This window comes from Hyla sarda, chromosome 2, assembly GCF_029499605.1.
Source record: "Hyla sarda isolate aHylSar1 chromosome 2, aHylSar1.hap1, whole genome shotgun sequence".
Taxonomy (NCBI): Eukaryota; Metazoa; Chordata; class Amphibia; order Anura; family Hylidae; genus Hyla; species Hyla sarda.
Genome location: NC_079190.1, coordinates 182,298,861 through 182,370,949, shown reverse-complemented (window position 1 = coordinate 182,370,949; position 72,089 = coordinate 182,298,861). Strand labels below are relative to the sequence as shown.

Genomic DNA, 72,089 nt, shown 5'->3' with positions numbered 1-72,089 from the left:
GTCTTTTTTCAGACCAATCTTTCAGAGGGGGTAAAGGTAAACAGGATGTTGGTCTTACAGGAAGGGAGGTAGGGGTAGAAATATCTTTACTAACCCGGTCAGTCCTCTTCCAACCCTAAGCAATGACGCCAGGCCAGTGGAGGCAAGGCTTTCCCATCTTGCTCCAGTTTGGGAGTCACTACTATCCAGGAGGAAGGGCCTAGGTCATTATTCTTCCCTGTTTTTGGTTTCCAAACCAAACGGGAAGTTCCGTACAATTATAAACCTAAGACCCCTGAACAATTTTGTGGTTTACAAAAAATTCAAGATGGAAACTGTGAAGTCTGCAGTTCAGTTAATAAAGGAGGGGACAGTGATGGCGACTATCGATGTTCACAATGCATATTATCACATTCCCATCCATTAAAATTCCCCAAAATATTTGAGATTGCCATCCGGTGGGGGTCCAGGGTCCGCCACTTTCAGCTTGTCTGTCTCCCATTCTGCCTGTCATCTGCGCCTCAAATTTTTTCAAGGTCTTAGCAGAGATGGTTGCCCTTCTCAGGAAGGAGTCTATTCTAATTATCCCTTATCTAGACGACATGCTGATAGTGACGGACTCTGTTCCTCAATTGGAACTTCATTTACAGAGAACAATACTTGCTCTCCAGAAGTTGGGTTGGATCCTAAATCTAGATAAATCAGATCTTATTCCCAGTCAGAGGAAAATTTTCCTAGGTACCCTTTTGGATTCAAGGATCCATACCTCTTTTCTCTGGATTCCAAAAGGATATTACTGCAGGCATTAGTCTCCAGATTTCTAAGCCTCCATTCTTGTACAATCAGGACACCAATGTCCACTCTGGGTCATATGACATCATGCATCCAATCAGTAGCTTGGGCTCAGTTTCACTCCAGGCCTCTACAAAAGTGGATCCTAACCATTTGGGACCAGTCTCAGAAATCTTTAAACGGAAGAGTGATAATTCCCACTCAAGTAAAAACCCATCTAAGATAGTGGAGGTTCAAGGAAAATTTGGAGAAGGGAGTAAGTTGGTTTCAGACAAACCAGTTACTCATAACAACGGATGCCAGTGCAGGGGGATGTGGTGCTCACTCAGAGACTCGAGTAGTCCAAGGAAAGTGGGATCCACAGACAGCAAGAAAATCTTCCAACTTCAGAGAGCTACTAGCAATATGGATGACACTCCAAGAGTTTGAGGAGATCTGCAAAAATCGCCATAGTCTCATTTACTCGGACACCATGACTGCAGTGGCCTTTATAAGGTGTCAGGGAGGTCCAAGGTACACAGCTCTCCAGTCAATCTTGCATCAAATATTTTCTTTGGCAGAAAACAAGGTGCTTCTATCTCTGTAGTCCATCTCAAAGGGGCTTGGAACTTGGAGGCAGACTTCCTGAGCAGACACATATTAGACCCAGGGGAATGGTCTCTAGCTCCGTGGGCATTCAGGATGATTACGGAGAGATGGGGGGTTCCGCAAATAGATCTGTTGGCAACCAGGAGAAATCACAAGGTGGATCTATTCTATTCCCTAAATCCAAGGGACTCTTTGCTAGCAGTAGATGCATTAGCTCAGGATTGGACATTCAGTATGGGATAAGCATTTCCTCCCCTGCCGCTAATATATCTCTGGTCCTTCAGAAGCTAATGAACTATCATTGCATTCTAATCCTAGTGGCTCCATACTGGCCAAAGAGGAGCTGGTTCTCTCTATTAAAGACTCTGGCTGTAGAGGATCCCATCTGCCTTCCTCCTCAAAAGGATCTTCTGTCCCAGGGACAATCCTTTCATCGTCAGATCGAAAACCTCAGCTTGACAGCATGGAAATTGAAAAGTCCATTCTGCTGAAGGAAGGTTTCTCTGAAAAGGTAGTAAATACCCTTCTATCTAGCCGTAAAGATACTACCTCTAGAATCTATACTAAAACCTGGAAGAAATGTATCTCTTGGTGTGGGGATTCTTTTTCTATCAACACTCCGGTGATTCCTAAAATTCTAGACTTCCTTCAGCAGGGGTTTGATTTAGGTCTTTCCCCTAGTACCCTCAAAGTACAGGTTTCTGCTCTCAGTGCTCTCTATCATGTAAAATTGGCTGATAACATGTGGATTTCAAGATTTATTAAAGCGTCCAGGAGACTCAGACCTAAGACTTTAAATATCTGTCCTCAGTGGAAATTAAATACAGTTCTAGCGGTTATTCCTTTGGATCCCTTTGAGCCTCTGGATTCTATTTCTGAAAATTTTTTGACTTTCAAAACTATATTTTTTCACTATCACAACAGCTAGGAGAGTAGGTGAAATTCAGGCTCTTTCTATCCGAGAGCCTTATCAGAATTTTGGATGACAAAATCATTTTTAAGCTTGATCCTAACTTCCTCCCTAAAGTTGTTTCTACCTTTCATAGATCACAGGATATTGTGGTTCCATCCTTCTGTTCAGATCCAAAAATCATATAGGGGGAGATTCATCAAAACCTGTGCAGAGGAAAACTTTCCCAGTTGCCCATAGCAACCAATCAGCTTGCTACTTTCATTTTTATGAAGGCCTGTGAAGGCAATCTGATTGGTTGCTATGGGCAACTGGGCAAGTTTTCCTCTGCACAGGTTTTGATAAATCTCCCCCATAGTCTTTTGGATGTTAGAAGAGCTGTTCTCATCTACATTGAAAGAACTAGTCAGTGGAGGAAGGATGACAATCTGTTTATTCAGTTTGCTGGCCCTAATAGAGGCAAGAAAGCCTCTAGGAGTTCTATAGCCAGGTGGATTAAGACCGCAATTTCAGAGGCTTATGTGGCCAGAGGTAAACCCCTTCCTATACAATTGAAGGCCCATTCTACTAGAGCAATTTCCTCATCATGTGCAGAGAGAGCCGGAGCTTCTGTAGAACAGATTTGCAAAGCTGCCACTTGGAAAAACCTTCATACTTTTTCCAGACATTATAGAGTTCACATTTTGTCATTCTGAGGATATGGCCTTTGGACGTAAAGTTCTCAGTGCTGTAGTCCCTCCCTAATAAATTCTTTGGTATTTCTCATGGGTGCTGTCGTGGAGACGTGGGGGGAAATGGTGAATTATACTCACCGATAATTCCTTTTCTGGAAGTCTCCACGACAGCACCCACACATCCCACCCTTTGGTTTTTTTATTATAGTGTTTTTTGGTGCACTTTTTTTCCTTTCCTTCGGTGTTCTTTATAAATACACTGGTGTGGACAGGAAGGGGTGGGGAATTTAACCTCTCAGTGTTTTTTCCTGCTCCAATCAGGAGGAGGAGATAATCTCATGGTTGCTGTCGAGGAGACTTCCAGAAAAGGAATGATCGGTGAGTATAATTCACCATTTTTCTTCACTTAACTCCTGCAAAACAACAGAAACCCGATGGAAACCCGATGGACCCCATTCCATTCAAAGTCAATGGGACCCTTTGGTGTGCAACAGACTATCCAGGACGACCGGGCACCTCTCGAGGCTGATGTGTACCCAGCCTTAGGATACGTTCACACGAGTGGATCAACAGCATATTTTACGCTGCGGATCTGCCTCTGAAGGACCGCTGTATGGTACTTTTAGACGTGCCTGCTCAGAGCGGCAATACGCCGCTACTAGCAGACACACTGAAGCCATGTGCGAGTCATCGTGCATGTGTGCCGCGACTTGCACATTGCAGTGTGTCTGGTAGTAGTGGCGTATTGCCAGAACAGGAAGTCTATATTCAGAACAGGAAGTCTAAGCTTAGGATTTAAGCCTTGTGACAAAAATGCAAGACTGCAGGACTATTTTAGTAAAGAGAAAAATGTGAAAAAAAATCACCCAAAAAAAAAAAAAAAAAAAAAAAAAATATATATATATATATATATATACTGTATATATACTGTATATACTCGAGTATAAGCCGACCCGAATATAAGCAGAGGCCCCTAATTTCACCCCAAAAACCCAGGAAAAGTTTTTGACTCGACTATAAGCCTAGGGTGGGAAACACATCATCCCCCCCCGTCATCATCTAGACCCCCGTCATTAACACCCCCGTCATCATCCCACCCCCTTCATCATCTCCGCCTTTCAATTCCTTTCAGTGGTCTTCAGCCTGAGGACCTCCAGATGTTGCAAAACTACAACTCCCAGCATGGCCCGGACCAGCTCACCCTTCCTTCCCACCGAGGGGAGGTGAGTAGAAAACTAAAGGGGGGGGATCTGGATGATGATGATGAAGGCCACAGTGGTCTTCAACCTGCGGACCTCCAGACGTTTCAAAACTACAACTCCCAGCATGCCCGGACAGCCATCGGCTGTCCGGGCATGCTGGGAGTGGTAGTTTTGCAAAATCTGGAGGTCCGCATGTTGAAGACCACTGAGAAGGGATTGACAGGCGGAGAGTTCACTCGAGTATAAGCCGAGGGGGGCGTTTTCAGCACGAAAAATTGTGCTAAAAAACTCGACTTATTCTCGAGTATATATGGTAATCATAAAAACAGTAGGGCATTTTCTGATTTAACCCCTTAAGGACCAATACAAATAAACCTGTACGCCCCTGAATGACCAGGCCTGTTTTTTCAAATCGGGGATGTCTGTCTTTATTAGAGAATAACTCTGGTAACGTTTTGCCAATCACGATAATTCTGACATTGTTTTTTTGTCACAAGTTGTCCTTCATGTACATAGTAAAGTAAGCCGATATCATTTGTATTTTTTTTTTACAATGCAAAAAATCATGAAATTTTTACAAAAAATTACGATTTTTTGCTATTTTAACACTAATAGGTTGCATATATTTATACTTACTGACCAAATAGTTTATGAAACTTATACTTTCAGATGTCTACTTTATTTTGACATCATTTTTTAGTTTTTAATTAACATTTTAAATTCGTTAGAAGCCTAACAATTTAACTTGAAATTTTGAAAATTTTGAAAATTTGAAAAGTACATCTTTTTTTGTGTGCTATGCAAGGTTTGCAGAAATTAAAAGGTAGTAGAACATAGGAACACCCCCCAAATGACCCCATTTTAAAAACTAGACCCCTCAAGGTATTCGCTAGGGGGTACAGTGAGTATTTTAACACCATAGTTTTTTGGCAGGAATTATTACAAAGTCAGTGTTAAAAATTCGAAATTTGCAATTTTTCACAAATGCATCATTTGGGGGACATATTTTTTGTACATCACTTCTGATATTGAAAGAAATGCACCCTATATTTTATTTAGCTGCTTGTCCCATGTTCTGAAATACCCCCGCTTTGGCCATATATGGTTCCTTGGCCGCGTGGTAGGACTCAGAAGGAGAGGAGCGCCATTTTGCTTTCAGGGCAGAACAGTACCCCCACCCCCACAAGTGACCCCATTTATATACCGCACCCCTACAAGTTATTGGCTGGACCAGGGACCTCTCTGATTGGTCCTTGGTCGGCTGGCAGTATAACGCGTCTGTCTGTGACAGTTAAGGCTCCTGATGGATATATCCGCCATGTTGTGGGAATAAGCACCCGCTCATGGCGAATATATCCATCACTGCTGCATCTGGGTAGCTCAGTGTGTCCGCTCATGACTGCTGGCGGGAAATCCGCCGCTATGAGTGGACACACAAAGCTACCCAGCCGCAGCAGCGAGCTCATTACCGTGACTGCTGCATAATGTGTAGGATCACATGGTGGACATCCGCAACATATTACATGCTGCGGATGTCCGCCAATGCGATCCTACACATTATGCATTTTTTTTAATTTGATTCATTTAATAAATGTATTTTTAATATATATATATATATATATATATATATATTATTTTTATTTATTTATTTATTTATTTAATTTTTTTTTACACTTTTATTACATTTTTACACTTTTATTTTATTTATTTATTTATTTTTACACTTTTTAATGCTTTGGAATACTTAGTATTCCAAAGCATTGCAGTTATATGCTGCCTGCCAGTTTTCACTAGCAGGCAGCATATTAGGCACGTCCTACAGGCAATACCCAGGGCAGACCTGGGGGTCTTTGTAGGACCCCCGGCTGCCCAGGTATGCAGCAGCACCCCGCGATCGCGCTGCGGGGTGCTGCAGAGGAGACAGAGGGAGCCCCCTCCCTCTGTCAGAACTCCTTACAGCGCACGGTCACTTCTGACCGCGGCTGTAAGGGTTAAACTGCCGGGAGTGAAGTGAACTTCACTCCCGGCAGTGCGGCAGGCCCCGGCCAGCCACGTATTACACACAGCACCCCGCGATCGCGATGCGGGGTGCTGCAGAGGAGACAGAGGGAGCTCCCTCCCTCTGTCATAACACTTACAGCCCGCGGTCACTTCCGACCGCGGCTGTAAGGGTTAAAACTGCCGGGACCGAAGTATAGACGAGAAGAATGGACGAGTATAGACGTCCAGGTGCGGGAACGCCCGCCAACCTGGACGTCTATACTCGTCCGTGGTCGTTATCGTGTTAAACATTAATTTCAAGCACTCTTATAGCCATAGGTAGGCTGTAATAAGACTCCTATCATAGCAGCAACTGAGACCCTCAGAAGGCCTCTGTCTGCCATGACACCTGACAGCAGCATCTACGTCATCAAATGATCGGGATCGGGCTAACTCGAATGCTGTCTTCTGGCCAAGGCAGTCAGCTTTTAAAAGCAGCTGGCAGCCACTTAGCGCAAGCAACTACTTCATACATTTATGCCCAATGATCCTGTAAAGTATTATGGCCATAATTTGTTTTATTTAGAAAAAAGAATTTATTGACAGGATATGGCATTTTACAGAAGCATCATAACAGCATTGATCAGAGCCAAGAAGCATATAAACTACAGGGTAATTGCTCTGAAGGTACTAAGAGCCTCCATCAACTCACATTTTACAAATGAAGTCAATACAAACAATAAAACATAGAAATATATAACCTTCAAAGAAGAGGACAGTCATAGCCCTCACTAACTTACAAGCCACCAGCCCACCACACCTAGATAGATAATGCTGTGACCTCCAACTTTTCATGAGCAGCCTGAACAACCATCATTCTGGTAGTATATGTAGCATATGTATGTAGTCCCCCGTCCTTGACCTAAAAGAACCATGGTAGGTGGTAGAGGAGTCAGAGGACACAGGGTCACATGCTGTCCCATACTCACCTCACCATTAAGATAAGAGTAACTGCCGTCCCCCCAGTGTCAATACGTCTCATAAAGTGTGTCCTCGTGTCAAGGGCCAAATAGCTCTATTAAATGGCTATTAACCCTTTTGATCGCCGCTGTCAAAGGGACATGTGAATGCTCCCTGGTGGGCTAATGGGGTGGATCGCAATTACCCCCCCCCCCCCCCCCCCCCCCGCAGCGCGATCGCAACGGGGCGATCCACTATAGAAGTCGCTGTTTCCTGCGGTCCCATGGCTCTGTCCTTGATAGAGCCTGGCTAGACTAGGCTCTATCAATGGATCACAGAGCACACAGATCAATGGAGTTCAATAGAACTCTACTGACCTGTATGAGGAATCTAATGATTCCTCCTAAAAGTCTAATAAAGTGTATAAAAAAAAAAAAAAAAAAAAAAAGTTTTAATAAAAGTTTAAAAGACACACATTAACCCATTCCATGTTAAAAGTTCAAATCACCCCCTTTTCCTATATAAAAATATTTAAACATAATAATGATAAACCTATTTAGTATCGCTGCATGCGTATTTGTACAAACTATTAAAATATAACATTATGTATCCCGTTCAGTAAATGACGTCAATGTAAAAAAAAAAACAAAAACACAGAATTGCAATTTTTCTAATATCCGAGAAAAAAAAGTTAAAAAGTGACTAAAAAGTCAGATGAATACCAAAATGGTACCGATACAAAAAACAGATTATGGCGCAAAACATTAGCCCTCATGCAGCCTGGTATGCAAAACATTTTTTTTTTAGAAAAGCTACAGGGGTCAAAAAATGTCTATTAAAAAAATCTAAAAAGTTCAGAATTTTTGTAAAATTGGTAAAACATGATGGAAACTATACTAATCTGGTATTGCTCTAATCAGGCCGGTCTGTTATCAAAACAACATGTTAGCTCAACCACAAGGTAAATGGCGTAGAAAAGAAAAACCACCAAATCTGCTAAATTATCTTTTACTATTTCAATTTCACTTCACCGATTTTTATATATATATATATACATGTATATGATAGATAGATATATATATATATATATATATATATATATATATATATATATATATATATCTAATTTTTTTTTCTTGTTTCGGAGAATGTTATTGAAAAATCAAAAGGTATCATTATAGTAGGTAGTTATGATTATTATAGGGGGCGAGGAGGCCTCAGATACTTTGGCCCTAGAGCCAAGGGGCACTGAGCCGTCACCATTGACGGCTATGCAGTGCTCGCGGAATCCGCTCAAAGAATGAACATTTTCTTTCTTTGCGCGGAACACTTTCAGTGGCGGAAATGTCCGCCGCTGAAATTCCAGTGTGAACAGGTCTTGCGGAGACCTGTTCACACTAATGTTAAAGTTCACACCGCGGAATTGCACCCGCGGAATTCCGCCCGGAAATTCCGCCGCAATTCCGTAGTGTGAACGGGGCCTAAAAGCAAAAATTGGCCCGGACAAGTGGATCGTCATGAGGGACAAGTAGATTTTGCTCCATTTTATTCCCGTGGACAAGTAGTTTTTTAATTAAATTTCCATACCCCTGAATGAAGATTAAAGACATATCACCACACACCCACAAAAGATAGTGGGAGGAAACTGGAGTACCCGGAGGAAAGCCACGCAAACACAGGGAGAACATACATACTCGTTCTAGATGTTGTCCTTAGTGGGATTTAAACCTAGGATCCCAGTGCAGCAAGACAACCGTGCTAACCACTGAGCCACTATGTTTTTGGAGTATACTTTCATAAAACTCACTGGGGTTAAAAGATGACCAGTTGCCCATAGCAACCAATCAGATTGCTTCTTTTATTTTTCAAAAGCTTTTTTAAATCTGGTTGTTATGGGCAATTGTTCCTCTACACAGGTTTTAACAAATCTCCCCCACTTTTCCCCTTTTTTTTTCTTCCCAAAATGTACGAATGAATTGACAAAGGGCACTGTCTAATCAGAGCTGACCATATGGGACTTAGGGATAAACACTTTTGTCAAGAGGGATGGCATTTCTTCATACAATGACGGATGACGGTAGGGGTAACAGAAAAATGGCATAATGTAGAGTTTAATAATAAAAAAAAAAGGGGGGGGGTTCCAGAATAATGTTGTATGGAATAAAAGTATTTACTTAACCTCCCTGGCGGTATGATTCTGTCTGGAAATGTGTACCAAAAGCGGTACAATTTTTTTTTACTGAATTTCACATCTCCCTCCGCCCATTTCACATCTCCCCCGTCACATTCCCCTCTCCCTTGTCACATCCCCCGTCACATTCTCCCCCCTCCTTGTCACATTCTCCCCCCTCCTTGTCACATTCTCCCCCCTCCTTGTCACATTCTTCCCCCCTTGTCACATTCCCCCCCTTGTCACATTCTCCCCCTTCATGTTACATTCCCCTCCCCCTGTCACATCCCCCCTTCATGTCACATTCCCCTCCCCCCCCGTCACATCCCCCCCTGTCACATTCCCCCCCCCCCCAGTCACATTCTCCCCCTTGTCACATTCTCCCCCTTGTCACATTCCCCCCTTGTCACATTCCCCCCTTGTCACATTCCCCCCCAGTCACATTCCCCCCCAGTCACATTCCCCCCCAGTCACATTCCCCCCCAGTCACATTCCCCCCCCAGTCACATTCCCCCCTTGTCACATTCCCCCCCTGTCACATTCCCCCCCCTTGTCACCTTGTCCTGCAGCAAATACACTAGGTTTGCCGGCAGATTTCAAACCTAGTGTATTTGCTGCAGAACAAGCCCTTTCCCCTTCAGCCAATCACAGGCTTTACACCACTGTGGCCTGTGATTGGCTGAAAAGTGAAAGGTCCTAGAAGATGAATAGTGAAGAGAGGACACCCCGGACCGCACGGAGGGGAACGGCATCTGCAGGGACCGGGATTAGGTGAGCAAAAGGTTTTTTTTATTTTGCTACTTCTTCCTTTTACACTTAGCTCAGTGTTTTTCTACCAGGGGGCCTCCAGCTGTTGTGAAACTACTACTCCCAGCATGCCCGGACAGCCTTTGGCTGTTCGGGCATGCTGAGAGTTGTAGTTTTGCAACAGCTGGAGGCCCCCTGGTAGGGAAACACTGACTTTTAGTATTTTTCTTTACCTGCTCTGGCCGGCCCCCGCAACGGGAGCCGACCAGAGCAGGTAATCGCATGTTTTCCCGGGGGCTGCATCCCTATATCGCATTGCTTTTGCGATATAACTTGCAGCCCGGCCGGGAACTCTGCAATTCTACCCCGAGCGTGACTCGGGGTTACCGATCCTGGCAGGGAAAATTAACGCCGAGTCACGCTCGGGATTACCGCTCAGGAGGTTAAAGGTATTAGTCAGAAAAATGTTCTCTTTAACCCCTAGAGGACACCTGACATAAATGTACTAAGTGCAGGAGCTCACCACTAATAGTGGACATCAGCAATCATGCTGATGCTCACCATTAACTCTTTAGATGCGGTGATGTTGATATTGGCATCTAAAGCAGTTGCAGGGCTCAGTGACACTCAAAGCGTGATCGCACTGCACCTGCAGCATGATCATGGGGGTCCGATGAGTGAAGATTGTGGTTGGAGGTCTCTTCTCTTGGTCTGTGCCGCTCACAGGGGATTGTATAGTCCGCCAGCACTGAACAGTAATAGGAATCAAAATATTGCAAACAGTAAAAATACGTTTTTTTAATAATGTAAATGAGCCCCTCGCACAATCAAAATTACCTAATTTCCCATTGTACAAATGAAATAATGTAAGATAAATAAACAAACCAAAAAAAAGATTTGGGTTTATGCAAATGCCCGAACCAAAGAGACCAAAAAGGGCTGGCTCCTTACATGACAGTGCACCCAGCCTATTACCGGCCGAGGCGAGACATCGCTGAGGCCGGCAATACGCTGACCACAGTATGATGTTTGGAGCCTAAGAAGCACGGAGCTGAGCAGTGCCGGAGCAACGAGGAAACGTAGGAAGGTGAGTTAAAGTTTGTTTTTATAGTTTTTGCAACCCGGGCACAGGGGAACTGATAAGATTTCTGCCGCATTTCTCCTTTAACCTTGGGAAATGTTAGTAGGTATTCTTGAAACATTTTGTCATAAATATTTAGTAGAATTTGAGCATTATCACTATTGTTTTATTTGTGGTTTTTTTTTTTTGTTGTAGGTGTGTCCTATCTTACAGACCTGATATGGTGGATAGGCACAATAACAAGTAAGTGACTAGTATATTTCCACATGAATTAACTGCTCATTTGTTTTATGTTGTAATGCAGTTACTTGACATGTCCTCTTTGTAGCTTATGCAGCTTGCCAGTGTCTGTGTTTTTCAAAAATAAACATTGGCCCAGATTTATCAATGTAGTTTGGCCATATCGACCAATCACAGCTCTGCTTTCATATTTTAACAAGCTCAAGTAAAATTAAACTGATTGCTGTTGGCTAAAACCAGACAGTTTTGGTGTTATGCAGATTGATAAATCTGGGCCATAATGTATCGAGCAAAAGTGACAACCCTTTCAAATGTATTTTACAAGAAAATGACAAAACAACTAAAAATATACTTTTATATCATTTTTGTTATATAATCATAGGGCAACTATACAAGTGTTCCCTAAATATATATATTGACTTTCTTCCAGTGGCATTGGGCCAAATTGGAAATTTCCTAGCGTACACTGCTGCTCCAGCTGTGCTGGTGACACCATTAGGTGCTCTGGGCATTCCTTTTGGGTAAGTTCTTTTAGAACATCTTTCTGGAAAATGTAGATAGAGAAATAGTGTATTGCAATATGTCTACATATTGGCTTCACTAGAGCCAATTTAAGTTTCTAAGTAAAAAAAAAAAAACAGATTGATGCTGTTTATAAGCTTCATTCACTTAAAGGGGTACTCCGTTACTCCACTGGGAACCCCATGATATCTCCTGCAGCACCTCCCGTCATCTGCTGCACGGAGCGAAGTTGCCTGATGATGGACGATACAAGGGCCGGAGTGTCGTGACTTCACGGCTCCGCCCCCTCACGTCATCACTGCCCACCCTCCATACAAGTCTGTAGGAGTGGGCGTGACAGCCGCCATGTCCCCTCCCATAGACTTGCATTGAAGGGGCGGCCGTGACGTTATGAGGGATTGAGGCCGTGACTTCACGATACTCCGGCCCCTGTATCATCCATCATCAGGCATGGAGCGACGTTCGCTCCATGCAGCAGATGACAGGGGGTGCTGCAGGAGAGATTGCAGGGGTCCCCAGCGGTGGGACCCCCATGATCAGACATCTTATTCCCTATTCTTTGGATAGGGGATAAGATGTCTAGGGGCGGAGTACCCCTTTAAAGGCTGCACACTCAATTAATTGTAATGTGAGGAAAAGTAGAAGGAAACATTTGTTATAGGGGATACATTTTACCATGTTGCAATATGAATACCATACAAATTAGACATTCCCCGAAACAGTGTCATTAAAAAATTTGGCTGCATAAACACAAATGCAAAAAAATAAATAAATCTTGTAATAAAGGCCACATCTTCAAGAGGTTAAAGAAAAATGAATATCTAAATTATTTTCCTGAATGATTTATGTTGTTTTATCTTGCTTTATGTCTGAAAGGTCCGTTTTGGCCTCTTATGTGCTAAAAGAAAAGCTTAATTTCTTGGGCAAATTGGGCTGTCTCCTCAGCTGTGTGGGCTCCATTATTCTTATAATCCACTCACCGAAGTCTGAAAGCATTACATCTCGAGCCGAGTTTGAGGAAAAACTTTCTAACCCAGGTACTATTGTATTTCTTGAGATGTCACGTGAAGCCAGATAAAAATTAGAATTGATAGATCTTACTACATTTCTTCCATATTGTCTTTGTTACATAGCAGCAAATTCTATTCTTTACATCCCCTCCAAGACAACAATATGCCCTCGTTTGATTTATTAACAGCCATTACCTAGAAAGTTATGCTATATTAGATAACATAAAACCTATGGTAAATTGACTATTGTAAATGCTTTAAAGTCAGAGAACTCTAACAGGACTTCTGATATTGTTAATAATTTATAGTAGTGGTACTGCATTAAGTATGATGCACACCTCAACTGCTGCAGAACCTCTATCATATACCGTATCATATTCTGCCAGAGTACAGATCCTAAGAACTGTATACAATGATGAAGGCATAGACTGTAACACACCACAGCACAATTGTTGGTGTAGCCATTTTGTTGTTATTGATCAGAAATATTAAAGTAATATATTTATTGTCTTTCAGTATTCCTGAGTTACCTCTGTTTTGTTCTTCTGATGTTGACGTTGCTGATATTTTGGATTTCTCCAGTATATGGGAAGAAAAATATCATGGTTTACATAGGTGTGTGCTCACTGTTAGGCACATTTACTGTCCCCTGTACCAAAGGCATTGGACTTTTCGCTCAAGATGCTTTTACCAACAATCCAAGCAGCTCAAGCTCAACTTACCTATTCATGTGCCTATTAGCAGTCCTGGGGTGTAGCATTCTCATCCAGTTTCGATATATTAACAAAGCTCTAGAGGACTATGACTCGTGTATATTTAGTGCTATTTATTATGTTACGTTCACAACAATAGTGCTGGTTGCAACTGCAATTCTCTTTCAGGAATGGACCAAAGTAGGAGCAGTAGACTTCTTGGCCATGTTGTGTGGGTTCACGACTGTGTCTACTGGTGTCATTTTAATTCAGATGTTTAAAGAGTTTAATATCAGCTTCCGAGAGCTAAACAAGACACCAGAGAAGAAAGAGTGAAAAGACCAGCCTTAAAGATAAATAAATACATACAAAAAATGCTATTCCATGTCAAATTGAGCAAGGCTTGCTCTAATATGTTTTCTAATATGTATAACAATTTTTTTTTACAAAGGCAATTGAGCAAATATTCTATTACAAAAAAAGCAATGATAACTTATTACATTTGCACTGCTGGAGAATTGTAACCTACAACTAGAACATATTTAAGGGATGATCATGCACTTTGAGAAAACAATCATATAATTTGTATGGAGTCACCATGGATCTACTGATTAGTTTCAAGTAATTAAACAAAAGGGGGGAGGGGCTGGTCTAAAGTCCAGCTCAGTTATATATATGGTCACATATGCATTAATTTATACTTTTTAAGCATATGTCCTCTAAGTCTGCTGCATACTGGCATGCCTAGAGTACTGGATCTGTATTATGGGCTTCTTTAACCCACATTCCCAGTTAATTACTTTTGGCCCCATTGTCTGAGCAGATGAAAAACGTTATCAAAAGCGTCCCATCAGTGCCTGATGTTGTGTCACTCATTGATTCTCATTGACTCTTTTAATATTGATCATTGCTTCTTGCTGCAGAGATATCAGTTGTTCCTTATACCTAGGATGAGGACGCAGCTTCCCCTAACACTGTTAATGGTTAATGTCACCTATCACAGTTGAAGTTACTTCTATTGGCGAGGCAATAAATTCTGAATTAATTAATGGCCTCAGGGGTTGATAGTCACAGTCAATGATGCATAATACTCAAACAGGCACTAAGGAAATATCTTTTGCACAAAGGCAATGCATTTGTTGATTTTTATATGAATACTATAATGCCAGAAGGGCTGGGTTTGCCACATTTCTATCGAAGAAATTGCTCCAAAAAGAGGATGGATATTCTTGGAGGTTATCAGCCTCTGTACAGAAACAGCAAGGTGACAGTGATTATATTGATACTTAGGCTCTGTTCATCTGTTATCATCTTTAATCCAGCATCAGGCTTGGTGCATGGCAGGAGCATGTTGACTTCATTACTGCTGCTTCTCCAAGCCCACTCGCAGCAGACCCAGCAGAGAGGCAGCAGGGGTGGCATCAACATGCTCCTGCCATGCACCAAGCATGCTGCCGGAATAAGGAAGATAACAGACAACCAGGACCACGGATCGGGGGTAGGTAAGTATCGTTATCATTAGTGTCACCTGCACTACACGCCTTTAGCCAACAGGTTAGTGCAGGTGACTGATGGCAGTTTCCCTATAATGCTGATTTATTGCCCATTGAATTAATTAGGGAAGTCACCTGTGCAATTTGGTGCAGATCTGAGCACAGAAAATGTGCAGCATTTCTGCTACTTGTGTCCATACCCAAACAGGAAGATTTGAGAAATGGCCCAGATTTATCAATCAGTCTGCTCAGGCCTGTAGGAACCAATGACAGCTCAGCTTGAATTTTACCAGAGCTTGTTAAGATATCAAATTTGAGCTGTGATTGGTTGTAATTAGAGATGAGCGAACTTACAGTAAATTCGATTCGTCACAAACTTCTCGGCTCGGCAGTTGATTACTTTTCCTGCGTAAATTAGTTCAGCCTTCAGGTGCTCCGGTGGGCTGGAAAAGGTGGATACATTCCTAGGAAAGAGTCTCCTAGGACTGTATACACCTTTTCCAGTCCACCGGAGCACCGGAAGGCTGAACTAATTTATGCAGGAAAAGTCATCAACTGCCGAGCCGAGAAGTTCGTGGCGAATCGAATTTACTGTAAGTTCGCTCATCTCTAGTTGTAATACCCAAATCAGAATTTTTTTTGTCTCATGCAGATTAATAAATCTGGGCCATTATTCCACAGCAATAATGTTCAATTTCTATTGTATTTGTAATTGTGTTATATATTCTGCAATGATTCCAAAGGTATAAGGAACTGCTGTAGTGAAGTGTTTGAGATGTACTCAGGTATCACATCTAAGGCCACACCAGTATTCATTTATTTATGACACTTGACAACTGTTTACTGGTCTGTTATTTATTATTGGCGAATTAAAAGTGAACAAAGTAGAACAGAACTGTACTGTGGACAGTGCTACTTGTGTTAATACAGTTAGTATTTGTATAATTAAAGGTAAGTCTGTCTTTAATTTACTGTAGTATAGCAATACATTTATTGTATGCCCTGTATTATATATACACTGCTATATTAGACCTTCTATAAAAAAAGGACTGACACTGGACAACTGTGTAGCCACTGCCACTAAACTGCGAGAACATCCCCACATCAAGCAGTCATTGTCCAGTTTCCCAGGGGGATAAGTCTATAAAGTAGTATTGTAACTTATATTGACCTCATTCTGAAATGTGAGTATTGCGTTTCACAAAAAAATTATGTTTTAAAGAGAATCTGTCAACTGTTTCATGTTGCCCAAACCATGGGCAACATGAAGCAGGCATGGTCATCCTCACTGTAATGCCACATAATATACTCTGAAATGCTGCAGTGTTTTTAAAGAAATGATAATAAAGATAAGCTTACAATTGGGTATACAGTCAAGAAGCCTTTCCTCCGCTGCTCCCTACCTCTCTGGGCTTGAATGACAGATCTTTCCCAATGTGTGTATAAGGACCTGTCAGTCTAGCCCAGCGCTGCAGCGAGATGCCACCTTGACTGTAAGGCTATGTTCTTGGTGGATTTTCTGCACTTTCGCTCAGATTCTGTTCTGACAAGCTGGCAGCAGATTTCTTGCAGTTTTGCAGATTTCTTGTGCTCCACACACAGATTCCAGATTGAGTTAAGAGTCCCATTGACTGCAAAATTCTGCAGTCAACAGTTGATTTTCCAGAATCAGGAATGCAGAATTTCCAGAGTGGAAAATCTGCCGTGTATATGGGACAATGAATATTCTATTTACCAAAATGTTAACTTCATGTAGCAGAATTTCCAAGCTTAATTTTATCTCCGCATTCTGCATGAAAATTGCACCGTGTGAACATAGCCTAAACCTGGGTCTTCTCTAAAAAACGTCAGCGTTTTAGAGTGGATTAAAGAGCATTGTATTGAGGGCGCCCCTGCCTATTTTATGCGCCCTAAAGTTTGATCAGCATGAAACAGCTGACAGTTTCCTTTTAAAACATATGCAGGTTTACATGGTCCTGAACAGTCCTAAGAGGTTATATACAAGGGTTATAACAGTCCTAAGGGGTTATATACACAGGCATGAGTATTGTATATTGAGGATATGGTGTTTTTTCTTTTTCAAGATAAATATTTGAGTAAAGTAATATAGAATTATAAAAAATGCACAAAAATGGTTGTGATATCTTTCATGAATGTATTACATTATATTCTTCATTAATCTAGTTTATTTCACTTTGTACACATTTAAAGGGTAATGGTTACTTGACAGAATCCATTATATTTAGGTAAGTTGATTTCTCCTAAAATGTAAGTTTATATTCTTACTAAATTGCCCAAAAGCTGTCATCCAATAAAATGAGTGCAGTAAGCTGACAGTGTGACTACTTCCACCTTACTAGACTCATTTACTGTAAATGCATCCAGTGGCTTAGTAAATAGGACACGTTATAGATGCCCCAATTCCATTTGCTTTGCTTTTCTCTGGTGACAGATGAAACAGTTTATGAAAGCTGATCTAATATATTTACAGTATTAAGAGTTGTAAAATCACAATTTTGATTTGAGGTGGTTGGGAATAAAGACATGTATGAGTGCATGCTTAATGTAAAATAAATACACTTATTCATAAGCACTGTTAATATTTAGAAGACAAAAAAGCTACCAAAGGAGAATCTGTCCCTCTTACATTTTTGTAAGTGTTTTTTTTAATAGAAGATTCTGAGGTTAAAACCATTTGACCACCAATGTGATTTGCTGTGTAGACTGGAAGTCACTTTCTCTATTGTTATGAAGAACTCATTAGGAAGCCTCAATACCAGTTACATTACTCTCCAAGAAATTGTACAGAGCCTTAAAATAGAGGGGTTTATTAACACCTTAAGGAGAATGTAGGTAAATGTATGTTCTGAGGCGCTGGTACTTAAGTGCATTGTTCATTTTATGGTAAAATTAAAGGTGTCATTACACCAATTGGTCACACAAAAGACAAGCCCTCATATGGGTCTGTGGATGGAAAAATAAAATCATGGATTTTAGAAGGTAAGGAGAAAAAACAAAAATGAAACTGGCTTTGTCCTTAAGGCCAAAATGGGCTGTGTCCTTAAGGAGTTAACCTCATGATCCTTTTATACTAAAGAACTTACATGATTGGGTGGGGGGGGGGGGCTTCTAGTGGTGTTTCTTCAGTGCTCACCTTTACGTTAAATAAAAGATGGCAAACCCCACCAAACCGAGCCTGCATGTAGGGGGAATAGTTTAAGATATGGAAGATGTATAGGCATGTTAAGACTGTTTAGATTGTATTTGAGACTTCTGACAGATGTATGCATGGTATAGGCTTATTTTTTCTTACTGGTTTACACTAGTTGACTATGCTTTTCTATACAGTTAAAATAAATAAGTATACTAAATTATACCAGACCAAGAGAGGCCAAAAAAAACACTATTGGCTTCTGTATGTTGAATGTGGGGTCTATTCATACATTCATACATACATGTGCGTTGGGCACTTTCATGTGCATACAATGAATATGTTGAAGTAATGTGAACAGAGCCTTAAAGGAGTATTCCAGGCCTGGTAAACTTATCTCCTATCCTAAGGATAGGGGATAGGTTTAGATCCCGCTATCTCCTGTATGGGGCCCCAGCAGTCCGCTGGAAGGGGGCGTGTCAAACATCTCACGAAGCGGCGGCCTAAACACCCCCTCAATACAACTCTACGGGAAAGCCGGAGTGCTGCCTATGGCAATCTCCGGCACTGCCATAGCACTGTATTGAGGGGGCGTGTCGGCCACCACTTTGCACGGTGGTCGACACACTATCTGGCTGGAGAGCCAGGGCCCCAGCGGTCGGACCCCCACGAACGGAAAGTTTTCCAATACTGGACTACTCCTTTTAAAGGGCATTCTGGATGATTAATTTTACTTTTAACAGTCCCCTTGGCAGTATAAAATTATTTTAAAAAACCTGGGGCCGCTGCCCTGTTATCGGTTTCTGCTGTTAGTGCTTCCTCTTTTCAGTCCTGACATGCAGCAAATACCCACTCAGCCAGTCAGTGGTGAGGTGAGTCACAAATGCGTGTGATGGGAATTTCAGTTTATTAGTTTTTTTCCTCAGTACTATCACTCTCTGAACTTTTGATATATCGCTTCCTTTTGATGTGTCCCAATACCTCTCTGTGAGCTTTAAAGCATGGACACCAGACTGAATACTGTAGATGTAAGTTTATGTGCAATGTAGTAAATCTTCAGCTATTAGAAGCTTAAGGCTAAGTTTCTACTTGTTTTTTTGTCCTGCATTTTTTGGCTTGAAAAAATGCAAGTAAAGACGCCTGAAAAAACGCCAGTGCAATTTCCTGCATCTGGCGTTTTTCCTGGTGTTTTTTCATTTGTGTGGAAATTGCATTTTTGGCCCCTTTGGCGTTTTTTTTATTTTTTTTTTGGTACCCAAAATTTGTTTGTACCAAGAAAAAAAGAAAAAGATGCAGTAGTGATGGAAAAAAGTGAAACACACACACTTTATTAAAAGTGTATAAAAATTTTGTTATAAAAAACAAAATTTTTATAAATTTTTAATAAAGTGTGTGTTTCACTTTTTTCCCCTCTATTTTTTGTAATTTTTTAGGTAGTACTACTACTCCCTGCAGAATGTTCCATGATGGGAGTAGTAGTACCTGTACTAATAGACAGATTGCCCATTATATAGCAGAGATGCGAAGCAGCTCTATACAGTGCTCGCTCACATCTCTGCACTATACTCCGGCCAGTGATGTGAATAGAACATCACTCATTCATATTTCCCGCCCAGAGTGGGGATTGGCCGGATGGTTGTAGCCAATCACAGCTCTCAGCTGGAAATATGAATGAGTAATGTTCTATTCACATCACTGGCTGGAGTAAAGTGCAGAGATGTGAGCGAGCGCTGTATAGAGCTGCTCCACATCTCTGCAATAGATAGGACGATCACAGCGGATGTCAGGAGTGATACCCGCTGTGATATTTCCTTAACTGCAGGTAATACTACTCCCATCATGGAGCACGCTCTGTTCCATGTTGGGAGCAGTAGTACCTGCAGTTAAGGAAAGATCACAGCGAATGTCTCTCCTGACACCAGCTGTGATCCTACTGTATAATGTATAGATGCAGGTGGCCGCTTTTCTATGGTCTCCTGCACTGACGTATATATACACCTATTCATATTTCTCACAGAGCTGTGATTGGCTGGAACCATCTGGCCAATCACAGCTCTGCGGGAAATATGAATAGGTGTATATATACGTCAGTGCAGGGGACCATAGAAGAGCGGCCGCCGCATCTTTAAATTATACAGAAGGATCTAAACGGACCAGGGGCGATCTGTCAATTAGTACAGCAGGGATGTGGAATTTCTATCGCCCGACGCCCCGGACTTTTGGGCGCCGGGCAGGTGAATTTGTCCGGCCCTTAGCCCGGCTTCGGGCAAGCAGGGCCGGACCTAACAAGTGCTGCGGCGATCTGCAGTCTGTATGGAGCGGGCACCCGGCTCCTGCCCGCTCCATACTCTGCAGCCTGTGTAGCAGAGCAGGGGAGATGAGAAGCTGTGTACAGTATTTGTCTTCTCTCCCCTGCTCTGCAGACGTGCGGGGGGAGATGAAGGGGGCGTGGCTTATTTCTCCCCGTGCAGATCTGCGTCCGTTGCCTTCGCTCCCCGCACGTCTGCACGGGTAGACTGTATGCGGTGCTCTGCAGTATGTATGGAGCGGGCTCGGGATTCCTGCCCGCTCCATACTCTGCAGCCCCCGGCTGTTCTCAGTAGCCGGGGGCCGCCGCTAATAGCCAGCATGCGGCGATCGCCACAGCTGGCTATTAACCCTTTAGATCGCCGCTGTCAAAGCTGACAGCGGCGTCTAAAGGGACATGTGAACGCTCCCTGGTGGGCTAGTGGGGTGGATCGCCCCCCCGCAGCGCGATCGCAGGGGGGCGATCCACTATGGAGGTAGCCGGAGGACTTACCTCTGCTTCCTCCAGTCCCAGCTCTGTCATTGATAGAGCCAGGCTGGACCAGGCTCTATCAATGGATCACAGAGCTCACAGATTAATAGAGTTCAATAGAGCTCTATTCATCTGTCTGAGGAATCGAATGATTCCTCATATAAGTGTAATAAAGTGTTAAAAAAAAAATCATAATAAATAAAAGTTTTAATAAAAGTTTGAAAGACACACATTAACCCAGTGGTCTTCAAACTGTGCCCCTCCAGATGTTACAAAACTACATTTCCCAGCATGCCAGGACAGCGTTGGCTGTCCGGGCATGCTGGGAGTTGTAGTTTTGCAACATCTGGAGGGCCACAGTTTGAAGACCGCTGCATTAACCCCTTCCATGTTAAAAGTTCAAATCACCCCCTTTACCTATATAAAAACATGTAAACATAATAAAAATAAACCTATTCGTTATCGCTTCGTACGTAATTGTACAACCTATTAAAATATAACATTATATATCCCGTACGGTAAATGTAAAAAAAAAAAAATACCAAACCACAGATTTGAAATTTTTATAATATCCCATAAAAAAAAGTAAAAAAGCGATTAAAAAGTCAGATGAATACCAAAATGGTACCGATACAAAAAACAGATTATGGCGCAAAAAATGAGCCCTCATACAGCCTGGTATGTGGAAAAAAAAATAAAGCTACAGGGGTTAAAAAATGGCAATTAAAAAAAATTAGAAAAAGTCCAGAATTTGTAAAACATGACGTAAACGATACAAATCTGGTATCGCTGTAATCAGGCGGCCTAAAGTATAAAACTAACATGTTACCTCAACCACAAGGTAAATGGCGCAGAAAAGAAAAACCACCAAATCTGCAAAATTATCTTTTACTATTTCAATTTCACTTCCCTTAATATATATTTATATATTTTTTGGTTCGGAGAATATCTTATTGAAAAATTAAAAGGTGTCATTAAAGTAGGTAGTTATGGCTATTATAGGGCGAGGAGGAAAAAACGAGAGCGTAAAAGCGAAAATTGGCCCGGACAAGTGGATCGTCATGAGGGACAAGTAGATTTTGCTCCATTTTAGTCCCGTGGACAAGTAGTTTTTTATAAAATTTCCACACCCCTGTACAGGTACTGCTACTCCCATCATGGAACAGTGTGTGTTCCATGTTGGGAGTAGTAGTAGTACCACCTAAAAAAAATAAAGAATAAAAAGTGAAAGAACACACACACACACACACTACATTTTTATTATTGTCGGCTATATTCTTAGTGCCCTGCCCGCACACATAAATTGATCCCTGTTTAAAAATTCATAAAAATCACTACTGTATCTTTATTATTATTTTTTTAATGGTACCCTATGAAATTTTATTAAAAAAAAGGTATCTCCATCACTTTTTTGGATCGCTAAAGTCCAAAAGAGAATAAAAAACGGCTGAAAAAATGCCAAAGTTAAAACACATATGGCGTTTTTCTTGGCGTTTTTTTTACTCTCATAGACTTCTATGGGAGAAAAACACCACAATTTCAGGGAAAAAAACACCAGTGGCTCAACATGCTGCAATTTTGGAAAACTGCCAAGGAGCTGAAAAACCAAAAAAGAGTGAAAAAACGCCAAAAGGATAAAAAAAAAATGCCAAAGTGAAAAACGCCAAGTGGAATAAGATGTTTGCTATTTCTCATTGATTTACAGCTGGCCGCAGCGTTTTTTGGCAGAAAAAACGCCATGCAGCAGAATTGGCGTTTTTCTCCCCAGAAAAAAGCAAATAGAAACTTAGCCTAAGGACGGTATAAAAAATATGAAACTTAAGCATTAGAGAGGTTATCCCACAATTAAATATTGCATCTCTTTGCATTTCATAAAAAAAAATAAAAAAAACTCCTGTGTCTAGATATTACTGCTGTATACCTGTTCTGGTGCCCCCAATATGCAATTCTTATTGGCTGGCCTGCTCTACAACAGGAATTGCTCCACTACCCCATACAAGAAGATTCGGGCAGCTGGACAACCCCTTTAAACGGGTTATCTAGGAATTGAAAAACAAAGCTAAACTCTTCCAAAAAGCAGCACCACACCTGTCCTCATGAAACTTGGTTCCAGTCACTTCAATGGAAATGAGCTGCAATACCACAAACAAACTGAGGACAGGTGTGGTGCTGTTTTTGGAAGAAAATTAGCTCCTGTTTTTGTATTCCTGGTAATCCCTTTAAGTACTATTTATTAGAATATTTCTTATTTTTACAAAGCCTACAACTAAAGTAAAGCCATTTATACTTGACTGTGGAAAGCTTCATTACTTGACTTCTTTTATGATGCTTTGGTAATGATTTGCCAATTATGTACCATTATGATTTTATTAGAATCTTCGAACAAGAATTTGTTTCATTCATGTGTTGCTGCTGAAGGAGTATATAACTCAAAATAATTTATGTTAATATGCAATTACTTAATCTGAATAATGTACTGTATTTATACATGAAATAAAAAGAAATACATTAAGACTTGACTTTGCCTAATAAATGACTTGCCTCTATAATAAAGCAGAGATTTGACTGTTGGTAAGGTTCTACACTTGTATAATAGGTATATTTTATTTGTACACTGTTTTAGGAAAATCTTCCCTTCTCTCTACTCTCAGTATACACCCTTTTGAAGTTTCACGCTTGCCCTTAGATTGATGCTGTATACGTTACTCTTTTGGAGTGTATTTTGGTGTGGTTTATGATGCAGATTCCAAGTCCTGCCTTTCAATATGTGTTTTTACTTGAACAAGTAAAGTTATCCACATGAAGAATAATTTTGCACCACAGTTCACAGTGCACGTATCTCATTGAAAATAACTGGGCACATATAAAATGTGCTTTAGAAGCCTATCTAGGTACATAAAACAAAATATGGCTTTCTGCTATGTTAAAGGGCTTTTTGAGATGGGGAAAATATTGAGGAAACTATGAATTGTGGTATGATTCTTTCTTTCTGGTCTGGATACAGTAGTGACATGCCCATACAGTGAGGAGAACAAGTTTTGGATACACTGCCGATTTTTGCAGGTTTTCCTACTTACAAAGCATGTAGAGGTCTGTAATTTTGATCATAGGTACTCTCAGGGCTGTCTGAGTCGAGGACTCCTCGGAGTCTAACGAAATTTTGGGTACCTGGAGTCTTAGTCGGAAAACAATGCACCTACTCCGACTCCTACTAAATTTAGATTGGAATAAAAAAAAAGCAAGTTTAAATGTCTCAATTCACAAAAAGTTATAATTAAATGGGCACTGTCACCAAACATTTTTTTTATGTTGTTGTTTTTTCCATTAAACTAGTTTATTTTACATTTGAAAACCAGCCACTAGGGGTCTCCCTCCTAGTGGCCGGCTGCAGTCTGGCGTGATGTCACTCATGAATTCGGACCAGTGCCGGCCGGGCATCAGTCCTAATTCATTCAGCCTGCGCATTGGCTCCCTGGCCTCACCCGCCTCCCGACACATACGTGGCTGGATGCAGCACTTGGGTATGTCTGGGGGGGAGGGGGAGGGGGTGGGGGTGTTGTTGGCGCCGCGGCCGTGTCAAATTTATTGTTTTTGGCGGGGGTGGCTATTGTCAATGATTAACGCTGTGGCCATAATACATTTATTGTTCTCAGGGGGGGAGCTGCACAGGGTGCCTCCAGCTGTTTCACCACTACAACTGCCAGCATGCCCTGACAGCCAATAGATGTCAAGGCAAGCTGGGAGTTGTAGTGGTGAAACAGCTGGAGGCACCCTGTGTAGATGAACTAAGGGCGGAAGTCAGCCCCCCCAGCAGGCATCAGTGACGTCGTGCCTACTGGGGAAGTCTGCCTGGTCGTGAGCACACTACCAGGCAGACAAAAAGGCATTTTTTATATAGTAAAAAAATGTATAAAAATTAAAAGCAGGGAGGGTGTTAGGGAGAGATGGTCAAATAGGCAGGGACAGAAAAAAGAAAAGAAAAAAAAGATGGTGGGAGCTAGCCTTTAATGACTTCTCTACTGTAAGAATAATGCAGTGCCTCACGTAACCCCAAACGAACACGTTAAGTGACCGTGAAGAAGCATGCTTTTCATGTGCTTTACTATTTGGCACACAACGCACAATTAGGAGCTGCAATACTTATACTTTCCATAGTGTTGTGTTCTGCTGTTACAGGGAACCCATGGGTAACCTAGCCTCTCACTGATAAGGGATTAAGGAAATATGTTTTTTGCAGGACTAGAGACACTTGTATAAGTGAAGGGAATGGAGGGTCAATAATTCAAGACTGAAGCTGTAAACCTTTGGGAAAACTGCTGCCATTCAGCTAAGGCTATAAAAATGTGTAAACTCTGATTGTTAGCTTAAATTTTAAACATGACTATGGGATTCTACTAGGGAAATCATGTTTTATAATAAATGCCCCTTCCTGGATCCTCCCACTGCCCTATCTTCAGCAGCAGTTTAGCACACAAAAAGGAGAAGGCAGCAGCTTCTGCCCAACTACCTCTCTCTGCTAGAAAAGCTTAGTGGAACAGCTTCTTGGATTCAACTGTAAGTGTTTATAAATACATTTGCATATTAATACAGAGGAGTCGGAAATACAAAAAACTGCGGAGTCGGAACATTTATCTACTGACTCCACAGCCCTGGGTACTCTTTAAAAGGAACCAATCATCAGATTTTACCCTATATAACGCTTGGCAAAGCGTTATTATAGGGTAAAATATTTATTTTCGCCATTCCCGGGGGACGCTGCTGCCCCCAGGGATGGTGAAAATATGAAGTTATAAACTAGTCACCGCCGCCGTAAGTAGTCACCTGGGCGGGGAGCTCTTCTCCCCTACTCCTGTTCTTCGGCCGTCAGCGACGCCCCCTCTGCTTGATTGATGGGCCGTGTCATCGCTCTGCTCCGTCTGTTCAGCGAGCGGAACGATGATGCGGCCCATCAATCAAGCGGAGGGGGCGTCGCTCCCGGCCGAAGAACGGGAGTAGATGAGCAGGTGACTACTTACGGCGGCAGCGGCAGTGACTAGTTTATAACTTCACCATCCCTGGGGGCAGCAGCATCCCCCGGGAATGGCGAAAATAAAGATTTTGCCCTATGTAACGCTTTGCCAAGCGTTATATAGGGTAAAATCTGATGATTGGTTCCCTTTAACTGTGAGTGTCGGAATCTAAAACAAAAATCCAGAAAATCACATTGTATGATTATTTTTGCATTTTATTGCATGACATCAGTATTTGATCACCTACCAACCAGTAAGAATTGTCTCTCACATACCTGTTATTTTGTTTTCTTTAAGAAGCCCTCCTGCTCTCTACTCATTACCAGTATTAACTGCAATTGTATAAAAGACACCTGTCCACACAATCAAACATTATAGTGTAGTGTTTCCCATCCATCCAACTGTGGCAAAACTACAACTCCCACCATGCAAAGACAGCCAAAGGCTGTCCCAACATCCCGGGAGTTGTAGCTTTGCAACAGCTAAAACAGTGGCCTCCATCTGTTTAAAAACTACATTTCTCAGCATGCCCAGAGAGCCAAATGCTGTCTGGCCACGCTGGGAGTTGTAGTTTTGCAACAGCTGGGGGCACTCTGGTTGGGAAACACTGGTGTAATGTATAGTGTAGGTTCCTTGGCTTTGTTGTATGTTATGCTCTTGTGCTACAGCCTGCGCTGCCGCTTACTATGTTTTTGTATTTGATGACTGATTGTAAATAAAGCTATTCTCATTTGAAGCTCTGGTTTTAGCAGAGTTCTCTACAGGCCATAGCCCGCTGAGCCCGTGCAGTGACCCGTACTGCCTTGTCTCAAGTGATCGCGTTTTGATAAAGTTAGTTGAAGAGTCGGTCACATGTCCTGTCCCAGGTCCTCGCTAGCTGTGTGCGGTGGCGGAAGCAGGAAGCTGGCGGAGCCGGAGTGACGTCAGGCCCGGACCTGGGAACAGCCTGCTGTGGACCCATGGAGATAGCGGCTCCGCTAGGCGGAAGGAGAGTAAGGGACGGACGAGGAGCGGGAGACAGGTAATGGCGCCCTTGTCCCCGCATACTCCGTAGTTTCCTGTCCTGTATACCTGTATTCACACACATACCATTACCAGTGGTCATGTGACTGTAGCACTGTGTACCATTCCAGATTGTCAGCACTGGCTCCGGACTAGGGTGACATTGTCAGGCGATCTGTAATAACTGGCCCCTTGTGTTGTCATGGAGACATCTAGACTGTGTACTGCACCATGACAGATCCTCCCCTAGGGCACAGGGGGGCACGTCTGGTCATGTGATGTCACTAATTCTTTACAAGTATGTTTGATGGCAAGACTAGAAGAGTGAATGAGGGCATCCCTGAGGGTCATCAGCCTTCACAAGAGTTGTCACCAGTGTCTGCCCTTCACTGAACTCATGGCAAGCCTCAGCATTGACACCCCTGATGGGTGTGCCATTCACCGCCCCAACACCAGAAAGTTCTTCTCCGCTGACGGTTAGGCTGGGGATAGGCGGGCCCTGTAGACGGTCAGGCTGGGGATAGGCGGGCCCTGTAGACGGTCAGGCTGGGGATAGGCGGGCCCTGCAGACTGTCAGGCTGGGGATAGGCGAGCCCTGTAGACTGTCAGGCTGGGGATAGGCGAGCCCTGTAGACGGTCAGGCTGGGGATAGGCGAGCCCTGTAGACTGTCAGGCTGGGGATAGGCGGGCCCTGTAGACGGTCAGGCTGGGGATAGGCGGGCCCTGTAGACGGTCAGGCTGGGGATAGGCGGGCCCTGTAGACGGTCAGGCTGGGGATAGGCGGGCCCTGTAGACGGTCAGGCTGGGGATAGGCGGGCCCTGTAGACGGTCAGGCTGGGGATAGGCGGGCCCTGTAGACGGTCAGGCTGGGGATAGGCGGGCCCTGTAGACGGTCAGGCTGGGGATAGGCGGGCCCTGTAGACGGTCAGGCTGGGGATAGGCGGGCCCTGTAGACGGTCAGGCTGGGGATAGGCGGGCCCTGTAGACGGTCAGGCTGGGGATAGGCGGGCCCTGTAGACGGTCAGGCTGGGGATAGGCGGGCCCTGTAGACGGTCAGGCTGGGGATAGGCGGGCCCTGTAGACGGTCAGGCTGGGGATAGGCGGGCCCTGCAGACGGTCAGGCTGGGGATAGGCGGGCCCTGCAGACTGTCAGGCTGGGGATAGGCGGGCCCTGCAGACTGTCAGGCTGGGGATAGGCGGGCCCTGCAGACTGTCAGGCTGGGGATAGGCGAGCCCTGCAGACTGTCAGGCTGGGGATAGGCGAGCCCTGTAGACTGTCAGGCTGGGGATAGGCGAGCCCTGTAGACGGTCAGGCTGGGGATAGGCGGGCCCTGCAGACTGTCAGGCTGGGGATAGGCGGGCCCTGCAGACTGTCAGGCTGGGGATAGGCGGGCCCTGCAGACTGTCAGGCTGGGGATAGGCGAGCCCTGTAGACTGTCAGGCTGGGGATAGGCGAGCCCTGTAGACGGTCAGGCTGGGGATAGGCGAGCCCTGTAGACGGTCAGGCTGGGGATAGGCGGGCCCTGCAGACTGTCAGGCTGGGGATAGGCGGGCCCTGCAGACTGTCAGGCTGGGGATAGGCGAGCCCTGCAGACTGTCAGGCTGGGGATAGGCGAGCCCTGTAGACGGTCAGGCTGGGGATAGGCGAGCCCTGTAGACTGTCAGGCTGGGGATAGGCGGGCCCTGTAGACGGTCAGGCTGGGGATAGGCGGGCCCTGTAGACGGTCAGGCTGGGGATAGGCGGGCCCTGTAGACGGTCAGGCTGGGGATAGGCGGGCCCTGTAGACGGTCAGGCTGGGGATAGGCGGGCCCTGTAGACGGTCAGGCTGGGGATAGGCGGGCCCTGTAGACGGTCAGGCTGGGGATAGGCGGGCCCTGTAGACGGTCAGGCTGGGGATAGGCGGGCCCTGTAGACGGTCAGGCTGGGGATAGGCGGGCCCTGTAGACGGTCAGGCTGGGGATAGGCGGGCCCTGTAGACGGTCAGGCTGGGGATAGGCGGGCCCTGCAGACGGTCAGGCTGGGGATAGGCGGGCCCTGCAGACTGTCAGGCTGGGGATAGGCGGGCCCTGCAGACTGTCAGGCTGGGGATAGGCGGGCCCTGCAGACTGTCAGGCTGGGGATAGGCGGGCCCTGCAGACTGTCAGGCTGGGGATAGGCGGGCCCTGCAGACTGTCAGGCTGGGGATAGGCGGGCCCTGCAGACTGTCAGGCTGGGGATAGGCGGGCCCTGCAGACTGTCAGGCTGGGGATAGGCGGGCCCTGCAGACTGTCAGGCTGGGGATAGGCGGGCCCTGCAGACGGTCAGGCTGGGGATAGGCGGGCCCTGCAGACGGTCAGGCTGGGGATAGGCGGGCCCTGCAGACGGTCAGGCTGGGGATAGGCGGGCCCTGTAGACGGTCAGGCTGGGGATAGGCGGGCCCTGTAGACGGTCAGGCTGGGGATAGGCGGGCCCTGTAGACGGTCAGGCTGGGGATAGGCGGGCCCTGTAGACGGTCAGGCTGGGGATAGGCGGGCCCTGTAGACGGTCAGGCTGGGGATAGGCGGGCCCTGTAGACGGTCAGGCTGGGGATAGGCGGGCCCTGTAGACGGTCAGGCTGGGGATAGGCGGGCCCTGTAGACGGTCAGGCTGGGGATAGGCGGGCCCTGTAGACGGTCAGGCTGGGGATAGGCGGGCCCTGTAGACGGTCAGGCTGGGGATAGGCGGGCCCTGTAGACGGTCAGGCTGGGGATAGGCGGGCCCTGTAGACGGTCAGGCTGGGGATAGGCGGGCCCTGTAGACGGTCAGGCTGGGGATAGGCGGGCCCTGTAGACGGTCAGGCTGGGGATAGGCGGGCCCTGTAGACGGTCAGGCTGGGGATAGGCGGGCCCTGTAGACGGTCAGGCTGGGGATAGGCGGGCCCTGTAGACGGTCAGGCTGGGGATAGGCGGGCCCTGTAGACTGTCAGGCTGGGGATAGGCGGGCCCTGTAGACTGTCAGGCTGGGGATAGGCGGGCCCTGCAGACGGTCAGGCTGGGGATAGGCGGGCCCTGTAGAAGGTCAGGCTCTGGATAGGCGGGCCCTGTAGATGGTCAGGCTGGGGATAGGCGGGCCCTGTAGAAGGTCAGGCTCTGGATAGGCGGGCCCTGTAGATGGTCAGATTTGGGAGAGGTGGGCCCTGTAGAATGTCAGCCCCGGGATAGGTGATCTTGTAGAACCCATCCTTCCTCTCTACCCTGTTCCAATGTGTGTTTATTCATTACTGGGATCTGCTGGTACTTGTGATTCCTCAGAGTTCCAATGTGTAATTATGTGTTTGAAGGTTTAGGTTATATTTCCTCTGTGCCCCTCTGTGCTGTAGATGTAGGGATCGTGCACACTACAGACATTTGTCTTATAAATTCCAAGCAGGTTCCACTTGTATCAGCCTCCTCATTCTGCTGCTTAGTTCACACAAAGTTCTGTGGTGGAACTTCTGACAAGGAATGGGATTCCTCCGAAACGATGAACATGTTGATTCTTTTGGTGGAATCTGACTAGAAAAGCCTATTAGTCAGTAGGACTTTGAATTTCAGGGGTTAACTTTGGCGTCAAATTTTGCGCAGAATTAATGCCAATTACTCACAGAATTTCCTTAGTGTGCATGGGGCAGCAGAATCCCATTGAAAATTTGGGACTTTGCTTCAACTGAATTTTTTAGCTGATTTTTTTCCGCTGGATTCTGTTCTATCTTTATCAGTGTTTCCCAACCAGTGTGCCTCCAGCTGTTGCAAAACTAGAACTCTCAGCATGCCCAGACAGCAAACAGCTGTCCGGGCATGCTGGAAGTTCTAGTTTTGCAACAGCTGGAGGCACACTGGTTGGGAAACTCTGGTCTACGTGATAAGCTATCAATGTGTTAAAGGGGTTGTGCGCTGCCCTGGCTTTCGGAGCTCTGCACGCAGTGTACGGAAGTTCATTACACCGAACGCTCTGTGCGGGCTTCCGTGTTCGCAGCGTGACGTCACATGGTCCCCTCGTGATGTCACGCCCGCCCCTCAAAGAAAGTCTATGGGAAGGGGGCGCTACCGCTGTCACGCCCCCTACCCATAGATTTTGGTAGAGGGGGCGGGCGGCTGCGAACATGGAAGCCCGCACACAGCGTTCGGAGTAATGAACAGCCAGGGCAGCGCACAACCCCTTTAAAGGACATCTGCAGCGGTACAAACACTTATCCCCTATCCTCAAGATAGGGGATAAGTGTTTGATCGCGGGGGGTCCGAGCGCTGTACGGGGCCGCGGCTCTCCCGTGCAGGGGCGTGCCAGCCGCAGCATGACGTTGCGGCCGGCACGCCTCCTCCATACATCTCTATGGGAGAGGTGGAGAGGCAGCATTCGTGCCTCCCCGCATCCCCCATAGAATTGTATGGGGACGGGGAGGAGACGGGGCGTCACCGCCGACCTCTAGGTCGACGCTACGTCACCATGGGCCCTAATGCCGGCGCCCCGTTAGGGAGATCGAGGGGGGGTCCCAGCGGTCGGACCCCCCGCGATCAAACACTTATCCCCTATCCTGTGGATAGGGGATAAGGCTGGGTTCACACCACGTTTTCAAATACGGTTACCGTAAACGGTTTTCCGCTAAAAAACGTATGGCAAAAACCGTATGCAACCTTATACAACCGTATGACTCCAAATTAAAACGTATACGGTTTTTCCCCGTACGGTTCTATCCGTTTGCATCAGTTTTTGCGCGCGGTTTTGCTATTTTGTTGGAATCAGTTTTCCAGCAATTTAATAAAGTTACTATTGTTGTATTGAAATTCCAATCTGCGCATGTGTCAACTCCAAAAACGGATTGGAAAAACCGTGTGCAACCGTGTTCTGAAATTCTGTGTACGGTTCTCATAGACAACAATGTTAAAATAACCGCATACGGTTCGCATACGATTTTCCAACCGGAGGCAAAAACGTGGTCGACAGCGTTTTTGCCTACGGTTGAAAAATCGGCAAAACCGTATCCGAGGCAAAACGGATGCAACCGTACACAACATTTGGAATACGGTTTACAATGCATTCTCTATGCATACGGTTTCGGATACGGTCGTATACGTTTTTTTGCGGAAAACCGTATACGGTTACCATATTTGAAAAACGTGGTGTGAGCCCAGCCTAAGTGTAATTCCGCTGCAGTTGTCCTTTAAAAGTTTTCCAATGGAGTACCCCTTTAATCAACTGGTGCCAGAAAGTTAAACAGATTTGTAAATTACTTCTATTAAAAAATCTTAATCCTTCCAGTGCTTATTAGCGGCTGTATACTACAGATGAAATTCTTTTCTTTTGGGATTTCTTTTCTGTCTGACCACAGTGCTCTCTGCTGACACCTCTGTCCATTTTGGGAACTGTCCAGAGCAGCATAGGTTTGTTATGGGGATTTTCTCCTGCTCTGGACAGTTCCTGAAACGGACAGAGGTGTCAGAAAAGAAATTCCTCTGTAGTATACAGCTGCTAATAAGTACTGGAAGGATTAAGATTAATATATATATATATATATATATATATATATATATATAAGTAATTTATAAATCTGTTTAACTTTCTGGCATCAGTTGATTTAAAAAAAAAAAAAAAAAGCTTCCATCGGAGTACCCCTTTAAAAATGTTCATGACTGCCCACGTGGAGGATTTAGCAGTATCTGTCCCCGCCCCATCATGGAAGTACATGCCCCCTAGCCTTCCTATCTGCTATAGTATTATGGTGTCCAGAGCTATAGACTTTCCATTAATGGAATAACATATACATGATGGGAAAACAATTTAGTGGTGGCTGTGCTGCCAGCATGAGGTAATAGCTGTGCTGCCAGGGGAGAGCTGCGTTAATCATTCAGTTGCCTCATTGTGGCACTCCCTAGAGGTCATGCTGCTCCTCCAGGATCCAGATCCTTGTCATTATGTGGTGTCTCAGGGGAGATCTGGGCATTGTTTAGTCTTGTAGCACCAGGAGAGCATATGTGCGTGAGATGCCTGCAGCTTGGGCCCTCACCATTGTGCCCCTCTCTTTACTGTAGGATTCATATTATAGGATTTTATCACGTCTTATATTTAAGGTGCTAAGTTTTCAGTATATGACTCCTTATTAGGCTGCGTTTACACCTGCAGGTTTGGTTGGGTTTTTCTCACAGTATCCATCATTTTCCACCAAATTTAAAGGGGTACTATTTTGGTTGAAATTATTTTATCTACCAGGACAAGTGGATTTTCTTGAGGGACAAGTAGATTGTGTTCCGCTTTAGTCCCTTGGGCAAGTATTTTTTTTTATTTCCACACCCCTGTATACACTGCACACCTTGTTAATTTTAGGACAGGTACATGCTGGCGTACCCACTAAATTTTAAAATTTATGTTGTGTTAAAATAAAATAAGAATTTTTGCAGACTACGTAAATAACCCCTATGTGGCACTAAAATGTTTTACTTTAAAAAAAAAAACATCCATAGTAATACAGCCTCGTGCACATTTTGGGGTGGGTAATGTATTGAGCTAGCTATATATATATATATATATATATATATATATATATATATATATATATATATATATATAATTTTTTTTTTTTTTTTTTTTGTGGGTTGACTATTGTTTATGTGCCTGTTGGTGCTGCGCTATCTTCCTTCCTGACATAAACTCCGCCCTCAGCGCAGCGACGCAAGACTCCGCCCACCAATGTCACAAAATGTGTGATCAAAATTTAACAAAAAAGCCTCCAGAGTACGGACATTCATGGTGCAGCATAGTATGTTTTTAATATTTTTTTATTTCTGAGGAGGGTGAATGGGTTGTTGTGGGATAGTTGGAGTGCAGCTATTTAGTGGCAGGCAGGCCAGTCAGGGTGTCACCCGATGCGGTACACCCCCAACCCCCCCCCCCCCCCTCACTACTGGTAATAAAGGGTAGATAAAGAACTTTGGCTGTTAAAGGAAAACTGTCAGGTTGCTCCCCCGCACTGACCAGCGTACTGGCTGGTAGTACGGGGGACGCTGATCAGTTTGATGCTTACCGTGCCCAGATCCGCCCCGTTCGGCCATAATCTTCTATTTTCGGTATATGCTAATTAGGTGCTAACTTGCACCGGCCAAGCTAACTGGCACTCTGATGTCAGTGTTTTCTATTTTCCTTGCTTGGCTTTAACAGTCTCCAACGGGTTTATGAGGTTATTGTCTAAGCCTGTTAACTCCTTCATGTCCTAATTGGCATGTGATAAAGGGAATGATGGTAATCCTGTGAGTTTATCCTTATGGATATGGAAATATGAGTATCCCTGGATGTTCCATGGTGAAATGTTATAGGGTGCCTCTATAGGACAGATTGGTTACATGTCCCCCTTGGATGAGTGAGGCTGCTGTCACCTGTGGAATAGGCCCAGCCATCAGCCAACCAGCCTACAAACAAGCAGACACTTCCGCAGATCACTAAAGCTTATTGGCTGCACGCCTCTCCAGTGATTGTAGTAAAGGGCTGCACAGAACATGGCAGTCATTTGTGTGGCCCTGCCTGCATGATGATCGAGCCTAGACTCCTAACAAACACAGACTGGCCCTCACATCAGACACTGGTGTGTCCACACAATACTAATCTTACATTAAAGGGGAGTTTAACCCCTTAAGGACTCAGCGTTTTTCAGTTTTTGCACTTTCGTTTTTTTTCCTCCTAACCTTTTAAAAATCATAACCCTTCCAATTTCCCACCTAAAAATCCATATGATGGCTTATTTTTTTGCGCCACCAATTCTTCTTTGCAGTGACATTTCTACTTTGCAGTGACAGTAATTTAACCCAAAAATCCACAATAAAACGGGGGGAAAAAAATTATTGTGCGACAAAATGTAAAAAAAAATGCCTTTTTGTAACTTTTGGGGGCTTCCGTTTCTACGCAGTGCATTTTCCGGTAAAAATGACACTTTATTCTGTAGGTCATACTTTTAAAATGATATCCTACTTATATAGGTTTGATTTTGTCATACTTCTGAAAAAAATCATAACTACATGCAGGAAAATTTATACGTGTAAAATTGTCATCTTCTGACCCCTATAACTTTTATTTTCCGCGTACGGGGTGGTATGAGGGCTCATTTTTTTGCGCCGTGATCTAGGGATCGACCGATTATCGGTATGGCCGATAATCACAATTTTGGGCATTATCGGTATCGGCAATTATCTTGCCGATAATGCCCTGCACCGCGACCGGCACCCCCTCGACCCGCCACACCGCACCCCCAACCCACCGCACCGCGTCGCACCCCCCACCGTGATGCTGGGCGGTATACCGGTATGGATTTTTGCCCATACCGCTATACCGGTCGGGCCCCTCCCCCACCCTCCAAGTCAATAAAAAAATTAAACTTACCCGTAATTGGGGTGGTCCGGGCCATCCATCCTTTCTGTAGTGTCCGGGGGCGTTCCGGGTGAAGAGTGAGCCGGTCCGGGCTGTCCTTCTTCTCCCACGGTCTTCTTCTCCACTCCGGGCAGGCTCCGGCCTAGTATGCTGCATAGACGCTGCTACGCCGTGACGCCAGGTGCGTCGCTGCGCACGGGCGTCACTGCGCAGCGGCGTCTATGCAGCGTACTAGGCCGGAGCCTGCCCGGAGTGGAGAAGATGACCGCCGGAGAAGGACAGCCCGGACCACCCTCCACCCGGAACGCCCCCGGACACTACATGAACGATGGATGGATGGCCCGGACCACCCTGACAGATAGGGGAGAGAAGCAGGTGGCGGCGGCCTATGGCCCCGTAAAAGCCACTGCAGATCATTGATTTAAAGCGCCCGCTTTAAATCAATGATCTGCAGCGGTGTCGCAGGGGGTTAAATAGCCGATAACTTATACCGGAATATCGGTATAAGTTATCGGCTATCGGCCCTAACCTGCACCGATTATCGGTATCGGCCCTAAAAAAAACGATATCGGTCGATCCCTACCGTGATCTGAAGTTTTTATCTGTACCATTTATTGTTTTGATCTGACTTTTTGATTGCTTTTTAAACATTTTTTAATGGTATAGAAAGTGACCAAAAATACGCTATTTTGTACTTTGGAATTTTTTTACGTGTACGCGATTGACCGTGCGGTTTAATTAACAATATATTTTTATAGTTTGGACACTTACGCAAGCGGCGATACAACATATGTTTATTTTAATATACTCTGTTTTTTTATGGGAAAAGTGGGGTGGTTCAAACTTTTATTACGGAAGGGGTTAAATCACATTTATTAACACTTTTTTTTTTCACCTTTTTTTTTTTTGCAGTGTTATAGCTTCCATAGGGAGCTATAACACTGCACACACTGATCTTTTACACTGATCACTGGCATGTATTAACATGCCATTGATCAGTGTTATCGGTGCTTGACTGCTCCTGCCTGGGTCTCAGGCACGGAGCAGTCATTCGCCGATCGAACACCGAGGAGGCAGGTAGGGATCCTCTCGGTGTCATGTAAGCTGTTCGGGATGCCGCGATTTCATTGCTGCGGTCTCGAACAGCCCGACTGAGCTGCCGGGATACTTTCAGTTTCATTTCAGACATTGCAGACAACTTTGATTGCCATGTCTGAAGGGTTAATACAGGGCATCACCGCAATAGGCCGCTGATGTCCACCGGGACTGACCCGATAAGACGCGGGGTCACCGCGTGACCCCGCGTTATATCGCGGGAGCCGGCGCAGGACGTAAATATACATCCTGCGTCGATAAGGAGTTAATAGATTTGCAGATTACTTCTATATTAAAATATTAATCCTTCCAGTACTTATCAGCTGCTGTATGTGCCAAAGGAAGTTGTGTAGTTCTTTCCCGTCTGACCACAGTGCTCCCTGCTGACACCTCTGTCCGTGTCAGGAACTGTACAAAGCAGAAGAGGTTTGCTATGGGGATTTGCTTCTAATCTGGACAAATCCTGACATGGACAGAGGTGGCAGCAGAAAGCACTGTGGTCAGACAGAAAAGAACTACACAACATTCTGTCGTATACAGCAGCTGTTAAGTACTGGAAGGCTTTAAGGGGTACTCCAGTGGAAAACCTTTTTACATTTTTTTTTTTTTTATCAACTCGTGCCAGAAAGTTAAACAGATTTGTAAATGACTTCTATTAAAAAAAAAAATCTTTACCCTTCCAGTACTTTTTAGAAGCTGTATGCTACAGAGGAAATTATTTTCTTTTTTTTTTTATTTCTTTTTTTGTCTTGCTCTCTGCTGACACCTGATGCCTGTATCAGGAACTGTCCAGAGCAGGAGAAAATCCCCAGCAAACCTATGCTGCTCTGGAAAGTTCCTGACACAGACAGAGGGGTCAGCAGAGAGCACTGTGGACAAGACAAAAAAGAAATTCAAAAAGAAAAGAATTTCCTCTATAGTATACAGCTGCTAAAAAGTACTCGAAGGGTAACAATTTTTTTTTTTTTTTTTAGAAGTAATTTACAATTCTGTTTAACTTTCTGGCACCAGTTGATTTAAAAATAAAAAAAACGTTTTCACACCGGAGGACCCCTTTAAGATTTTTAAAAAGAGGTACCGTATGTAGATGCTGTGACACCATGTTTCCTTCTGCCAAGCATCTGGAAATGGCCTGGGCAGAGGCGGGTGTGTTATTAAGGTGCCACCTATGTCTGGATGTAGAACAAGGAAGCTGTGGGAGCTGCTTGTGCTTGTTGGTGGATTAAGCAATCCTCTTTGCATTCTTGTGTGTGTATATAGTCGTCCCTTAATGTGCTTCTCCTTGTCTGAACCTCCCTCTAGATCTAGTGAAGTGTTAAGAAGACTATGTGAAACACAGAGCTCATTCTTAGGACGGTGTCCGTAGCCTGGCTGAATATTATCTATCTGCTGTTCTTACTAGGGATTGACCGATATCGATTTTTTTTAGGGCCGATACCGATAATCTTTGGACTTTCAGGCTGATAGTCGATAACTTATACCGATATTCCAGTATAAGTTATCGGCTATTTTTCTCCCCCCTCCCCCCCCCCCCGCCCGCCCCGATGAAGCTCCTGTAGAACTGCAGCGGCAGAAATCCATGAACTGCAGCGGCTTTTGCGGGGCTAGAGACCGCTGCCCGCTTCTCTCCCCCTGCCGGTCCTGGGGTCCGCCTGAGTCCAACCACCCCCGCTGTTCCCCCCTGCCTATCCTCTGGCCAGAGACTGCCGCCGCCCGCTTCTCTCCCCCTGCCGGTCCTTAGTCCAACCACCGCCGCTGCCCCATTGCCTCCCCCATCCCCGGTTTTATAATTACCTGTTTCCGGGGTCCGCGCTACTTCTGGCTCCAGCCGCGTCCCGAGCTGTCACTGTGCGCACTGACGGAGACATCGTGTCAAGGACGTCAAACGTCATTGCGCAGAGCAATAACACAGGACGCCGCAGGAGCCGGAAGTAGCGCGGACCTTGGGCTCCGGGAACAGGTAATTATAAAACCGGGGATGGGGGAGGCAATGGGGCAGCGGCGGTCTCTGGACGGGGTGGTGGGGGGGTGGCGTGCGGGGGCGGGGCATTATTGGATTATCGGCAAGGTAATTGCCGATACCGATAATACCCAAAATCGTGAATATCGGCCGATATCAGCCAAACTGATAATTGGTCGATCCCTAGTACTTACATTGCTATGACTGCATGGAGGTTATATGATCTGCTTTTCTACAGATGCATTATGCCGTCTCCTGTAAATCACATGGTCCTCCATAAACCTATCTTGGTCTGTCTTCTTCAGCTATTGATAGAGTACTCTCTGCAAAATGAAAGCAGAGCGCCGTTGGTTGCCATGGCAACCGGAGGACTGACAGTGGCCTCCGTTGTCATGGCAACATGAGTGATCAGTCCCTACCTAAGTTAGGGACTGATCTATCCTATGCCTGTCAGTACTGACAGATATAGGCATAATTCAATGGAGTACAGATGTGTACTCCATTGAATTATGTGTATAAGGCTAAGTTTCCACTTTTTTTTTTCCTGGCAATTTTTGGAAAACTGCCACTGCAGTTTTCGAGCCAAAGCCAGAAGTGTATTCAAAAGGAATAGGACATACAAAGGAAGGACTTCTCCTCCCTTATGGATCAACTTCTGACTCAAAAACTGCAGTGGCAGTATTCCAAAAACTGGCAGAAAAAAAACCAAGTGGAAACTTAGCAAAAAAAATAGTAAAAAAATAAATAAATAAATTAACATAAACTAAAATTTGAACAATAAGTGAAAAAAAAGTGAAAAAATGTAAGAAAAAGTGAAAAAAAATAAAATAAATTTATATATAATACACACCCAAAAACACACCCACAAATAGTCCCCCCCCTCCCCCCAAAAACGACAACATGTCCTGCAAAAAGAGTCCTCACACAATTGCGTCAGTTATGGCTCACAGAATACAGCGACTTACGAACGTGATTTTTTTTTATTTACAAAAATAGTTTTTAAGCTATAAATGAACTAAAATATTTTAAAAAAAAGTATATACATTTTGTATCGCCGTATCAACCTGCAGAGTAAAGTTAACATGTCATTTATAGTGCATGACGAACGACCTAAACATTTTTTTTTATAAAAAAACATCCGCAGAATAGATATTTTTTATGTATACCACCTCCTAAAAAATTAAAATCTGTTACATGTACCCCAGAATGGTACCAATGAAAGCGTCAACTTGCCTCCCAAAAATATTTTTGCACCCTCTGCGACTTTAACTGATGCCAACAAAATATCCTAAACTGAAAGGAGGCTCCAAAATCCGCACAGCGCACCTTCATGTCTGAAGACTGTGTGAGAGACCCGTAGCGCACAAAGGCCACACATGGGATATTTCTACATACGTCAGAATTCAGGGAATAAATCTTGAGTTTTATTTCTTTGTCAACACCTACTGCGTTACAGAAAAAAATGGATTAAAATGAAAAAAGGAAAATTTTTAATTCAGCCTCCACTTTGCTTTCATTTCTGTGAAACGCCTAAAAGGTTAATGAACTTCTTTAATGTCAATCTGACTACTTTAAGGGGTGCAGTTTTATAAAATGGGGTGATTATGGGGGTACCTAACATACAGGCAAAATCGCGGCATCTCTAACAGCTTACAGGACAGCAGGAGGGCCCCTACCTGCCTCCTCGCTGTCCGATTGCTGAATGACTTCTCAGTGCCTGAGATCCAGGCATGAGCAGTCAAGCGGCAGAATCATCGATCACTGGTTTCCTATGAGAAACCAGTGATCAATGTAAGAGATCAGTGTGTGCAGTGTTATAGGTCCCTATGGGAGCTATAACACTGCAAAAAAAAAGTGGAAAAAAAAGTGAATAAAGATCATTTAACCCCTTCCCTAATAAAAGTCCCCCCCCCCTTTTCCCATTAAAAAACAAAAAAAACAGTGTAAATAAAAATAAACATATGTGGTATCGCCGCGTGCGGAAATGTCCGATTTATAAAAATATATAGTTAATTAAACCGCATGGTCAATGGCGTACGCACCAAAAAATTCCAGAGTCCAAAATAGCGTATTTTTGGTCACTTTTTATATCATGAAAAAATAAATAAAAAGCGATCAAAAAGTCTGATGATTGCAAAAATGGTACCGCTAAAAATTTCCGATCAAGGCGCAAAAAATGAGCCCTCATACCGCCCCATACGCAGTTAAATAAAAAAGTTATAGGGGTTAGAAGATGAGAATTTTAAATGTGTAGTTATGATTTTTTCCAGAAGTTCGACAAAATGAAACCTATATAAGTAGGGTATCATTTTAATCGTATGGACCTACAGAATAAAGAGGTGTATATTTTACCGAAAAATGTACTGCGTCGAAACGGAAGCCCCCAAAAGTTACAAAATGGTGTTTTTTCTTCAATTTTGTCTCACAATGATTATTTTTTTCCGTTTTGCTGTACATTTTTGGGTAAAATGACTGATGTCATTACAAAGTAGAATTGGTGGCGCAAAAAATAAGCCATCATATGGATTTTTAGGTGCAAAATTGAAAGAGTTATGTTTTTTTTTTAAGGTAAGGAGGAAAAAACGAAAGTGCAAAAACGAAAAAACCCTGGGTCATGAATGGGTTAAGGTGAAAATGGGCTTGGTCCTTAAGGGGTTAAGGTCAAAACAAGCTGTTGAGTAAAGGGATTCATTTAGTTATTCCTTGTTTTAATTTCCTTTTTTCATTTATATATCTGAATAATGTCTTATCCCCTTTTTTCACAGACTGAGCTAGTTTTTCTTCTGCCTGCGCTTTAGAAGTTCTTATAACTTGCTTGGCCTCTTTCTGCCTAATCTTGTAGATTTCCCTATCATCGTTGCTCTGTATATGTGTGTGTGTGTGTATATATATATATATATAGAGACGACGTGGTATGACATAGGCAGACCAAACAGAATGAATGGCACCAATCATGGGATGCTCAGAGAAGGGTTTAGAATGAAATAAATGTGTAGCAATTAATGTGTGGGCTATAGGGGTACGATTCAATACAAAATGTTCAAACTCCACCCACAACTTTGATGTGTCTAGAAGCCACAGAGACTTCAATTGGTCCATAATAACCGCTTTATAGTAAGACGCAATAGATGGACAGCTGATTCCTCCATTTTTAAGGGATGGGTACAGGTAAGATGTCTTAATTCTGGACTTCCTTCCTTTCCAAATGTATTTCATAAGTAGTGCCTGCAGAGATTGAATGTATCGGTAGGGCAAAGTAATCGGCACATTTCTGTCGTCTTTATCATACCGCACACCTGGAAGCCCCAATAGGAGTATTAGAAGCCCTTATACCCCACCTCACGTTAGAAGCATGGATACATAAGGGAATACACAAAATAGGAGATGTATGGGATGGAGAGAAATGTGTATCCTTTGATGATTTGCACCATTCATTCGATATCTCTCACAAAGATTTCTATAAATTTCTCCAAGTCAGACACGCCATGGAGACTGTACAGGTACCTCTCTCCACTGTTAACTCAGAATTACATAACTGGTTTTCTCAAGGGGGTTACCATAGAGGAGGCATATCTTGGTGTTATAACTTCTTAGTCAATAAACATGGTGTAATAGAAGATATGAACAAAACTAGATGGGAACAAGATTTAAATGTGTCATTCTCGGATGACCAATGGAGTAGAGCCCACTCAGTTGTACCCAAACTTTCTAGGTGCGTGGCCCACTTGGAGACATCCAAAAAACTGCTATATAGATGGTATTTAGTCCCTGACAGACTAGCCAAATTTACTTCTTCTTCGGAGAAGTGTTGGAGGTGCAAGGAGAGAGGTACCTTCTATCACGTATGGTGGCAATGTCCCAAAATAAGTGTGATGTGGAAACGTATAGGTAGATTAATGTCTAGCATTTGCGGCTTCCCTGTCATACTGAATCCAGCTCTAGCTCTGCTTAATGTAGATATAGACCAATATTCTTCTTTCCATAAGTCTATAATTATTCATGTATTAATTGTCACTAGATTTCTCATAGTTAAGTATTGGACTTCATCCCATATTCCATCCATTAAAGAGATCGTTTCTAAAGTTAATCTTAATGGGTGGCACGAATATAAGGTGGCTTCGGCTTGTGACAGGGAGGCTGAATTTCTTACTAGATGGGATGTTTGGTTACAGGGCCCACATAATACAATACAGATATAACGGATAATTGAGGTACTCTGTGAGACCCTGGTATACTTGGGTTTGTACTCATACAGTAAACTAAGACCCGGAAAAATAAAAAGAGGAAAGGTAAAGAAGGAAAAAAAAAAAAGGAAAAAATAAGACAAAAGTATTTTATGGATATTTTACCTATTTGATGGATAGAACTTGTGCAATGTGTTAGTTATCTTATGTTGTTATTTATTTACACTTTCAGAGAGGTGTCTCACCTCCTTATATGTTCTAAGTGTATTGTGTTCTACTTTTTGTATATGAAAATCTTTTCAATAAAAAAGTATTGTTATAAAAAAAAAAATATATATATATATATATAATTACTAAATGCTAGCATTTTGTTTTTTATGACTTTGGCCACTACTGCTGAGTACTGCCATTTCCATTGTTCTGCTCAATCATACGAATAAAACAATGGACCACATTAAAGAGGTTATGCTGGATTAAAAAAAACTGCTGATTTCTTCCAAAACCAGTGCCCCATCTGTCTTCAGGTTGTGTGGTATTGTAGCTCAGTTCCATTGAAGTGAATAAAGCCATGTTGTAATACCACACGCAACCTGAGGACAGGTGTGGTGCTGTTTTATTTTTTATTTTTTTTAAATAAGCTTTGTTTTTCCTGCATATCCTTTTTAACTATAAAGGGTCTGTTTTTATTCTTCTGGAGTGCTGGGCATGGTAAAGACAAAGTAGTGCAACATGCTGTGCTTTTTTTGTTTTGGATTTTTTTATGGAATCTCAGTGGAGTCCTTCTTATGGAACCACTAACACAACCATGAACAGGGCCTTATCTGTTGTACACTCTACCTTGTCAGATTTGGGTTTAAGGTTGAAATTGACCTTTTTGTGTCACTTTCCTAAATATGTTGCAAGTCCTAATACTAAGCCTTATTCTCTTTATTTGGTAACCAGTCATTACCTGCATTCTGGCAGCATAGTCACGAGAACATTGGCCGAGTACACAAGGTCATCGATATGATAGATTACTCTGGTTACGCCCATCGTCTGCTGAGCATTTTGCAGGGAAGGATATAGCCTTTTACTCTTGTAGTTATGTGTCCTAGTACCTTGTGCCCTTCATGTGTATTAATGATTATAGTGACGGCACCTTTACATCACTTTGTTACTTAACTTTCCTTACTGTCTTTCACAGATATAACAGAAGATTCCTGACCAGAAGTTAATGTGTGGAGATATATATATATATGTATCTGAGCTGGTAGCACAGACACCGATGTTGGAAAACTAATATATCTTCAGGATGGGTCAAGACAAAGGAAAATATGACTTTTATATTGGGCTTAGTCTCGCGATTAGCTCAAGTATATTTATCGGTGGCAGCTTCATACTGAAGAAGAAAGGGCTGCTGAGACTGGCGAGAAAAGGCTCTATGAGAGCAGGTATATAATGGGTCTTTTAATAAAATTGAGAAATTCAGACCTCTAGGCACAGTTAGCATTTTGTGCTAGTGTGTGTGTGGGGAAAAAAATGAGATGGGAGATGTGGCTGGTATCTAAATATAATGTGCTTTATTCAAATATATTGCTAATATAGTTGGTAATATAGTCGATATATATAGGTTAAAAGCAGTATAGCATAATGCCACATAAAAAATGGTTTTAAAATGATGGTACCATTCTTTGACAAGAAAAAGTTAGAATCACTTGTAAAATGATGCATAATAAAAATAGAGTAAAAATAGTAGCACCGTTGTAAATACAATTGTGGTTTGTAGCAGTCTAATGCGTAAGGAATGAATATGATGAAATATAACGTTGTGCAAATTGGCACGGTTGCTGGAGCGGGGAAATGAAGATCACTCCCTGCGGCCACTTCCTCGTGCTGTGGCATTTAGTCAGTGAATAGTGGTCCGCTGAGCAGGGGACTCCAGCGCTTGAGAATGGAGAATCAATCCTTGTCAACAGTTAGAAACGGCAAAGTGGATTGCTGGGTGATAGCTAATAGCCAAAGTCTACTGCAAAACCACAGTTATTACTTTCCCCTCATCTCTCCCCTATGTGTCAGTCATTAGTGTCCCTTCATCCCCCTACCCCCATCTCTTCCTCTGTGTCAGTTATTACTCTCTTCTCCTCTCTCCCTGTGTGTCAGTTATTACTGTCTTCTCCTCTCTCCCTGTGTGTCAGTTATTACTGTCTTCTCCTCTCTCCCTGTGTGTCAGTTATTACTCTCTTCTCCTCTCCCCCTGTGTGTCAGTTATTACTGTCTTCCCCTCTCTCCCTGTGTGTCAGTTATTACTGTCTTCTCCTCTCTCCCTGTGTGTCAGTTATTACTGTCTTCTCCTCTCTCCCTGTGTGTCAGTTATTACTCTCTTCTCCTCTCTCCCTGTGTGTCAGTTATTACTGTCTTCTCCTCTCTCCCTGTGTGTCAGTTATTACTCTCTTCTCCTCTCCCCCTGTGTGTCATTTATTACTGTCTTCCCATCTCTCCCTGTGTGTCAGTTATTACTGTCTTCTCCTCTCTCCCTGTGTGTCAGTTATTACTGTCTTCCCCTGTGTGTCAGTTATTACTGTCTTCTCCTCTCTCCCTGAGTGTCAGTTATTACTTTCCCCTCATCTCTCCCCTATGTGTCAGTCGTTAGTGTCCCTTCATCCCCCTACCCCATCTCTCCCTGTGTGTCAGTTATTACTGTCTTCTCCTCTCTCCCTGTGTGTCAGTTATTACTGTCTTCTCCTCTCTCCCTGTGTGTCAGTTATTACTGTCTTCTCCTCTCTCCCTGTGTGTCAGTTATTACTGTCTTCTCCTCTCTCCCTGTGTGTCAGTTATTACTGTCTTCTCCTCTCTCCCTGTGTGTCAGTTATTACGGTCTTCTCCTCTCTCCCTGTGTGTCAGTTATTACGGTCTTCTCCTCTCTCCCTGTGTGTCAGTTATTACGGTCTTCTCCTCTCTCCCTGTGTGTCAGTTATTACGGTCTTCTCCTCTCTCCCTGTGTGTCAGTTATTACGGACTTCTCCTCTCTCCCTGTGTGTCAGTTATTACGGTCTTCTCCTCTCTCCCTGTGTGTCAGTTAATACGGTCTTCTCCTCTCTCCCTGTGTGTCAGTTAATACGGTCTTCTCCTCTCTCCCTGTGTGTCAGTTATTACTGTGTCACAGCCACATGTCATTTTTTAGACTGTATTACTTACCTCTGCCTCCGTTCCTATGATTCCTCTTTCTGCCTCCAGAGTTCAGCATCTGATGTCTTTGGTCAGCACTCAGGTGTACAGCAGCGGATGTCTTAGCTCGGCGCTCCGTTGTCACATGATTGCCGCAGCCAATCAGTAACCTCACTGTGATCCTCCATACTCCTGAGTATGGAGCGTCATTGCCAAGGCTGCTGATTAGCAGCAGTGGTCATCTGACAACACCTTTTAACTCCAGAGTGCAGACCGCAGGCAGAACCGGAGAATCAGTGCAGAATCGGAGGCAAAGATAAGTAAAACAGTTTGTTTTCCTCAAAGGATAGATACTAATTTCAAGCCCTGCTCTGGAAAAATGAAAAATGTAACAGCAGCTGTTTATTTTGATACTTATGGATCTCATTCCAGTGTTTAACACTGTAGATTCCCTATCTACAGCAGGGGGGTGTTAGACAGATGAGGCCCCTTTGATCTAAGGCACAGGGCCCGGCTACTCACCATCCTTAGAGCGACCCCTGTACTTAGAGACCTGCAGGAATGATAGCCCCCTCAGCCAATCGCCAGCTGTTATGGGACTCCATCTTAGCTGGTGACTGTGTGAACGGGTTGTCATTCCCACACCTTCTCTCATGGTGGGGGCTGTTCTGCTCCGTCCTGGAGATCTCTGGGGGCCCTAGCCTCCAGACATTTATCCTGTGGATTGGGGATAACTTTTTTTTAGCTGACCTATCCCTTTAAAGGAGTTAAACAGTGTAGCACCAGTGCATTGTTAAGCACATCACATTAAACAGCTGGCTCTGCTGTTTTTTTGCATCCTGGCCACCTCTGGAAACTGCAAGTAGAATAAAGGGACCTGAGGGAACTTGATTTCAAGATAGGTATGGGGACATTTATGATATATTTGTTGAAATGACCTAATGTCCCAGATGGCAATACCCCTCTTTAACCCCTTGAGGACGCAGCAATTTTTCATTTTTGGACTTTAGTTTTTTCCTCCTCACCTTCTAATAACCATAACTCTTTCAATTTTCCACCTACAGACCCATATGAGGCTTGTTTTTTGTGCCACCAATTGTACTTAGTAATGACATCAATCATTTGAACAAAACCTCTACGGCGCAGGCGGAAAAACAATTTGTAATTTGTGGTGCGAAATAAAAAAATACTGTTGTAACTTTAGGGGGCTTCAGTTTCTACACAGTGCACTTTTTGGTATCTTTATTCTGTGGGTCCATAAAATTACAAGGATACCCAATTTATATAGGTTTTATTGTATTTTACTACTACAAATTTTTGCATGAAAATTAGTATGCTTAATGGGTACTCCAGCAAAAAGCATCTTATCCCCTATCAAAAGGATAGGGGATAAGATGTCTGACTGCGGGGGTCCTGCCACTGGGGCCCCCGCGATTGCCGACGCGGCATCCCAGTCATCCATGGATGGAGCGAAATCTGCTCCCTGTCAGATATCTGGCGATTACAGCCACTGCGCCCCCTCCATTCAGGTCCATGGGAGGAGGCTTGACGACTACGTACTAGCTGTCACGCCTCCTCCCATAGACATGAATAGAGGGGGCATGGCATTACGTCACAAACAAGGAAGCTCCACGCTTCCGTGTTCTGGACGCCGCTGCTGCCGGCCCAAAGATCGCGGGGTCCCCAGCGGCGGAACCCCTGTGATCTAACATCTTATCCCCTATCTTTTAAATTTGTCTTCTTCCGAACCCCTATAACTTTAATATTTTTTGTTATACAGGGGTGTATGAGGGCTCATTTTTTGCCCTAATCTATAGTTTTTATTGGTACAATTTTTGTTTTAATGCGACTTTTTTTATTGCTACTTATAAATTTTTATATGGTAGAAAAAGTGGCTAAAAATATGCACTTCTGGATTTTCTGAATTTTTTACATATACGACATTGACCGTGCGGTATTTTAATAGTGCGAAAGTTTTCGCACACGGCGTTATGTTTACATCTTTTTATTTTAAATAAAAGGGTGATAATTCCCATTTATGAGCTTTTTTTTTAACCTTTTTTCCCCACAATTTTTTAGACCCATAGGGAACTATTACATGCAATCTTTAAATGGCAATCACTGAACAGTGCTGCTCCATGGCGCAGTATTGATCTAGGTTATTGGCACTCCATTACTCCAGGCTTCCATGGCTTTCTGCAGCATTGGAGCGCTGATCGGACAGCGCGGAGGCAGCTGATTTAGGACACTGCAATTTCACCGCTGCTGTCTGACAGCTCCACTGAGCAGTCGGTATTACATTTTTTAGATGCCGCAATCGACTCTGATCATGGCTTATAACGAGTAAATGCCGAACTCGTGCTGCACCATATCTCTGGAATTCAATACCAAACATAAACAGATTTACCAACATCCACAGTCTTAATCCTTGAAAAGCTTTTTCTTTTTCTTTTAGAAAGGCCTATAACACTCCCTGATCTGTCTTTTTTTTTTCTTCCCATCCCTGCTCCTTTAATCTATAGCATCCCCCACATATCTTGTTTCTCTTAGTATTACATATAGAAATCTCAAACATGTAGTTTAGTTTGTCAGTACAATGCACTAATACATGAATGCCTCCTCAATTAAGTGTGTGGTAAAAAGGCACCAAGACATGGTGAACGGGCCAAGCCGGCTGCTGTTAACGGTCCAGCCTGGAACTGACGGATAATGGACATCAGCGATCAGGCTAATGTCCTCCATTTACCCTTCATATTGATTGTTTAAAAAATAAGAGTTATGAATCTTAAAAGTTGAAGAGAAAAAAAAACACAAAAATGAAAATTGTCTTAAGTCCTTAAATGAGCACTGTCATTAAAATAATTTTTTGCATATGATACAGCAGGAAAAAGAAGACATTTTTTTACTCTGTGTAAAACAAATTGTCTTTTTATGTCACTTTCATGGCCTTATAAATCTGGCCTTATAAGTCTGTCCAGACCATATTCCGTCTGCTCAAAAGCACAGACTGTGGTCTCCTGCCGGACAGACAGGAGACCAAACTCAGGAAGTGCAGTCTGGCCATAAGCAGTGAATAGCACTCGCTCTCCCTGTTTCATACACTGGCAGAGAGCGAATGCTATTCACTGCCTATGGCCAGACCGCACTTCCTGAGTTTGGTCTCCTGCCAGCAGACCAATGTCTGTGCTTTTGAGTAGACGGAATGTGGTCTGGTCCAGAAGGGAGAACCCTAGTTGACAGATTTATAAGGCTATGAAAGTGACATAAAAAAAAAAAATTTTTTAGAGGGACTAAATTACAAATCTTATTTATTTTACCTGCTGTATCATATGCAAAAAATAATTTAAATGTCCGTGCCGATTTAAGGGGAACTCTAATAAAATCTGTATATATTAATGGTAGGCTTCCATATTCTGTCAAAATAGCGAGAAAGGAAAAGTTTAGTTTTTAATGCAAATTAATATATTTTACTTTTTTAAAAAATTTTTGTAGGTCAAGGTGGTCATGCGTATCTAAAAGAATGGCTGTGGTGGGCGGGGCTTCTCTCAAGTAGGTATAAAAATGTAAAAAAATTTAATATGTTTACCTACATCACACCTCCTTTCACCGATTTGTACATGTTATGTCTGTTGGGTCACTTACACTTGTTTTTCTATTTTTCTTCCAGTGGGAGCAGGCGAAGTTGCAAATTTTGCTGCATATGCCTTTGCACCAGCAACACTTGTGACCCCTTTAGGAGCTTTAAGTGTATTAGTCAGGTAAGCTGTATTAGTGCTTTATAACTATTCTTCGGAATTGTGAAATATAATTGAATTATGATTGTCCTATCATACTTTTAGAATCACACCAATAAACCAATCCCCTTAAAGTGTACCTGTCGTTAACAAAAACTTTTTATACAATGCAGATACCATTATATGTATATTTGTAATATACATTGGTTAAAATGTTTTATTTTATTTTTTTATCATTTTTTTATGTGATTTTTGCCCCAAGGTTTATTTTTAACAGTATACACTGTAATCTGGTTTTCCCAGCTTGCAGTGTGGCTTGAGACATTACATCCCTAGTCATGTGATCAAGGAGAGCCTGTCTTTGCTTTAATGAGTGGAGCGACTGCTGGGTGGGAGGAAGATCATTCTGTTTTTGCAACAGCTAGAGGCATCTTGGTTAGAAAACACTGGTCTATTGCATGGAATGCAGCTCATTTGTGTTTCAATGGGTGGGATGGCTGAGGTGTGGGAGGGAGAAAAGTGACCTTACATTTACAAACAAGGAATCATGGGATTTATAGTTTAAGGGAACAAACTCCAACAGGAAATAGCCTACAGGAACTCTAATGTAGAACTGGCAGCTTGGCAGAGCATGGCAGCTTTTATGATTTGTCTTTAAATGGTTTGAATGACATCTTATCTTTTATATTTCAGTGCCATCCTGTCTTCATATTTTCTAAGTGAGAAACTAAACCTTCATGGAAAAATTGGATGTGTGCTAAGTATATTGGGATCAACAGTAATGGTCATCCATGCCCCTCAAGAAGAGGAGATAGAAAATTTAAATGAGATGTCCATCAAGTTAGCTGATCCAGGTACTGTATTAGTGTGTGGTGCTTGGGTATGTATGTCTGTATCACCGAAAAAAACACTAATACTTAACTTGTAATAATTTTGCTTAACCCCTTAAGGACCAGGAGTTTTTCCGTTTTTGCATTTTTCGTTTTTTCCTCCCTTACCTTTAAAAAATCATTGCACCTAAAAATCCATATGATGGCTTATTTTTTGCGCCACCAATTCTACTTTGTAATGACGTCAGTCATTTTACCCAAAAATCTACAGCGAAACGGAAAAGAAAATCATTGTGAGACAAAATTGAAAAAAAAAAAACATTTTGTAAGTTTTGGGGGCTTCCGTTTCTACATAGTACATTTTTCGGTAATAATGATACCTTCTCTTTATTTTGTTGGTCCATATGATTAAAATGATACCCTACTTATGTAGGTTTGATTTTGTCGTACTTCTGGAAAAAATCTTAACTACATGCAGGAAAATTTATATGTTTAAAATTGTCTTCTTCTGACCCCTATAACTTTTTTATTTTTCCGCGCATGGGGAGGTATGAGGACTCATTTTTTTGCGCCATGATCTGACGTTTTTAGCAGTCCATTTTTGCATTGATAGGACATATTGATCACTTTTTATTCATTTTTTCATTATGTAAAAAGTGACCAAAAATGCACTATTTTGGACTTTTGAATTTTTTTGCGTGTACGCCATTGACCCTGCGGTTTAATTAACGATATTATTTTTATATTTCGGACATTTCCGCACGCGGCGATACCACACGTTTATTTTTATTTACACAGTTTTTTGGTTTTTTTTTATTGGAAAAGGGGGGGTGATTCAAACTTTTATTAGGGAAGGTGTTAAATGATCTTTATTCACTTTTTTTTCCACTTTTTTTTCCACTTTTTTTTTGCAATGTTATAGCTCTGCACACACTGCTCTTTTACATCGTTCAATGGTTTCTCATAAGAAAACATTGATCGATGATTCTGCCGCTTGACTGCTCATGCCTGGATCTCAGACACTGAGCAGTCATTCGGCGATCGGACTGCATGGAGGCAGGTAGGGACCCTTCGGCTGTCATGTAAGCTGTTCGGGATGCTGTGATTGCGCCACGGTGATCCCAAACAGCTCCCTGAGCTAACTGGCATGGTTTTACTTTCACTTTAGACGTGGCGTTCAACTTTGAACACCTTGTCTAAAGGGTTAATAGCGCACGGCACCGCGATCAGTGCTGCGCGCTATTAGCCACGGTTCCCAGCCGTTGTTAGAGGCCGGGCCCGACCCCCTATGACGCGGGGCCCCGCATTATAGAATGGGAGCGGACTCATGATGTATCGGTACGTCATGGGTCCTTAAGAGGTTAAAAAGGATCTAAGCAATAGGTCCCAAACCATCACAAAACAAACAAATGCACAAGCATAATAGCAGGTACTTGCTCTAGTGCTTAAGCCACTCCTCCCCAATCAAGGTGAGTTTTGGGACCTATTGTTTGGATCCTTTTTAACCTTTTAAGGACGCTGGGCATATGCATACGCCCTGCATCCCGAGTCCTTAAGGACGTGGGGCGTATGCATACGCCCGTGAGAATTCTGGTCCCCGCCGCTAGCCGGTTGGGGACCGGACCGGAATGCCTACTGAAATCATTCAGCAGGCATCCCGGCACATCGCCGAGGGGGGTCCTGAGAACCCCCCCATGTCAGGGATCGCAGAAAATTGCATGTCAATTCAGACATGCGATTTTCTGCTATTCCGGGCTTATCCGGTCTCTGGTGACCCGATCACCCGGAAAATAGGGATGATCGGAGCTGTCAGCGACAGCCCTGATCATCCTGAGGGATAGGAGCGAGGTCGCAGTGCTGTGCTCTCCTCCTATCCCCTGCCATTGGTCAGAACTGATCCTGACCAATGGCAGGGCAGGACAGTGGGTTGCCATGGCAACCCCCCATTCTGCTCACCCCTGGATGTCGAGGGGAACGCGGGGAGAAGATGGAGGCCGGTACCTGGAGGAGAAGATGCCTGGGGACCCCCGATCGTCGCTGGAGACTGCTGGATCCTGGCTCAGGTAGGGAAACTTCGGTGGGGGGGGGGGGGGGGGTGAAATGAAAGTGAAAGTAAAGTGATCTTTACTGTGGCAACCACTAGGAAGGCCAAACTGCAAAGACTGTCTGGGCATGCTGGGAGTTGTAGTTTTGCAACATCTGGAGGGTCACAGTTTTGAGACCTATGTTACAGTGGTGCCCAAACGGTAGCCCTCCAGATGTTGCCAAACTACAACTCTCAGCATGCCTAGACTGCCCAGGCATGCTGGGAGTTGTAGTTCTGTAACATCTGTCCATTCAGATTTTGCAATCTTCATGAAATTTTTGAAAATTGCTGCTCTACTTTGAAGCCTCAAATTTTTTTCAAAAAGCAAAAATATGTCCATTTTATGATGCCAACATAAAGTGGACATATTGTATTTGTGAATAAAAATTTAATTTATTTGAAATATCCATTTTCCTTACAAGTAGAGCGCTTCAAAGTTAGAAAAATGCTAAATTTTTATGAAATTTTGGGATTTTTCACCAAAAAAGGATGCAAGTAATTCCAAAAATTTACCACCAAAATAAAGTAGAATGTCACGAAAAAACTATCTCAGAATCAGAATATTCGGTAAAAGCGTTTTCGAGTTATTAATTCGTAAAGCGACGGTGGTCAGAATTGCAAAAAAGGACTCAGTCCTTAAGGGGAAAAAGGGCTGCGTCCTTAAGGGGTAATCAAAATTATTAAAAGTTAAGTCTTAGTGTTTTTCTCGGTGATACTGTTTTTGTTTGACACACTACCAAGATCAATTTACGGTGATTTTTTGGTATGCATGTCTGCATCTATCTGTAAGGAATCTGACTGACATGTATTCTATCAACAGGTAACATTTAATTGGTCTTACCTTGAAGTATAATTTGTGTGCATAGCTGAAGGCTATAATACAGAAGCAATCTCTGGTTATTAACCTGTTTACAAACAATGGCATACAGTTACAGCATGGGTCGGGTAAAGGAGTGTGGCTTTTGCTTGGGAGCATCCTACCTGCTGGGTGTCAGCTACTATATGCAGCTTACACTTGCTGGTAATGACAGACAACAGAGATCACTCCATTGCTGGTCTTTTAACAGTTTAGATGCTGTGATTAATAGTGATCACGGTATCTAATCAGTATTCAGATAGGTCGTACAGAAAAACTGATTGGCACCCCTGCATGTAGTTGCAGGGTGCCGATCAGTTGTCACAACAGCCTAAGGCCTCTGTGCCTGCCATGGCTGATCTGCATGTACTAGCAGAGCACTAATCACACAGATCAATGTGATGCAGATTTAGCCTAAAAGTTTTTATATAATCTAAAATCCTTCCCCTAATAAAAATTAAAATCACGCCCATTTTAGGAAAATGCAAAAGAAAAAAAGACTATTTTATAGCAACACAAAATAAAAAATGATCCACATTTTATATAGTTGGAATCAAAACTGCACAATTGCATTTTTTCTTCAATTCTGCCCTACACTTTTTTTTTTTTTTCTGGCTTTGGGATTTATTATATGGTAAAATAAAGGATGACTCATACGACGACAGTGGAAAAATAATTGGTCTTAATAGGAGGAAGAAGAAAATGTGAGAAATCAAAATTTGGGGGGATGAGAAGGGGTCAAAGTAGAAGCTACAGCATGGACATCCTAGAATTTAGCACAGACCACAGTCAGTCTGTTCTGTACTGGTGTTTACTGTTGTTGTATAACTGTACTTATATTTTTAGCTCAATATGTATTAAATAAAAATCAATGGTACTTGGGGTTATGCCTTGTCCTGTTTCTCCTCTTTTCTAGAGTTTATTATGAATATATAAAAAATAATAATAATAATAAAACATAATATAATATATGGCAGCATAAATACATACTGTGCAAATACATGCTCAGTAGCCTGAAATATTCATGATGGGCCACAACGGCTCACCCATTAATGATTGGCACCATTCTATCAATACTACTTACACCCAATCAAGGGCAGGTGGACTGGCATGAATATTGGGGACTATTGAGCACCCGCACACTCAATCAGGTATGGAACTAGAGATATGTAAGTCTACTATCCAAAAACCATATGAGAAAAGTAGACTAAAACTTCACATTTATTAGTACCGTTTAAAATTGTCCTCACAAACCTGGACAACAAGAACACACATATTGTGCACAAAACCCAAACAAATGGTGTGAATTATAACAAACTTGCTCAGGTTTGGGCAGACGAATGCTGCCAGGATAACTGAGCAGACAGAAAAATTTGATGCAAAAAATAATTATCAGCCTCGCTATCTCCTGACCCTAGCCCCATGGCTCAGGGCGGGGGAGATACAGGGGAGGACAATGGGTGGGGATGGCTGGGGTACCTGTTTTGATACTATTCTACCCCTAGATAGCCTACTCCTAGGCAGAGTTAACGTCCCGAAAAAGATGGCCGCCATGCTGGAACCTCCCATTATACTTGCAGTCCCTACCGCACTCTTACTGACTTGCTATTGTCACAAAAGCTACCTCTCTGTAGGGACAATAAAGATAATCAGGATGTGCAAGTATAATGACTGTGTAAATAAAATGATACAATGTCACCCACTACTGATGCACAATAACGTGCTTCCTCTCTGCGATATTCAGTGAGCCGTACACAAATGCATGGTGGGAAATAGAAGTAAATGCATGATGACACCTTCCCTGGCAGAAAAATATCCTCCATACTTTAGTATTTACACATTGCATTAGACAATATCTATTTTAAATAATTAGTTATATGAGGCAAGATATACAGACAAAAGAGGTTGATACTTATGTTTCTGATGAAAGTGATACAGCGAATCTCGCGAATCTCTCGACGCGTTTCTTATACCCATATCTTCAGGAGATGTGTGGGGTTATCAGATGGGGAGCGCGCCATACTGGATTGTACACTGCCTAGATGTGGCCGCTCCAGAGACCGTGGCCAAGGCAAAGTATGATCCAGGATGTTGCGCTCCCCATCTGATAACCCCACACATCTCCTGAAGATATGGGTATAAGAAATGCGTTGAGAGATTCGCTCTGTCACTTTCATCAGAAACCTAAGTATCAACCTCTTTTGTCTGTATATCTTGCCTCATATAACTAATTATTTAAAGTAGATATTGTCTAATGCAATGTGTAAATACTAAAGTATGGAGGATATTTTTCTGCCAGGGACTGTGTCATCATGCATTTACTTCTATTTCCCACCATGCATTTGTATACGGCTCACTGAATATCGCAGAGGGGAAGCACATTATTTTTGTGCATCAGTAGTGGGTGACATTGTATCATTTTATTTACACAGTCATTTTACTTGTACATCCTGATAATCTTTATTATATTGCATTAGTTATACATAGGGTCCTGTCCCTGCAGAGAGGTAGCTCTTGTGACAATAGCAAGTCAGTAAGCGTGCGGTAGGGACTGCTAGTATAACAGGGGAGGTTCCTGCACGGGGCTTTCCTTTTCGGGATGTTAACTCCGCCTAGGAGTAGGCTATCTAGGGGAAGAATAGTATAACAGGTACCCCAGCCATCCCCACCCATTGTCCTCCCCTGTACCATGGCCTCTATTGATACCAGGTGCATGACATGATCCTTTACCCAGTAAGGATACTACATCAATGTCAGATTGATGGCTTTTGTGCTTGACTAACTTCACATTCTTTTTTGTCCTGTAGGTTTTTTGCTTTTTGCTACAGGAGTGATCATTGTCTCACTTATCCTCATCTTTGTGGTTGGACCAAGTCATGGCCAGTCAAATATTTTGGTCTATATCTCTATATGTTCAGTCATTGGAGCCTTGTCTGTCTCATGTGTTAAAGGACTGGGAATTGCTATCAAGGGACTATTTGCTGGAGAACCTGTTCTGCGGAATCCCTTGTCCTGGATCCTATTGATCAGCCTTATAGTGTGTGTTAGCACTCAGATTAACTACTTAAACAAAGCTCTGGACATCTTTAACACCTCTTTGGTGACACCTATTTACTATGTATTCTTCACCACCTCGGTGCTTACTTGCTCTGCTATTCTATTCAAGGAGTGGCAACACATGTCTACCACTGACATGATTGGCACCTTCAGTGGTTTTATGACAATAATCATTGGAATCTTTTTACTGCATGCCTTTAAAGACGTGTCCCTTACCCTCTCCAATCTGCCAGTTTCTCTCCGAAAAGAAGAGCGTCTCCTAAATGGGAACCTTTCCAACAACATTTATGAGCGTTTGAATGGGGACGAGGAGAGCCACCTTTGTGACACTGACATGCAGATAAATGACAACACAGCTTCTCGGCGCAATGGAAGTCTAACGCCATTTTAAAGTATGAAAATATCTTCACTGCCAGCAAAACCACACATGATCGTAAACTGTTCTGATGGGTTACTGGGTGAATATGGAATATTTAAATTGCCTTTGACATTTTGCTCAGTGACTTTAAGTAATGCATTGCCTTCTGGGTATCTGTAGCGCTATTCTGCCGCTGCTCGTGTTCTGGACCAATAGGCTAGGGAGCAGTGTGCAGAGCGGGTATAAATAAAATATCCTGGACAGTTTCTAAACCAAAATATTTTCCTATACTGCAGCTGTGCCACTGAAAGTATTTAAAGGGGTTTTCACTATTGCATGTGGGTGAATAAATCTGTGGGTATCCATTCGCCATTTTTAAACAATGGTATAGGGCAGCAGTATGTGGTGGTGTGAACATAGGTGGACAGGATTTACCCAGGGAAGACCCAAAGGGTTGCTTTAAGTTCACACCCCAAAATAGCAAGTGTTCTTTAAAATATTTCATGGTGAAAATCTGTTCTGCATACAAGAAATTCTTGTTCTGTAGTAGACTTTACCACCCTGAATGTCTCCAGCTCTTGTTGACCGATGGGTGGTGAACCATGCTGTGAACTGGATATCCCACAAAGGCTACTACAAGTTCTTAGTATACATGGAGACACAGCATGTTAATGACCACAATGGAAATCTGCTTTAAGGTGAACCATCATGAAATAAGGCAGAATTGCACTTTTATGTGTCATGGCATATTATAGACCAGTATTCGTCTGATGGCCTAGGACCAGAAGGTAAGAAGGCCGTACCGGCTCTCTTTCTGAAATGACGGTACTCTTTTGTGATTCTTTCATTCTCAGAGCTGGTATGAACCTGGGAGTGAACTGTGAATGAATATATTCTCACTTGAATCATTTTGCTGATCTCAATAAGTTTGCATTTCACTAGCAATTTTTTCCTTTTTTTTAACCCCACCGATCCAGCTGTGTAGACAATCATTTTTTTAAGTTGATATTGTGTGGACCAATTTGTGTGCAGTTAATTTTGCCTTAGGCACCATTTATATTATTTTTCAAGCTACGTCGCTGGTATACCAGCAAAAATATATTTTGACTAATGTATCTATTGACATAGGCCACACCTAGTTTACTAGTGACTACATTTGGCCTGTTCCCCAGGAGGAAAAAAAAAAATACTTTTTTTTTGTTCACAAAGTAGTGTCCCAGGATAAAATCTAGTGTACATTAATAAAACAGACCACACATAGTCACTAGTATAGTGGTCAATTAAAGGAGCACCAAGGTGTACACCAGGATACCTAACCTATGCCTGCAACATAGCCTGAGAATGTGATGTGGATGGAGCCTTACACACTCATTTTCATTTGTTCTTAATTTGAGCATGGGAACTGTACAACATTTTTAAGTTTTGTTCTAAAATATGTTGCACTGAAATTTTAACTGTATATAAACATATGGGTAATTTTTGGCTCTGGATGCATAATGCTCTAGATTTTCATCCTCTGTATGTTAGATTTGCTGCATTTGTATAAAAGGGGAGTGGGTAAGTACTGTTAAATTGTAAAACCATAACTTATTTTGAAATAAAACGTTTCAGAATGTATTACAGTTATAAAGTATTTATTTTTACATTGTGCATACAGTTGATAACTGCTCACATGGGTTACCTAAGTGCCATACAAATTTGTCATTGAGACTGCATGTTTTTGGCCACCATGTGTGGGTGTGCATTTGGCTTTGTCTGCATGTTATGGCGTAAGAACCCAGCCTTATTCCCAATAGCCAAACTACTGAAAGAATCCATGCTGTCTAACTATAGGCATGCCCGTTTTTGGCACTACAAACAGTAAGTACTTATCAGTGTATTGTACTTTTGTAATATCGTAATCAGTCTTGGGCTATGTTTATGCCTTTTTTTCTGTCTATACAGTGGTCCCTCCAAGTTACAATATTAACCCCTTAACGACGCAGGACGTTAATGTATGTCCTAGTGAGGTGGTAATTAACACACCAGGATGTACATTGATTGCAGCCAGGGACCCACCGGTAATGGTCGACATCAGCGATCATGTGGATGTCCGCCATTAACCCCTCAGATGCCGTGATCAATACAGATCACGGCATCTGCGGCCATGTGGTCACTAAAATGGATGATCGGATCGCCCACAACGCTGCCACGGCGATCCGATCATCCAGAACGGCAGACGGAGGTTCCTTCACCTGCCTCCGCCACCTTCCACGGGTCCTCTGGTCTGAGATCGAGCTGACCAGAGCAGAAGAGGACCAATAACACTGATCAGTGTATGCTCTATGCATAGCACTGAACAGTATTAGCAATCAAATGATTGCTATAAATAGTCCCCTATGGGGACTATTAAAGTGTAAAAGTAAAGGTTTAAAAAAAAAAAAAAAAAAATTTTAAATTCCCATCCCCCAATAAAAATGTAAATTGTCCCACTTTCCCCATTTCACCCCCAAAAAGTGTAAAAATTTTTATTAATAAATACAAATTTAATAAACATATTTGGTATCGCCATGTGCGTAAATATCCGAACCATTAAAACATAATGTTAATGATACCGTACGGTGAACGTAAAAAAAAAAAGTCCTAAATTGCTGCTTTTTTATAACCTTTTATTCCCCAAAAAATTGATTAAAAATGTATTAAAAGTTTTATATATGCAAATATGGTATCAATAAAAAGTACAGATCACGGCAAAAAAAAGAGCCCTCATATCGCCGCTTATACGGAAAAATGAAAAAAAAAAGTTATAGGTCTTAAAAATAGGGGGATTTTAAACGTACTAATTTGGTTAAAAAGTTAGATTTTTTTTTTTAAGCGCAACAGTAATAGAAAAGTACGTTATCATGGGTATCATTTTAATCGTATTGACACAAAGAATAAAGAACACTTAATTTTTACCATAAATTGTATGGCGTGAAAACGCTACCTCTTCAAATTTTTCAAAATTGTGGTTTTCTTTTTAATTTCCCCACACAAATAGTATTTTTTTGGTTGCACCATACATTTTATGGTAAAGTGAGTGATAGCATTATAATGGACAACTGGTCGCGCAAAAAACAAGCCCCCATACTAGTCTGTGGATGAAAATATAAAAGTTATGATTTTTTGAAGGCGAGGAGGAAAAAACTAAAACGTAAAAATAAAATTGCCGGAGTCCTTAAGGCCAAAATGGGCTGAGTCCTTAAGAGGTAAATTGGTTCCAGGATGACCATTGTATGTTGAATCATTGTATGTTGAGACCATAACTCTATGGAAACCTGGTAATTGGTACTGAAGCCACCAAAATGTCATCCAAAAATAAGAGGATTAAACAAAAATAAGTAGCACAGATAAAGCAAGTCCTTACATATAAAAGTAAGAAAGAGCTGCTGGGAGCTGTAAACACTATGTGGAGGACAGGAGCTGCTTCAGAGTCCTGTACAGTAGACGCAATGTCCTAAAAAAGTAACATGGAGCCACTCTCACCTGTGTCCAAAGGTGCAGGTAACAGTGGCATAGGTTAAGAGTAAAACAGAACATGTAAAACCTCCCTGTACTGTAGGGGGTGCTACCAGTCAGTGCATGCACTTCAGTAATACATGTGTTTTACCCGTGAATGCCCATTCTGATTGGTCAGTTCTTCCAGCCATTGATATGTTTTGCAGATCTGGACTGTCTGTAGCATTGTATGTTGAGTATACTTTTAAGTTACAATGGTTTTCAGCTGAATTTGCAGTTTTTAATGGCTGAAAACTGAGTCAAAAATGGACAGGGCACTTCATTTTTATATGTAATGTGTGTGTGCATTAAGCAGTGGTTTTACCATTGAGATTTGTTGAACTCAATAGTAAAGAAAAAATATCTTCCAAAAGTATTTATGGCGCTTTGTTCCAAGTAACTTGCTGCAGCACCGTTCATATTTGGAACATGTCCTTAAGTGGCTAAAAATTAGGGAAGTCATATGGTGCTATATTTCAGCCTCATATAGTATCTCTCGTGAGTACAACCATCACATTTCTGTAAATATTTGATCTTTCTATGTGACAACACTGAAGAAATGACACTTTACTACAATGTAAAGTAGTGAGTGCACAGCCTGTATTACAGTGTTTAATGTTGTGTTCCTTCAAAATCAAACAACCAATAATGTCTAAACCTTGGCAACAAAAGTGAGTACACCCCTATAGTGGAAATGTCCTAATTGATCTGTGCAGTAAACTAGACAAAAGAAAAGTTCACAGAGGCACCATTTAGGAGTGAACACCTAATTGTAATTGCAACCATGTAAGATAATGATAGGAAATCGAATTCCCATACAGTCAATAAGGTGATATGGTGGTGCAAGGAAAAGAGCAGGCATATATAGATAAATAACAAAAGTAAAAAAGATGTTCCTGCACTCACTGCAATCCAGCGACTGCTGTGAAATAGCAGTCATGGAGGTTCGGGAGTTGCACGGGGGCTCAGAGGCTACAACCAGTAGTTTTGTGCAACAAGTGCCGGTAGAAGTGCACCTGTTGCATGAAACTACCGGTTGTAGACCCTGAGCAAGTCCTGAACCTCCATAACTGCTTCTTCACAGTGATCTGTGGATTGTGGTTAGTGCAGGAACATCTTTTTTTACACTTTTCCTAATTGATCTCTAGTTGTCAAAGTTTTCTGTGGCCACAGTTATTTTCCAGCACTGCCTTAAGCCTCTTGGGCCTGGAGTTCACCAGAGCTTCACAGGTTTGTCACTGGAGTCCTCTTCCACTCCTTCATGACATCACAGAGGTGATGGATGTTATGAGACTTTGAGCTACCCCACCTTCTGTTTGAGGATGCTCAATAGGGTTTTTAGGTCTGGAGACATGTTTGGCCAGTCCATCACCTTTACCCTCAGCTTCTTTAGCAAGGCAGTGGTCGTCTTTAGGGTCTTTATCATGTTGCCATGCATCTCTGTCACTGAAGGCAGGTGATCGTGCTCTGCTTCAGTATGTTACAGTACATGTTGGCATTCATAGTTCTCTCAATGAACTGTAGTTTTCCAGTGCCAGCAGCAATTAAGCAGGCCCAGACCATGACAATCCCACCACCACGACTGTAGGCAACACACACTTGTCTTTGTTCTCCTCACCTAGTTGCTGCCAGACACAATTAACACCATCTGAATGAAATAAGTTTATCTTGGACCACAGGACATGGTTCCAGTAATCCATGTCTTTAGTCTGCTTGTCTTAAAGGGGTTCTCCGCTGCCCTGCCTTTCCGGATCTCCGCTCGCAGCGTCCGGAAGTTTATTACTCCGAACGCTGTGTGCGGGCTTCTGCGTTCGAGGCCGCCCCCTCAACGAAAGTCTATGGGAAGGGGGTGTGACAGCGGTCGCGCCCCCTTCCCATAGACTTTCATTGAGGGGCAGGCCTGACGTCACGAGGGGGCGACCTTGAACACGGAAGCCCGCACACAGCGTTTGGAGTAATAAACTTCCGGACGCTGCGAGCGGATCTGGAAAGGCAGGGCAGCGGAGAACCCCTTTAAGCAAACTGTTTGCAGTATGGTCTGAGCACTGACTGGCAGACCCCCCACACAAACACCTTCAAACTCTGCAGCAATACTGGCAGCACTAGTACGTCTATTTCCTGAAGACAACCTTTAGGTAGTACGCTGAGCATGTGCACTCAACTTTTGTCGAATGGAACATGTCATTTGAAACCACTGTATGGTCTTGCCCACTGTTCTGCAGCTCAGTTTCAGGGTCTTAGTAATCTTCTTATAGCCTAGGCCATAATTTCATAAAGTAACAATTATTTTTTTTTTTTTTTATAGATCTTCAGAGAGTTCTTTGCCATGAGGTTTCATGTTGAACTTCCAGTGACCACTATTGGAGAGTTTGAGAGCGATAATGCCAAATTTAAGACACCTGCTCCCAATTCAGATCTGAGGCTTTTTAACACTATAGAGTCACATGACACTGGGGAGGGAAAATGGTTAATTGGGTCCAATTTGGAAATTTCCACCTCACAGTTATCAAGGTTTACACATTAATGGCTGTGTTGCAATTTTGTAGGGATACAACATTAAACACTGCTACAGTGTAAAGTAGTACACAGCCTGTATAACAGAGTGTCATTTCTTCAGTGTTGTCACATGAAAATATTTACAAAAATCTAAGGGGTGTTCTCATGTAAGATACTTTGTGGGTGAAAAATAGCGCTATATGAATTCCCAAAAGTGAACGACTCTGCAGCGAGTTACTTGGAGCAAAGAGCCATAAATCTATGGTGCGGCTAACAACCGAGCACAGGATCTGTGCTAGTTTCTTCGTTGATAAGAATCCACACTAAAGGAAGACCTCAGCGAGTGGTCTCATGAAAACATAAAATATTTACATAAATGTGAGTGTACTCACTTATGTGAGGTACTATAAATGCAGCCTTCTGCTGGATTCACATTCTTAGGCCAGTTTTAACCCCTTCAGGACCAAGCCCATTTTCACCTTAAGGACCAGAGCTTTTTGCACATCTGACCACTGTCACTTTAAACATTAATAACTCTGGAATGCTTTTAGTTATCATTCTGATTCCGAGACTGTTTTTTCGTGACATATTCTACTTTAACATGGTGGTAAAATTTGAAAATTTTGCATTTTTCTAACTTTGAAGCTCTCTGCTTGTAAGGAAAATGTATATTACAAAAAAAATTTTTTTTTTATTCACATATACAATATGTCTACTTTATGTTTGCATCATAAAAGTGACGAGTTTTTACTTTTGGAAGACACCAGAGGGCTTCAAAGTTCAGCAGAAATTTTCCAATTTTTCACAAAATTTTCTAACTCACTATTTTTCAGGGACCAGTTCAGGTTTGAAGTGGATTTGAAGGGTCTTCATATTAGAAATACCCCACAAAAGACCCCATTATAAAAACTGCACCGCCCAAAGTATTCAAAATGACATTCAGTCATCATTTTAACCCTTTAGGTGTTTCACAGGAATAGAAGCAAAGTGAAGGAGAAAATTCACAATCTTCATTTTTACACTCGCATGTTCTTGTAGACCCAATTTTTGAATTTTTACAAGGGGGAGAAGGAGAAAATGTATACTTATATTTGTAGCCCAATTGCTCTCGAGTAAGCACATACCTCATATGTCTATGTAAAGTGTTCGGCGGGCGCAGTAGAGGGCTCAGAAGGGAAAGAGCGACAAGGGGATTTTGGAGAGTACGTTTTTCTGAAATGGTTTTTGGGGGGCATGTTGCATTTAGGAAGCCCCTATGGTGCCAGAACAGCAAAAAACCCTCACATGGCATACCATTTTGGAAACTAGACCCCTTGAGAAACGTAATAAGGAATAAAGTGAGCCTTAATACCCCACAGGTGTTTCACGACTTTTGCATATGTAAAATAAAATATTTTTTTTTTCACTAAAATGTGTGTTTCCCCCCAAATTTCACATTTTTCCAAGGGTTAATAGCAGAAAATACCCCCCAAAATTTGTAACCCCATCTCTTCTGAGTATGGAGGTACCCCATAAGTTGACCTGAAGTGCACTATGGGCGAACTACAATGCTCAGAAGAGAAGGAGTCATATTTGGCTTTTTGAGAGCAAATTTTGTCGGGGAGCATGTCGCATTTAGGAAGCCCCTATGGTGCCAGGACAGCAAAAAAAAAACACATGGCATACCATTTTGGAAACTAGACCCCTTGAGGAACGTAACAAGGGGTACAGTGAGCATTTGCCCCCCACTGGTGTCTGACAGATCTTTGGAACAGTGGGCTGTACAAGTTTTCATTTTCACGGACCACTGTTCCAAAGATCAGTCAGACACCTGTGGGGGGTAAATTCTCACTGCACCCCTCATTGCATTCCGTGAGGGGTGTCGTTTCCGAAATGGGGTCACGTGTTTTTTTTTTTTTTTTTTTTGCGTTTGTCAAAACCGCTGTAACAATCAGCCACCCCTGTGCAAATCACCTCGAATGTACATGGTGCTCCCCCAGAGCACTTTGCGCCCACATATGGAGTATCTCCGTAGTCGGGAGAAATTGCGTTACAAATTTTGGGGGGCTTTTTTCCCTTTTACCTCTTGTGAAAATGTAAAGTATAGGGCAACATCAGCATGTTAGTGTAAAAAAATTTAATTTTTTTACACTAACATTCTGGTGTAGACCCCAACATTTCCTTTTCATGAAGGGTTAAAGAAGAAAATACCCCCCAAACCTTGTAACGCAATTTCTCCCGAGTACGGCGATACCCCATATGTGGCCCTAAACTGTTGCCTTGAAATACGACAGGGCTCCAAAGTGAGAGCGCCATGTGCATTTGAGGCCTAAATTAGGGATTTGCATAGGGGTGGACATAGGGGTATTCTACGCCAGTGATTCCCAAACAGGGTGCCTCCAGCTGTTGCAAAACTCCCAGCATGCGTGGTCAGTCAACGGCTGTCCGGCAATACTGGGAGTTGTTGTTTTTCATCAGCTGGAGGCTCTGCTTTGGAAACAGTGGTGTACTGGACGTTCTTATTGGGGGAGGGGGGCTGTGTAGGGGTATGTGTATATGTAGTGTTTTTAACTTTTTATTTTATTTTGTGTAGGTGTAGTGTAGTGTTTTTAGGGTACAGTCACATGGGCGGGGGATTACAGCGAGTTTCCCAGTGCAAAATTTGCTGCATCTCAAACTTGCAGCGAGAAACCCACTGTAAAAGCCTCGCCCATGTGAATGTACCCTGTACATTCACAGGGGTGGGGGGTGCACCAGCTGTTGCAAAACCACAACTCCCAGCATGCGTGGTCTGTTAGTGCATGCTGGGAGTTATAGTTTTGCAACAGCTGGAGGCACACGGGTTAGGAAACACTGAGTTAGAAACAGACAATGTTTCCCAACCAGTGTGTCTCCAGTTGTTGCAAAACTACAACTCCCAGCATGCCCAGACAGCTGAAGGGCATGCTGGGAGTTGTAGTTCGGCAACATCTGAAGGGCCAGATGTTGCTGAACTAAAACTCCCAGCATGCCTGGACAGTCAGTGCATACTGGGAGTTGTAGTTTTGCAACAGCTGGAAGAGCACAGATTGGAGACCATTATACAATGGTCTCCAAACTGGGGCCCTCCAGATGTTGCAAAACTACAACTCCCAGCATGCCCAGACAGCCAAAGGCTGTCTAGGCATGCTGGGAGTTGTAGTTTTCAGACTCCTAGAAGCAGCAGTGAAGTTCTTCACTGCTGCTTCTGAGGACCATATACTCACCTGCCGGTCCCGTCGCTGCTCGTCCACGTGGCCGGTCCCGCGCTGCTCCTCGGTCCCGCTGCTGGTTCGGGTAAGTCCGCCGGTCGCCGCGTGTTCCCCCACCTATGCCGCGAGCCCCCGCAGCCATCGCCCCCCGTTCTGCCCGACTTCCAGGGGCGGGCAGTGCGGGGGATCTGAACTTTCACCCTAGATCACTGTGATTGGTCCACAGGGACCAATCACAGTGATCGCTGACCAGGACCATCAATGGATGGTCCTGGGGGGTGAAGCAGAAGTTGTGCCCTCCTGGAAACAGCGAGACTTCTGCCAGTTAACCCGTGCGATGCTGCGCATCGCCGGGTTAACTGAATGTCATTTATAAACGCCGGGATGCGCGAACGCACTGCACAACCCGGCGTTTATATATGTCATTCTGCGGGAAGGGGTTAAATGGGTATATTACAGCTGCATTTGTGAGTCCATATTACTCCTACAAGTCCTGTGTACCTGTGTTTCTGATGACCCGAACTGACAGTTTGTATGAAACAATATTTATTTGGGAGGAATATTTCTGCTGTCTTATGACTACAGAAAAAGAACATGTCAGGTAAGTTGGGTGTAACTCTGCCTATACCAATGGGGAAGAGGGGGGGGTGTAACTCTGCCTATACCAATGGGGAAGGGGGGTTAACTCTGCCTATACCAGTGGGGAAGAGGTGGGGGTAACTCGGCCTATACCTATGGGGAAGAGGGGGGGGGGGGGGTGTAACTCTGCCTATACCTATGGGGAAGAGGGGGGGGGGAGAGCAACTCTGCCTTTACCTATGGGGAAGGGGGGGGGGCTCTGCTTCCTATACCTACGGGGAAGGGGGGGCTACCTAACTTTATACCTGGATGCCTAACTATTTCCCTACATACTAGCTACATAACTACCTACATGCCCAGCTACCTATGTACATACCTGGCCTTCATACCTGGCTGCCTAACTACCTACCTGGCTTGTCACCTACTTACATATCTGGCTTCCTGATCTACCTACCTAGTTACCTATTTACCTGGCTACTTACCTAACTTCCCTTTTACTGTGCAGAATACCAAGGAGGGCATTATTACAGTTTGTGATTTTATAGAGGAGGGGAGGGCACTGGAAAAAATGCAGAGTCTGACCTGTTTGTCCTGCAGTTGTTAAGAGATCGACATGGCTGTCTGATCCGGACGGAAAAGAAAATGAAAGAGGATGCCGCTTGTGGAATTGTGAGTCCCAAAATGTAACTGGAATCACTTATATGGTATACAGATCCTGTGTACAGCTGATATCTACTGTCATATGGTCCTGTATATAATCACTTATATTGTAAACAGATCCTTTATAGTAATACTGGTCTGTGTATAGTGGTTTTATTCAGTACAGTATGGCGGTATTCAGTTATTGTGTGGTGGTATATATTTACTCCTTGTATACCAGTATTATTGGTCATGGAAATTTACCTACGTTAAAGTGTTTCTTACATATATAAATTTTAGTTTGTGTGTTGGATTTGGGTGGAATAGGGGCATGGCAGAAGACTGACGAGCTGCAGAGCCTAGCAGGGGCCCTTGCCTTTTTTTGGTCCGGCATCCCCAAGTGTTGTCAGTCCGCCCCTGCACGGGGTGCATGCGCAGTGTATTTCACGCTACAGATGCATCGGAGGCAAACACAGGGACTGCAGAGCGAGCTGTTTCCCGGGTAGCTCTGTGTGTCCACTCATAGTGGCAGATTTCCCAGTGTAGAAATCCATTGCTATGACAGACACACAGCTACTTGGCTGCAGCTGGAAGATGGCTCTGCAGTCCCTCTGTGATTGCCTCCGGTGCATCTGCAGTGCTAAATACACTGCAGATGTGCCTCTTGTCACCCTGCCCTTAGGCATAAGTGGGAAGGAAAATTCTTCAGGCACTAAGATTCAAAAATAGCTAAACTGGTCCATGTTGCAGTTGGTTAGTTTGTTACATACATTGACCTTATTGGTGGTGAGAATTAAACATTCCTCTAGATTTGCTATACAATGGTGTCCCAGCAAACAAGGCATGTCATTACAAAGTCGAGCAGCAGCATTTTCTTTCAGAAGCTTCATCAGTTGTGAACATCGCAACTTTTTGCATATCCCAATCTTTAGCTACATAAGACTGCTTAACAGCAGCTGTCACTGAACTACTTTCACAAGTATGGTCTTGAAAAATGCAAGAATTTTGCATATAAAAAAGGACCAATACATGTAAGTTCATACATGTAGTTCATAATATAGTGTCTTTACCTGTGTGTGACTGTTTTCCTCACAATTCTCATGTGATTTTCACCCCAATATTTATTTCTACCAGCATACAAAATTACTGCTGTCTCAGATTTTTCCCAGCTTGTAATGCGGTCGAGCCCTGACTCACTAGTCAGCTGATGACAGGGAGCCTGTCTGCTTCAATGGGTGGAGAGAGCAATCTGCAACTAATGCAACAGCTGTAGACACCCTGATTGAAGACCACAGGTCTGCAGCTCATTTATGTTTCAATGGGTGAGGTAGCTGATGTGCGGGAAGGAGGAAAATGGAATCATGGGATTTGTAGGCAAACAAGAAAACTGAAAACAGGAAATACAAGTTCACAGAAAGCTAGCCACAGTCTCATGGTAATCTCACAGCATGAGCCATTTAGCCCAAGACAAGCGCAGATCCTTCCTAAGCATGTCCATTACTGTCTGCCAGGTATGTACTAAAATCACCTTATGCTGGATAACCCCTTTAAGGATCGGGGATGCAGGGCGTATGCATACGCCCTGCGTCCCAGAGAGGTTAACACTAGAGATGAGCAAATTTACAGTAAATTTGATTCGTCACAAACTTCTCGGCTCGGAAGTTGATGACTTTTCCTGCATAAATTAGTTCAGCTTTCAGGTGCTCCGGTGGGCTGGAAAAGGTGGATACAGTCCTAGACTCTTTCCTAGGACTGTATCCACCTTTTCCAGCCCACCGGAGCACCTGAAAGCTGAACTAATTTACGCAGGATAAAGTCATCAACTGCAGAGCCGAGAAGTTTGTGACAAATCAAATTTACTGTAAGTTCGCTCATCTCTAGTTAACACCATCGGTTTTTTGGCAGGAATTATTACGAAGTCAGTTTTTGTACATCGCTTCAGATATTGAAAGAAATGCACCCTATATTTTATTGAGCTATTTGGCTCATGTTTTGAAATACCCCCCGCTCAGACCATATTTGGTTCCTTGGGCATGGGGTAGGACCCAGAAGGAGAGGAGCACCATTTGGCTTTCAGGCATCATTTTAGGCCAAATGGATTATAGGCCACACTTCATGCCTGCAAAGGGTTTTAGCTGCCAGAACCACAGAACCCCCACAAGTGACCCCATTTTGGAAACTACACAAAAGGCCAAAAGTGAGTACTTTGAGTCCTTTTTGTGTGGCTGGAATGGTTACAAAGTCAGTGGGAAAAAAAACATTTTTTCCCCCCACAAATGCATCATCTGTGGGACATATTTTTTGTACATTGCATCTGAAAAGTAGAAAATGCGCCCCATATTTTATTACGCTGTCCCGTGTTCGGTAATACCACCGCTTAGGCCATATTTGGTTGCATGGCCACATGGTGGGACCCAAAAGGAGAGGAGCACCATTTGGCTTTCAGGATATCATTATACAAATTATAGGCAGCACTTCATCTTGTAAAGCATTCTAGCTGTCAGAACAATAATGCACCTCCAGAAGTGACCCCATTTTTTAAACTACACACCCTAAAGTATTCACCTAGGGCAAAAGTGAGTACATTGAGCCCTTATTTTGTGGCTAGAATTATTTCAGTCAGTGGAAAAAAATTGCAATTAGCTTTTTTTTGCCACAAATTCTTTGTGGGACATCATTTTGGTCGCTTTTGAAATGGAGGAAATGCGCCCATATTTTATCACGCTGTTCGTCCCGGGCTGGGCAGTACCCCTACTTAGGCCATATCTGGTTGCCTGACCGCCTGGTAGGACCAAGGAGGAGAGGAGCCCTCTTTTGGCTTTTACGGCATCATTATATGAATTATAGACCCCACTCCATGCCTGCAAAGGATCGGAGCTGTCAATGCTGCACCACTAGAAGTGTATTGGCTGGACCAGGGACCGCTCTGATCGGTCCATGGTCGGCTAGCAGTGACGTGCGGCTGTCTGTGACAGTTAAAGTTCCTGATTGATATTTCTGTCATGTTGTGGGAATAAGCACCCACTCATGGCCAATATATCCATCACTGGGCGTTAAAAAAAAATTACATTTAAAATCTTCAAGAAACTGGTTTATTGTCACGTCAAAAAAGGGATGCCAATGTATACTGTAGCAGTCTCATTCAGAAATGAATGGAGCTGCTACAGTATCAGTCAGCATAATTTTTAGACATGAGGCCGATGGATACCTCTAACATACAGCTGAAATTCAGTATGAACGGGACCCAGTGTAGGGTCACATAGTGCGCATCCGCAGCATACTTCAAACCGCAGATGTCCCCGGCAGTCACAAGGGCAAGATCACTGCTGTGGCTGGGTAGCTCAGAGTGTCCGCTTATGACTGCCGGCGGGAAATCCACTGCTATGAGTGGACATACAAAGCTGCCCAGCCGCAGCAGGGAGCTCATTATTGTGACTGCTGACGGGCATCCGCAGCATGTATTGTGCTGTGAATGTGCACCGTGTAATCTTACACATTATGCATATTTATTTTGAATTATATTTATTTAATGTATTTTTATTTTATAATTTTTTTTTACTTTTTACACTGTTTTTACACTTATTTATTTATAATTTTTGAATGCTTTGGACTACTTAGTATTACAAAGCATTTCAGTTATATGCTGCCTGCTAGTTTTACACTGGCAGGCAGCATATCCGGACGTGCCTCTGGCATGTCCTGACAGGCAATAACCGGAGCAGACCTGGAGGTCCTTCTAAAGACCCCCGACTGCTCAGGTAACTAACAGCACCCCGCTATCATTGCGGGGTGCTACAGGAGAGAGACAGAGGGAGCCCCAGAGCTCGCAGCTGTAAGGGTTAAACTGCCTGGACCCGAAGTTTACTTCGGTCCTGGCAGTGCAGCAGGGTCCCGCCCGCCGGGGATCACACACAGCACCCTTTGATCGCACTGTGGGGTGCTGCAGGGAAGACAGAGGGATCTCCCTCCCTCTGTCAAAACACTTACAGCCCGTGGTCACTTCCGACCGCGGCTGTAAGCATTAAACTGCCAGAACCGAAGTTTACTTCGGTCCTGGCAGTACAGCAGAGTCCCTGCCACGATCATGTGGGTGCACTGGGCAGCACCCACAAGAACCATGCATGTGTATACTAGTCCTGGTGCGGGAACGTGCATCTTGCATGGATGTGTATACACGTCCATGGTTGTTAACGTGTTGAAAAAGTCTGTAGGCAACACAACAATGGGTTAATGTTTGTTCGCTGGAAATAGGCAGAAGAGAGACAAATTTGCAGTATCAAAGTAATTAGACCAATAAGACCATTTAAATAGCCTTCATACACTGGGGTTGTAGTTAGTGCTGCCTATGGACTCCAGGAAATAAAAAGGTAAGGAAAATGTTATCCTACCTAGACAGTCCATGGCAGCACAACAGTGGAATCTAAGAAGCAGTACTAAAGGTGTTTTTTTTTTTTTTTTGCAGCAGCAGCTCACTGTAGCATTTGTCTGCCAATGCTGATAATTGGTCTGACAAAGGTCGAAGGACCTGCTCTACATATGTCTTCTAATTGCACATTCAGCATAAGGGTACGTTCCCACACAGCGTATTTTGCTACGTATTTGCTGCGTATTTGGTGCTGCGTATTTTCCTACCCATTGACTTCAACAGGGAAAATAAAATATGCAGCAGCAAATACGCAGCAAATACGCCGTGTGGGAACGTACCCTCAGAGGTAGCAGTAGATTGAGTGCTCCTAGCCCATGTGGTACATGAAAGCCCTCCTGCTCATAACAGAAAGATGATGTGAGGATATAATTAGTTTTACACTTTTTGGCAAAAAGTCACAAATTCTTTGCAATTGGTCAAAAAAGCCGCAGTGGAGTTAGACTTTTTCAAGAAAACAACTTTAATGTAGTGTGGCATGGTCTGCTTTTTACAATGTTCAGGGATTTATCAACTTCAACTTTTTAAAAATTGTCGCAAATTTTTGCACAAACACCTACAAAAAGTTGCAAATATACACCAGCTGAGAGATGGC

At 43.2% G+C, this 72,089-nt stretch overlaps 2 protein-coding genes across 4 annotated transcripts in view; both read left to right on the top strand.

The window, feature by feature from the left end:
• The window catches only part of NIPA1 (NIPA magnesium transporter 1), a 20,847-nt gene extending 5,423 nt beyond the window's left edge, over positions 1 to 15,424 (top strand). Inside the window, exons 1-5 of one of the 3 annotated variants that reach the window (XM_056555875.1) lie at positions 2,581 to 2,800; positions 11,279 to 11,326; positions 11,754 to 11,844; positions 12,722 to 12,882; positions 13,372 to 15,424. In XM_056555875.1, the coding sequence (XP_056411850.1) occupies position 11,326; positions 11,754 to 11,844; positions 12,722 to 12,882; positions 13,372 to 13,883 (765 nt within the window). In that variant the 5' untranslated portion in view covers positions 2,581 to 2,800; positions 11,279 to 11,325 and the 3' untranslated portion in view covers positions 13,884 to 15,424. Of the gene's footprint in view, positions 1 to 2,580; positions 2,801 to 10,516; positions 11,090 to 11,278; positions 11,327 to 11,753; positions 11,845 to 12,721; positions 12,883 to 13,371 lie in introns of those variants that run through there. The other 2 variants (XM_056555876.1, XM_056555874.1) reach the window with 2 other exon arrangements.
• An 11,352-nt stretch (positions 15,425 to 26,776) lies between these two features.
• Positions 26,777 to 58,249, top strand: NIPA2 (NIPA magnesium transporter 2). Its single transcript, XM_056555873.1, has 6 exons — positions 26,777 to 27,000; positions 43,751 to 43,997; positions 49,204 to 49,260; positions 49,379 to 49,469; positions 50,139 to 50,299; positions 56,025 to 58,249. Exons 2-6 carry the CDS (start codon positions 43,859 to 43,861, stop codon positions 56,663 to 56,665), a joined length of 1,089 nt encoding a protein of 362 aa, XP_056411848.1. The 5' UTR covers positions 26,777 to 27,000; positions 43,751 to 43,858; the 3' UTR covers positions 56,666 to 58,249.
• The last annotated feature ends 13,840 nt before the right edge of the window (positions 58,250 to 72,089 follow it).

What these genes read in the sequence shown, in the direction of transcription:
- NIPA2 (XM_056555873.1), top strand. Translation starts at nt 43,859, where the DNA reads ATGGGTCAAGACAAAGGAAAATATGACTTTTATATTGGGCTTAGTCTC. An exon ending in GTGGGCGGGGCTTCTCTCAA is followed by an intron (nt 49,261 to 49,378) that starts GTAGGTATAAAA and finishes TTTTTCTTCCAG; the next exon opens with TGGGAGCAGGCGAAGTTGCA. An exon ending in CATCAAGTTAGCTGATCCAG is followed by an intron (nt 50,300 to 56,024) that starts GTACTGTATTAG and finishes TTTGTCCTGTAG; the next exon opens with GTTTTTTGCTTTTTGCTACA.